At 41.3% G+C, this 61,422-nt stretch overlaps 1 protein-coding gene across 2 annotated transcripts; it reads right to left on the reverse strand.

Moving 5' to 3' along the window:
* Nucleotides 1-23,807: 23,807 nt before the first annotated feature.
* Nucleotides 23,808-45,771, reverse strand: hdac9b (histone deacetylase 9b). 2 transcript variants are annotated; one of them, XM_069656671.1, is made up of 11 exons: nt 45,362-45,771; nt 37,761-38,002; nt 37,248-37,416; nt 35,931-36,063; nt 35,672-35,796; nt 30,999-31,130; nt 30,604-30,719; nt 28,892-29,014; nt 28,116-28,293; nt 27,769-27,983; nt 23,808-25,768 (listed from the first exon to the last, which is right to left on the reverse strand). In XM_069656671.1, exons 1-11 carry the CDS (start codon nt 45,468-45,470, stop codon nt 25,433-25,435), a joined length of 1,878 nt encoding a protein of 625 aa, XP_069512772.1. In that variant the 5' UTR covers nt 45,471-45,771; the 3' UTR covers nt 23,808-25,432. The 2 variants fall into 2 exon arrangements, with proteins under 2 accessions (XP_069512772.1, XP_069512773.1); XM_069656672.1 differs by lacking the exon at nt 45,362-45,771 and adding an exon at nt 45,070-45,278.
* Nucleotides 45,772-61,422: the final 15,651 nt, after the last annotated feature.

Raw genomic sequence — 61,422 nt, forward strand, 5'->3', positions numbered from 1 at the left:
GCAATGACAGGGTCTCTTCTCCCTGTAACGAAATATCAACATAAATACAGTTAAGTGCTTTTATACATTTTGTACATTTCTGTTTTACTGCGAATAAAGTGTCTGACATATTTTAATCACGATAACAACATTTTAAATACTCCCTTGTGATTTTGCAGATCTGCAACGCAACATAGAAACCAGATAAGAGTGCGTCTTTGCGCATGGCAAATAGCCCCTGAAGGTAACACCGATGATTGTCACTAAATAAATCTTTCATACAGTTATCGTGCTGTGATTGATCTCAGAGATCTGGGAAAGTGTTTCTCACTGTCCAAATCAAAGTGTGTGCCCGTTTGAAGGTGTGTAATTGGCTTGCGAGGCATGTATGGAATTCCCAGATGTCTATGAAATTTAAGGAGGCCGTGAAGGTAGCTTAAAGGCTGCAGGTCTGTACACACACAGAGGCTATTCTCATTTAAAGTTCACACACACAAACACACACACACAAACTGAATAAATAAAGAGCTTTTACACGAGAGGGTTTCACTCAACACCAGGTAAATAAACTGTGCCGACAAAAATATCAACTGTAACCTATTCGTGACATGCAGGTAAAAAAAAAAAGCGCAGGTTTTTCTTTAATAAAAACATGTCCAGCCTTTACGCAACGCAACAGGTTTAAATAAGTCTCCTCTCCCTTTCTGCAGCAGAGAGGAGCTGGCAATTGACACGATGCAGAGGCACAGAATGAAACCTATTTAGAACAGATGTTAGTATTTTTAAAAAAGTCACGTGAAATGAGCAGATGTTCAGAGTGAGCAGCAGAGGCTCGACGTTACTCTGCAGAGAGAGAGAGCTACGAGGAGCTCTGCGTCCACCTCAAGTTTGACTGTGCTGTTTGAACCTAATATTATCCTTTACCTTTGATTAAAATGGATTTATAAAAAGGAACACCTGCAGGGAGAGACACTGTCCGGACCGCGCTGAGACAAAGGTAGGCTGTTTGGAAAAGGGTGAAACGTCTGCAGCACTTCTGTTTGTGTGAAATGTTGACCTGTGTTTGTGTTAGACGAGATGTGAAGATCAGGATGTTTTTTAAAGCGTCCAATATAAACAGGCCCACTGCCGTCGAAGTTTCAGACTTTGAAGCCCAGTGTACTTGTGTGTGTGCGTGTGTGTGTGTGCGTGCGTGCTTGTGTGTTTGGGGGGAGGGAGGAGGCTCAAAAAGAGGGGACGAGAATTTATCATCCAGCTATTGAGAGAAAAAAAAGAAAGGCATGACACATATTTTCCTCTGACTAAGACCGAACTGTAAAAAAGGGTTTATAAAAACGGTGACTAAATTAACATCACTATCAAATTACGTTTGACTTTTTTCCTGTTTCTTTATTTTCAGGGCAAAATGTTTCCAGATGATTAAACAGCTCTGATGTCTTTGTGCTGCTTAGTATAAAATCCTAATTCTTGTCTAAAGTTGTGGTATTAAATATGTGATTTAAATTCAAAGTTATTAAACATCCTCAATAAATAATATTATTGTTACATCCTATTAATTATAAGTATTGCTGTTATAAATAATAATAATACTGTTTAATTACTTAATGTAATTGCTTTTTCTTTTTATTAAACTGGCGCCAAAAATTCGAATAATTGTCACGTTTTCTTCCCCTAAAATGAAGTCTCGTTTTTCTTTCGTCAATTATCGCCGCTCGTTCATGTGCACGTGCAGCTGACAGGTGATACATAACGTCCGACAGGTTAATCATTAATTAAACTACAATAACAGATTTGTTATTTATAATAAGTTTGCCTCTAAATTATTTTAAGTTTCTTATAGTTTGTTACGATCTTTTTTAAAAGTAGGTTTTTCATTTATAAAATCTTATTTAGATTTATTTTTTTTGCTTAAAAAAAAAAAGGTTGTCACTGATAATTTATTTAAAAGACCCTTGGAAAATTGTAACAATATATAAACTAAAGATTCACTGAAATATATTTACTTAAATGTGTTTTCTGATGTTGCGTTTAAACGTGTATTTGTGAGTTAGCCTCACAGAGCAGGTGCAGACTTTACAGCCAGCTCCACAATACTAAGTGAACTTCCAGATTTTCCATTTTGAGCCTCAGTGAGAAATAAAAAAGCTCTCTGGTTGGTGATCAACATTTTCAGGCCCACACGCAGTTTCATCCACACCTTTAACAACAACACATCAGAAAAGTGAACGTTAAACTGAGGAGAAGCTGTATGGAGATCAGAGCAGGGAGAGCTGTGCTTAAACAGAAACAGTTACAGCGCATTCCTCCTGCATCTGCTGATTATTGAATACATTAACATCAATAATGCAGCTCTTTGTTGAGCCGGCATTTTACTTGATACAGATGTGAAAAGTCAGATCAGTCGTAGTCCACAGAATGTTTTAAATCAAGTTGAAAGCAGTCATGTTGTGTACCGCTTAGAAGGACCCACGCATTTATACAAGATGTTGCACTGTGTACGAGAACAATAAAAAGGGTCTTAAAGATGTGAAGTTTTGGTTCAACATGGAAACTCTGTAACTGGTTTTCTATGGTCTATATGAAATTAACACTTCCCTCACTGCCTGTAATGTTACAGAGAGAAGTTTCAGCAAACAAAAAGAGACAAAAAACAAACTAAAGTGTTATTTTTTTGTACATCTCTGAGCAGGCAGCTGCTATGAGTACCTGTCGGGTCCTCTGACCTGTAGGAAATGAGAAGCTACCTGCACATGTATGTAAGTTTGACATGACAGCACCAAGAGATCAGGCGTCAAATTATGAGTGTGTCAAGGAATAAAGGAAGATAACACCATCTCATGTGCTCTCTGTAGGACAGTAATAACCATGACTATGATTACGAGAAAATCACGGTGCATTGTACAATTTTCTTCGAGGTGTAAAGCTTTGCATGCAGCAGGATCACTCCGACTTACTCTGAATTAAAGCTAAGGTTTGTTCATACTCCTCTCTTTGTCCTGATATAAATACATCAGATCCAGGACAGGTTTCTATACTGAATCTGTAACCTGCCATAGAGAAGTGATACTTTTTTACATTTCAGTGCAACACCTGTGCTGCTCTTACTTGATTTATGTCGACATTTGAGAAGCAAACATTGTGAGCAGCTGATTGTATGTTTGGCTTCAAAAGTGTTTGGCAAAATGTCTGATTTACTGATTGCTGTTCAGGCTTTCAGAGAAACTCATACTTCATTGTTTTTCTCTAAATCTTCCAAAAGTAGAGGAAGGAAAACTTGCTTCAGTGATTATTGCTTTTAGGCATTAACGTGAATTTGCAGAGCACTACTCAAAGAAGACCTTTCATTTTTCTTTCATCCATTTGCAAGATATAAAGATTTTTTTAATCACATAACTACATGAAGAGCTTGTCTGAAAAGTCGTATGTCCCATGAGGCACGATTCTGGTCAAAGTAATAATTCTGAAACATAAATTCTTGACATATTTGAATAAAAACGGGCACAGCAGAGGTAATTGTAGCCTTTGGATGTTTGAGAAAATGTTAACTGGACGCTTAAATAAACCTGGTTTAAGTATTGCGGACACACACCGTGTTTAAGTTGGCAAATTACAGATTTCAGCTGAAACAGTGAAGCCATAACAGTTCAGTGAGAGGCGCAGCGGTCGTGAATGATTGCGCCATGATTCGGGAATGTAATGTGATTTTATCCAGTGGAGTCCTTTGATACTACAGTCAAAACGTGTGCACCTTGTGTCGTACCTTTGCTGCGCGTGATGTGTGCCACCCAGGCTGCAGACAAGACACACATCAGTGTGTTTTAGCGGGAATACACAATGATGTCACACACAGGAGAAGCCTTGGCACCTTTCGGAATTGGCCCGGTCCCTATTGGCTCCGCACAAACGCTGTGATAATAAACAGGCAATCAGAAGGCAGCGTGAGCGTACACAAAGGCATGGCAAAAGTTTGCAGATAATAAAAGCAGATTTTTCACCCGAGGGGGATAATTATTTGTGTTCTTCAGTTGTCCATAAATAGAGGGCCTCTCACAGGAAGTATAAACACACAGGCGGAGGGGAGGGCGGCCGTGCAGTCCGACGCAGTGATTTCAAACATTCCTGTTTATGTTCAATCAAGATGGCGTGTATATGCATAAAACTGTAGCCCCAGTGTGAGCATGAAATACAAAGGATTATTTTCTGACGGGAAAGAATGTGCACACATCACTTTCTAAACCGAAAGTGTTTAAAGTTGTAGAAATTCAGCATCATTCTCTTATAATAAACATGTGTGGTGTTAAAAGTGATATTAAAAGTGTCCTCTTTCTGGGTGTGAATACAATCAGAGCAGGCTCTCAGTGAAACATGGGGTCCTTGTGTATTGTCAGGGGGTTAATCGTGCTTTAATGATGCTGCATCCCTGCATCCCTGAGGGCTCCTCTCCTCCCCGGGTATTAATCCCATTGCCTTCATTAACCTGCAGGCCCACCACTATTCAACCAACGCTGAATACCAGGACTCTTAAGTGGCGCTGATAACTGGTGTATTGTTACCTAGAGTTACAATGACGTCCTTATTCCCTCTGAAGCATCTTAGACACTTTATTCTGATCCAATCTGGTGGATTCTTAGCAGCAGCATCATGCGGGGGCAGGGAGAATCTATCTTAGTGCATGTAATGTTTCATTTTATTAGAGTAAAAGGGGTGAAACACAACAAACCAACTCCTTATATGTGTAACGGATGATAGATTTAGTTTAACATGAAAAAACTAAAAAGTGCACAAAGTTAATGAGCTGTTAAGTCGTTCATCTAGGTTGTACGTTTGCCCAAATTGGACACAATTAAGGCCATTTTGTTGTGAGAAGTCCCTTTAAAATCCCCCCTTCCTTCCCCTCATTACAATTAAAGAGTCAGTTTTGAAACAGACGAGCAGAGAAGTGTGTCCTCTCTTTAAAACGATGCAACAACACAAATCAAATACAGCTCAAACACACTGATTTATAGAGCTGCTGAATGCCATGAGTGAAACCTCACACTGTGTTTAATCTGGAGGAAAGGAAACGATGTGGTTACACTGCTTATAAAGAATAAATGTTATTAGAATTCTGGACACTAGCGCTGACGTACAGTTTTCTAATATAAGAGCAACTTTCATCATCTTTCTGACGGTTGCGATAGTCACTGAGTAATAAACTGGATGATATTTGTGTGAGCGTGTCTTTAGGCGAGTTCTCACCTGGCTTTAGTGCTCGTTATAAGTTATGACTCATCGTGTGTATCCTCTCATCCCAGCAGGAGCGTCGGTGCAGGACGCTGAGTCCTCACACGTCAGGCGTCAGGACGCTTCGGTCCACGGATGGAGGAGACACCTGGTCAGATGAGCGAGACAGTGACATCAGGAAGAGCAGAAACTATTTGAAATACTAGTTTGTGTGTTTAGCTGCTAAAAATTGATATTTTTATGGTGCATTTTGTTACAGTTGGATGTATTTATATGAGAATTTGTACTCTAATTCTGTTGTATTAATATGCTATGTAACACGAACCATGACAAAATATGAAATACAAGTTTTTGCAGTGTCTTTATGAGGTTATTTTCCAGGATTGCACTGAAAAATTACAATAAAACAACCATGTATTAGTTTTTTTATTATGTATGTATATCTAAAAATTACATATTTACACATACCAAATGAATTCCTTCACATTCAGAAATTGAGGAAATAATAGCCTGAGCATAAGGAACAGGTATAAATGACTACAACAGTAAATTCTGTCTGAGGCCCCTTTAAGAGCTCCCTGATAATCTGAGTGTAAGACAACATAAACCTCCTCTTATCTCCTCTGTCTGCGTGTCATCAGGCCGCTGACTCGTCCTCCTCATCAGAGGGTCCGGCTGTTTGTGACCTCAGTGCTAAATCAAGTTCAAAGAGGACCACTGGTGTTTGGCAGATAGTTTTACACGAGGGCAGAGGGAGAGCGGAGTGTTTGGTCGACCTCTGGCTCCCCCTTTGATTCGCGGATCTATGTGACCTCTGACAGAGCGACGACACTCAGAGCTTCATTCAGATGGTCAGTGTGATAAGATCTGAGTGATGACTGACGAGACTTTCAATCACTTAACCAAATTATTTTTACTACTTCCATTCCTTTAAGATGTATACTGATTTATATTAAGAGATTATTATGGCAATATCACTGTGACTGACGGTGAATCCCACTGTGTTACTATAGTCGATGAGCACTGTTTTAAGTGTGTATAAACAGACGAACTGAATAGATTCAGAGTGTTTTTTTTTAAAGTTTCTAACTTGTTGCATCATTCTTGCATGACTGTGTGAAATGCTTTATGAAATGGGCGTTGTGCATTGTTGGCATGTTACTTTTGTTTTTATCCAACGACTTTAAAAGAGGGAATAAAACTTCAATCACTGATGCAATGAATCAAATCCCTGTTTATCATGTCAACGAATCTTTTCAGAACTGATTGGCACTCGTTCACTTTTCCCTTTTTTACGACAAACTTGTATCCATCGTGTGAAAGCAGCAGTTCAACCCTGGCCTTCTTCTGCTCTTTTGGAACCAAATAGTCTGGTACTAGTGCAACGAAATACATGTGATGCATTCACTTTCCACGGACGACGTCTGGAGACAACTGGAGACCCATCAGGAAAAACAGCACAGTGTTGGTTTTGTATTACAACTGTATTAACACATCAAACAAATGAATAATTATGCTGTTTAAACCGTTTAAGTATTAATAATATAATTCTCCGAAGCAGGAAGGCGGCGGTTTATTCCACAATGCATGCACTTTCCTGGGGTTTTTTATTGGACAAAGAACATGTCGGAGGAAGCAGAGTTTTAATGTTTGATAGAAGAAAACAGCGACAGACTTGTGCGAACTTAACAAGTCTTTGGGAAAAAGAGCAACATCTATAAGAGGCTTTAAACTGTAACCTTGACAAAATACTGCAGTAATCTGGAGTTCTGGCTGTCCTTGGGAACATATGTTTCAGTGAGTAATCCAAGAAATGTTTCACAAAAGAAACACACGTCTCACACGCACAGGTTGGCTCTGCTGTGTTCGTATTATGTGTTATTTTGGTTCATTTCCCTGACCTTTAACACTTGCCCCAGAGAGATGCAAATGCCCAAAGAACATAATGGTTCCCTTCCTGTGTAAAAACAAGGCCGTAAAGGAAGATAATTAGGGTTGTCTCTACAACCAAGTCCAGCAGGCTGACGGTGCCGTGTTCGCTTGCAGGACTTCAAACGGTATCAAAGCTCAACTGGGGCTGGTACTCAAGCTCTGGTTTGAATTAAGGGCCGACTTCTACAGTCTCTCTCTCCAAATTCAAGATCAATATGGAGCTCCCTCTTCAAAAAAAAGGAGGAAAGGGCCAAGCTACTCCTGGTCCAGACAGACGTAGAGATCTGGATTTCATTAGAGACAATTATCTTATCTGTTTCATCTTAGCGCTGCCCCAAAGGGTTGGCAGGCCGACCAGTGGGCTCTTTGCAGTTTGAGAAAGCCTGCAGCCAGCCAGAGGCCTGTGGATCAGGTCATTAAAACACTCCTGCCCCTGCTGCTCGTGATAAAATATTTTCATGCTTTTGTAAACACAATTTCTTCTTTCAACCCCACAGGACACAAAAAACACAACTTTTGTTCCCTGGTTATCCCAGCGTTAGGATGTCAGAGCATTGAGAGGAGTCAGCCAAAACATGCTTTCAGGTGAAGCTGCATGAGCGCGTCTGTTACTGTTGTTGATGTTCTCTCGCTAACCTGTGGCTGCACTTCATCATTAACGTTGAGCCAGGTTGCCCGGCTGGCTGGTCAAGTCCAGTGTCAAGGCATCTGGCAGAGACACCTGTCAAAGCAGCATGTACAGTATAATTATAGCATTAACAGCACCACTCTTCACTGAAAGATGGGAAAACTCTTCTCAAGCAATATTTTTGCTGGAGTAGAAAGTGTCATTAAAGTTTATACTTTTGGGAAACATGCCTAGCTTTCTTGCTGAGCTCCATTCAATTGTAGCCTGAGCCAGGAGGCAGTTAGCTTAGCTTAGCATAGAAACTGGAATCAGTGGAGCTAGTTTGGCTCTGTCCAAAGGTAAATAAATCCACCTGTCAGCTTCTTGAAAGCAAACCCCGTCTCTTATAAAGGAAGTTTGTTTTTAAAGCAACATTATGAAACATGATAACCATGTTTTACCATTTTTAATCAGCATTATAAGGAAACCCTGTAAAGTAATGCAAATTGTTAATGCCAAATGTATCGTCTGGTCGACTAACTAAAGCATAATTATCATTTTTATGCTCATTTTATGCACTAAATCTTGGGGTAGCTAGATCTCGGAGTAGCTAGATTTGCAGTAGCTAAATCTTGCAGTAGCTAGATCTTGGGAGTAGTAGCTAAATCTTGGGAGTAGTAGCAAAATCCTGCAGTAGCTAAATCTTGGGAGTAGTAGCTAAATCCTGCAGTAGCTAGATCTTGCAGTAGTAGCTAGATCTCCGAGTTGCTAATGAAGTAGCTAAATCTTGGCATAGTTTAAAAAGTAGCTAAATCTCTGAGCAGCTAAATCTTGGAGTAGCTAAAAAAGAAGCTAAATATTGGAGTAGCTAAAGAAGTAGCTACATCTTGGAGTAGCTAAAAATTTAGCTAAATCTTGGAGTAGCTAAAAATTTAGCTAAATCTTGGTGTAGCTAAAATAAAAAGTACCCAAATCTCTGAGTAGATAAATCTTGGAGAAGCTAAATCTTGGAGCAGCTAAAAAAGTTGCTTAATCTTGGTGTAGCAAAAAAAGTAGCCAGATCTCTGAGTAGCTAAAAAAGTAGCTCATTGTTGGAGTAGCTAAATCTTGGAGTAGCTATATCCTTGAGTAGCTAAATCTTGGAATAGCTCAATCTTGCAGTAACTAAATCTTGAAGTAGCTAGATCTTGCAGCAGCTAAATCTTGGACTAGCTAAAAAAAAAGTAGCTAAAGAAGTAGCTAAATCTTGGCAGTTCAAAAAGTAGCTAAATCTTGGAGTAGCTAAAAAAGTAGCCAAAAAAGTAGCTAAATCTTGGAGTAGCTAAAAAAGTATCAAGAAAAGTAGCTAGATCTTGGAGTAGCTAAATCTCTGAGTAGCTAAAAATGTAGCTAAATTTTGGCATAACTAAAAAAGTAGCCAAATCTCAGAGTAGCTACATCTTGCAGTAGCTAAATCTTGGAGTAGCTAAATCTTGGCGTAGCTAAATTTGCCATGAAAAGACTCCAACAAAGTTACTTCTTGTACAGATTGAACAAATGGATACAACATGTCAATAACTGAGCTTGAGAGGTTCTGGTAGGCAAATTTTGTAAACTTAGGGTTGAGCTAGCTTAGCAGTTTCTTCCTATCTCCAGTCGTTGCGCTAAGCTAAGCTAGCTGGCTGGACGTTGTGTCATTTTCACAGAATAGACATGAGAGTGCTATCTACTGTATTTTCTCATCCAACTTTTGGCTCAGAAAGCGCATTTGCAAAAAGCTATTTCTTTAGAGAAAATATCAAGTGTTCTGAGGATCTGATGACCAGCACTAGTTCTTAATGAAAACACAGAAGAGGCTGTTTAAGTAATCTTGTTCAGTTTGGCTCAGAAAATAGCAGCTTATGGAAGGAAGGGTTGCCCTTTGCGGTGAATAAGGGGTGGCGGAGGTGGAGGTGGCAAAGGAGCAGAGAGGGATATGAGGCCCACGCAGGACCTGGAGCTGAAATTGAGAAGCCTCCTCATCAGGGGTTAGGGATCACAGGCAGAGACTTCCCTTCATCACAGCCAGGTTTGGAAATGCAGAGGACAGCGTGGGTCAGCCGAGACAGCCCGCTGTGTGCCGTTACCATGGCAAACATCCCAAGGGCCAAAGAAAATAGATGACAAGAACAATAATATGAGGTGTAATCACGAAGGTCAGTTGCCTGCTCCACTCTCAAGGCCTCATATTCTGCAGAAAGAGTCGGTGTACTTTGAGGGAAAATGACTCAGTAATGTGGTCATTTTTCCTTCATGCCTCTAGAAATCAGGAAACCTTGAGGGACACGCTCTAGAGACTCTCCATGAGCCGCCATTGAGAGATTCCAGTCCACTTCCATCGCGAGATATTTACTTTCCGGTTCTTTGTACTGCGTGCCCTGCAGATGGAATCTAGCATCCTCTTTAAGGGGAAATTTTATGACTTATTAACTGTCAACGGTTCATAACCTCTGAGGGGCTATTAAACGTCCTCCTGTGGTCACTCCAGAAATGCCCGTGTTTGATTTGGACTGCAAAGATATTTAAATGTTTTTGCTCTTCTCCACCCTGCGCGCAAGTGCAACAAAACACAACAATCAGATCATCGTGTCAAGATAAGGATGATAATGTGTTTGCTTTATTTTGAACTTACAGAAGGAACAGTGTGGATTTATTGTCTAAGAACACAGTGAGGAGATGAATCATGAAACAGAGAACATTTAGTCATGATACAATCCTGCAAATATTTAATAACCAATAAGCCTTAGAATCCCTAAAAATAACAGTGTAATAACACATTAAATAATACATACATACAATAATAAATTGAGCCATATCATATATATATATTTATACTTGAGCAATGTGTCAGCGGTGTGACTAAATCATTTATCACCAGCCAAAAACAACCAGAATGAATAATTGAGTCCAGATGTGGCTGATGCAGGCTTGATAGCAGGGTTCATTTCCTGTCTGTGCTTTGTAAGACAACCTATTACACCTCCCAGGCAGCTGCCGGGTGGAGCGGCCCGGCCTGGACATCAACACTCCTCAGGTGTCCGTGGAAGAATCACACAACACACATGAATACTACAGACTATTTTTAAATTGTGTGCTCCAATAATGACTAATATGAAGGGGTTATATAATATTTTTGTGTAACTGGGTCCTATTTTACTCATTTTTAAATTACAAATCAACACTAAGTGATGGAGGTGAAATAAGTACATGTATCTAAGTATGGTACTGATGTATATTATTGAGATACTTTACTTGAGTAATTCCAATCTACATTAATACTGTATGTTTCTGTCATTTGACAGATTAAAGATTTTACATACAAAACATATGTAAGCTGATAAGTTATGATGCATTCCTACAAATTAAAGCTCTTGAAATTAGCGTCACTTTAGCTAGCTTAAACATTAAAATGCTCCTTTATGTGTAAGAAATAATAGGTCGGTATAATATAAAACACTAATGAGGCCCTTTGGTTGCCTAATTAGGTTTTTTTTTTACTTTTGATACTAAAATAACATGTTGTTATTAAAAAAAAATTCTATTTAAAGATATACAAATGGACAGTGTCTTAACTTTGAGTTACAAAACATTCAGAGGCCTGTGATAAATTTGCACGTACTGCCAAAATAAACAAACATTAATCAATTACAGCAATTCAACCAGATCCTCAATGTGTCGAATGAGTGACAAAGCGGTCATGACCTCTTAAAGATCTCACCTTCATCACTGATTCTAGCTAACATCTGTTCATGCGATATTATTTCTAAAATAAATTCCATCCATTTCTTAAGATCCGGACAGGATGTACTTCCATACTCTGAGGATCACTCGGGCAGCCATGACCTTAATCATTGCAGAGTCATATTTTGATATATTGGACAATTCTGTTTGATCTACCAAGTATGCATAGTGTTGGTGTCATAGGTATTTTTAAACCTGTGCATTCCCTATGTATTGTTAGCATTTTTCCCAAAATGGGTAAACAAGTTGACACTCCCAAATTTCCATCTGACATTTCCTTATATTATTGGTCAGTAAGCCCATCCTATGGAGCTTAGAAGGAGTGAAATAAAACCTCTGTATTGACTTAAACTGAGTAAATTTCCCCCTCGCCTCCTTTATGAATTCCCCGGTATTTGATGTTACCATTCCTCCTTGCTAACATCACAATCTCGGTGCGTCTGCCGAATGATCCTCAGATTTTTACAAACATTTTTTTGGAGCCCATTAATGGTTTTTGTAACACATAGCTGCCCTGTGTGCTAGGTCCTATACCAAATAATTCCAACTACTCCATCACTGGATTCTTGCCCTGATTGAACTGACCCTTAGTGTTGCAGTCCCTAATTTGTAAGTTAAAAAAACATTTTGTATGACTTATCGACATAGTCTTTATATTATAAGTGCAGGACTTTTACTTGTACTTATGTAGTAGTTCTACTTCTAGTATAGTAAAACATCTCAATTCACAAAAACTGCACTCCTCCAAAAAAGCAACAAGGTTTTCACACTAGGAAATACATGGGGTCAGGTTATCTATAGTCATCATAATATAATGAATAAAACCCAAAGGTTACAAACAGTGACAGAGATATATTTGCACGTAGTAGCAGTCCCCTTGTTTATTTTAAATGCTAAAAGATCTGGGAGGCCATAACTCTCCGGCTGCCTTAAAAGCGCTCTCTTCCGGCCCTTTGGCTCCATGTGGTTGTAATTAAGTCGTCCGGCAACCATGCAGGTGACTGACACTGAGTGACCACTCCTCAGAAACATTGCATGTGCTAATGAAGCTCAGTTTCCCGGTTGTCTGTCTTCTTTTAAAAGAGGCAGATATGCAGTTTTGTGTTCAGATGCCTCCCTTGGGTGTTGGCCAGCTTTGACAGTCACCAGTTCTACATAAAGTACTGTATCTGGTGAATGTTTTAGCAACTTGAACTTTGGTATTTTCTCCACCTTTTTTCAGTACAACCTGGTTATTCTCAGATAAAGTGAAATGTAGTTGCAGTTTGCAGGTGGGACCAACTCTGCTGTCTCTCAAACTGAGCTCTGTTCTCTCTGAGATCTGTATCCATCCAGTCCAGCATGAATTGCATGCAAGTTTCAAAACAAATAAACACCAGCAGAGGCGGTTTCTATGGAGAGAATCAATCTGTGGAGGGGATGTCAGGATTGTTAGGAAGAAAAGGTAAATAGTGGAGTGGAGTGGCCTGCAGACTTTAATGTAGTGTTTACACTGTAATTAGTCTTTGCAGAATGAGATTCCTGACAGAGGCTCTGGGTCGGCGTGGCATGATAAAATAAACTCTAAACAGAGCTGTTATACGACATCCTCCGCGGACCATAAACCAGGTCGGCCTCCACGGACCGAACCACCCCTCTCTCATTTTCAGAATGGGTGGTCGTATGTTTCTTCATCTCACTTGTTTTCCCCTCACTGTTTACGCCACTCGCTCTCCTCTTCTCGTTGGTATTTTCCCTCCAATTTTGTTTCGCTCCTCTGATTGTTTGCCCCCCGACTTCCTGTTCCCCCCTGATTCAGAGTGAACCTGGGTTTAGGCTCCAACTTCCAGCTCTCTGCAGGCCCCTCCGGACTCCGACTCGATGACACAGTCTACAGCCATGCGTGCAGAAAAAGGGGGGACGACTGGGGCTCATTGAGAACTGTGTCACTGTCCACCTGAGCAAACAGAGTCCCGGGGAAGCAGAGAGGGAGAGAGAGAGAGAGGGAGGGAGAGAGAGGCGGGAGAGAGACTGGGATCCAATTGGTGAGGGAGGGCTGGCAGAGTGACAGCCTATGTACAATAACATTAGTCTTCCGCTCTGGCCCAAAGTGAGTGCTCCTTCTGGACACGACTCTGCCTTAACGTTTCTTTTTTATTCTTTTTTTCCCTCTCTTCTCTCCTCCAATGGAAACACATTCCTGTCATGCCTCACTGCTGCTCCCTGTTTAGATTTCTCATTACAAACAGCATTACACGCATGGGCTGGAGCTGGACGGAGCACAGGAGGCCGGGGACCTCGGTCGTCCACTGCCTCCAGGAGAGAGATGAAGGAACCGGCTCTATCACGAAACCCAGATATTAACTTTGTACCTCCATTAGTTCAACGGATAAAAAAATAAAGCTGTACTATACGTCCATCATCAAGAGAAACTGAACTTGCGTTGAACTCCAAAAATCCTGCAGCTGCCTTCTCTTTCAAAACTTCAAATAAAAGCGAACAGAAACCTTGGGAAATTCAAAAATGTCCCTTTGATATTAAACTGTCACGAGAACCGCCAGTCCATCGTTTGATTCTGAAAAGTCCATGTTATGTTGGGATATGACGACCGCCCAATTTCCATGTAGACGATTTATGATTATGAAGTGGAGCTGCCTCTCAGGACAGCAGAACTTTATGGAAAGCAGGCCTCCTTCATTCTCCCCGCGTTCTCTCATCTCCGTCCAAGTGCAGCACCAGAGAACTGGAGCTGCCATGACTCCCCCCGGCAGTCTGCGTATTGTTGACTGACACCTGACTTTGTCTATTAGTGTGAAAATCTGGGGTTACAACATAGGCCTACTACCTGTGCAGAAATGATGCTGGAGGGGAAGAGTGTACGGAAATGATTGCCCGGGAAATGCTTGGTTTCAGTAATAACCTATGACTTCCTGTATATATGGGGGTTAAATGTGGAACATTGGGTCCCACTAGGTATGCAACATAACACCATTTCCTATTTCTGCCTGAAACCTCTCAATAAATCGACAATCCTTCATCCTAATCCAGTCAAAAAGTAAATGAGCTTTCTGAATTTTTAACACTTTGTACAGAGCTCAGACTTGATTCGTTACTGACGATTTTCTGCAGTCAGAGACTGCAGAGACTCTCAGACAATCTGCTATCAATTTCAACAAATCCTCACACTCACTCTGTGCTTCAGCCAAGATATAAGTGATAACAGTGGACGAGCTCTTTTGAAGATTAGATGTGGACATTCCTTCAAAAGAGACTCTCATGTATAGACAGTACAATTATGTACAGTAATATTTATGTTCTCTTTTTATCTCAGGTGTAACGGTAGAAGTTTTATTTATGGAGCTGTTGAAGACGTCTCGGAGTCATCAAATGTCTATCTCCCCTCAACAGTTACACAGCGGGCGCAGACGGCACATTTTGGTTTCTTAATATTTGGTTATCAGCGTTCTCTCATGAAAATGTTGTGTTTCTATGAATCAGTGCTGGGTAACGTTACTTTTAAAAGTAACTCCTTGGGTTACAAGATTACTGCCTTTTGTATTTCCTATATTTTTTAATGCTTCTCTCTGTATCGGATCAACTGTAATGCCCAAATTTCCCCCCGGGGATAAATAAAGTATTTCTGATTCTAATTCTGATACAGGATTACTGCCACTAAAAAGTAACTCATTACGTTACTGCGTTACCTACTAAGAATAGTAATGCCTAACAAAAATTAAAACCCCTTTGCGACGGCGTGTAGCCTACTGTTTACCTTTGAATGTAGTGACTCTACCGTCATTGCATAGCCTCCTTTTCGGCTAATATATATAATATGTAACTCTGCGGAGTCTAGGAATGACAGATGCAATATAACCTTTACAGCTCTTTGTTATGCTTACAATCTGACAGTGAACTGGGTAGAGGCATACTGTATTAAGCTCATCTGTTTCAAAGACAACAAAACAACACAGGCCCTTAGTCCCACCAGTGTTGCAGAGCTGTGTTTAGCTGCAGATGCTTCTTCAAATTTGGAGTAGAGCTCTTCACAGCTGACAAGCACTCATCCTCCAGACACAACTTACATTTCACTGTCATATTGCCCTTGTCCATTTCACCCAAAAATGTAAGATAATGGGAATATTTCCACAAAGTAAACGTGTCCTCTCTGCCACCTCGCTAGTTGAATTAGCAAACTACGCATGCGCACTGACACAGCTGTGTTTACCTTCGCTGGTACACAGCTACCTGCCAAGAGGTTTTTCTATTTTTGTGGCGATAAAAGGAAAAGGGATTTTTTTTCCAGTAACAGATCACTTTTGTTTAAAAGATAGCCCTTTTTCCACTGACTCAGCGCGGTAACGAAGCTCTGTCCCTAAGCCACCAGTGTAATTTTACACTGGATCAAGCAACGCCAGCGTAAAGCCTTTTATTTACATTACTGTATCTGAAGCTGTTGCAGGTCTTTAAAATGTCCCTCCAATCATTTAACTGGACGACTTACCTGCCTAAGTATCCGCCCATCAACGTGTCTGAACCCCACCCATGCACTCATTGAGCATAAACAGAGTCTTCAACAAACTAAAGCCAGCAACTAGTGGCACCAGGATGGCAGAGCGATGTAGTTTGATACAATAAATGGTGACAACAATGCTCTACACTCCTCTCCCTAACGCTCTTTCTCGGACAGGAAGAGGTAGTGCACCTTCATGAGTTTTAAGGGAGTTGCATTTAAAGTTAGATACTTTTAAAATCAAGCTTACTCTTTTAAGAAGCCCAAGCTTTAGAGGTGCTTGTAGGTAGATTTTGTTTGGTCCAAGCTAGGCTAGCTGTTTCCCTGTTTCCAGTCTTTGTGCTAAGCTAAGCTAACTGGCTGTTGGCTGTAGCAACAAATGCTCTTTACAGACACGAGAGTTGCATCAATATTCTCAAATAACTCTCAGCAAGAAAGCAATAAGCGTATTTACCAAAATGACTCCAAGCCCAGTCCTTAAATTTGAAAACTATGCCCTGCACAAATCCACATATGTAAACACTTGAGTAATATTTGAGGTTTATTTTCACTCACTTATAAAGTGGCCTGGAAGGAAATTCCCCCAAAGAAATGCAAGCTGTCCAACTCTGTGTCCAGAAGCTCAGACGAGGAATGAGAGAAAGTGGAGGCCACCTGTTTCCCACTCACTTCTGCTCCACTCCTGGCATAATGCAGGCCTGTTCATGGCAGATTAACACCCGGCTGTACGAGGTGGCAGTGCCAGCTGAACCTTAAAAACATGAGGAGAAGTGTCATTAACTCCAGTCTACCACAATTTGCGGCATCCTATGCATTTAAATCACATGATCCCCTCGTGTAGATGGTGATTTCCCACTTTGTCAAAAGAAATGCTCAGTCACGACTCTTAGTAGCAGCGTGGGCACACATTCCCTTCTGGTCGGGTAACACATTCTCATGTTACATTAGCATTGGTCATGTTCAGTCAACAACATGCGCACACTGTGCTGTTCTGTTAACACTGTGATGTAGAAGCGTGGATCTGTCACAGGGCTGTTTAATTGTCTGGACTCAGCCCAAATCAGTCGCACAACATGAAACTGTGTCGTCCAATCCTCATTATGAATTATATGAAATATACAGTTACGCTCCAGGGCACATAAAGACTGGACTAAAAGATTTCAGATCTCATACATTGACTTTAAACTTTAAACAGGATCCACGCAGCAAATACAAACACATTTTGCCAATGGAAATTTTAATCAGCCTTCATTTCATTTCTATACGAACAGATGCACAATGAATGCGATACATGTCTTCATTTACAAACTTAAATATATTTGGTTATAAGCTACCAGGACTGAGCAAATAGCTCAATTTCACAGAGGAAATCCCAAAACAAGGTTTAACTTTCCCACGATTTGACCCACATCTCACTAACCTCAGGATTTAGTTGTTTGCAATGAAGAAGGCCATAAAATGTGCTGAAAGCTGTCGGTCATAAAATAATAAGCTGGACGTTGTATAGCCTATAGGATTTATTATCAACCTGCTGTTTCAACATTCAAGCTACATGTTTAATTCCCTGAATGCGGATTCTACTTTAATATGACCCTTTATGTAAGTGTGTTGTCAATCCTTAACTTGTAGAATGGAGCTTTTTCTGTTTATATATTGGCTTCACCAGATAGCGATAATTTATACATATATTTTTTTAAATTACAGAATGATAACACAGCAAATGTTATTTATGACAATATATTTATGGGACCGAATGTTGGGACCTGTACACCTACATTTAAATTGTAACTTTTAGTACTGTTTGTACACCACCCAGTTAAGCCAACAGCTAACAAATTTGGTTCTAGAGTATATGTCATTTTTATGTAGAAAGTTAAAGTTATTAAGCTTCCCTAGTAATCTTATGTTTCCATAAAAATAAGCCCACAGCAAGGTCACTAGCAAAGCCAACACCATTGTTACGTAGCCAGAAGTAGTAATGTCCACTGTGACCTCCATTGACTGTACACAGTCATGTCTTGCAATGTATTTAATAGATAATAGAGATTTTACATACCTGTCCAGGAGGATGGGGGTAAATTCAGGATGTGTCTGGCCACAGTTGAATAATGTTATTGTCCGTGTTCTATCACTGTCCTTTTTATCTTTTTATCTCTTAAATTATACTCAGATTTGATCCAGCACTGTATGTGCGCGCGTAGTAATCTACTTCCTGTTTGTTTTAACTGGCCAACGTACTCGCAGTTGAATTTTGGCGGGGAAAATGTAAACAAGAGCACTTCCGGTTTGCGTCATTTTTTTTTTTTTTCTGCGTGCCGGAAGTCTCTTCGTCGGGATCCGACCGGGTAACAGCGATAACAGGCATTAAGAATTAGCATAGTATAGCGAATTTTCATTAGTTTATGGTCTAGTTTGCTTTTGTTTGTCATGTACAGACAAAGTTTTAAATTCAGACTGTTTAATAAGTAGTTAAAATTCCCTAATTGAAGGTGTAAATAATAATATAATATTAATAATATCTTTAATACACTTTCAGATACTACTTTAAGATTATATCTGTGAGTAGGCTACTTGAGACCTTGATTTTACATTGTAGAAACATAAGACACTATAGGCTTCAGGTATTATCTGTTTGACATGTATTTGAGTAATGACGTTATTGTGAAATTGCACAGATGAGCAAACATGGCAGCAGCATCATTAATGGTGCTTGAAGCCTGCTTTCCCCCTTGCCTGTCTGACCTGCTCCTCTCTTCTACCAACACGTGCCTCGTGTAGCTATCCACACACAGATGATCCCCACAGAGATTAGCCTGTGATATAGTGTGTGGCGTTAAATGCCCTGCATGCAGATGCCTCAGGGACCTTTTCTGGGGCCCTCGTTCTATTCTCCCAATATAAAGTGATAATGAGAGAGCCCTTAAACCACGTTTGAAAAATATTTCCCCAGAGCAATGCTCCCTCTTGCTGCATTCCTCATACCACACTAATGGTGTCTTAAATCTCCTGGAGTGTCTTAAAATATAGAAATGAATCTATTTTTGTCGATTATTTGAAAAATTATATTCTTGATATTTAGAGGTTGGACTTTGATGTAGATCTGAATATTTATTCAGCACGATTTTTCTTTGAAGACTGAGGTTATTATGTGAAGTTTCACTCAGGCCATTATTACTGGATTTCTGTGTTTCCTGTGTTTCCCTGTCTGTAGTTAAAACACAGCTTTTGCCGTGCCGTATAGATCCTGAGACAAACCCCAGCGGTCCATGGTCACAAGCCACAAATGGCAAACTTTTAGAAGAACTGAGCTGGAACACAAAACGGTCTCTTGGCACGAGCTCGGAGAAGAAATCACAACTCTTACGAGCCCTCGGGGTGTCATTTGGCCTGGTGGTGCATTCAGGCAACACTTACAAACACGTCCTGTCCAACTAGCTGGAGAGCAGCAGACTTGTTTTATGGGCTCTGGATTGGACGGTGTGAGGGAGGTAGGCACGTAAAAGTGCCCGTTCACAGGAATCAAAGAGAGGAGACGGCATCCCGGGGACGCCAGAGCCCCTCTGATGGCATCCTCTCAGACAGCAGAGGCCAAGTTTGCCGGTCTCCCTCTCCTAAGTGCAGAGGCCACTTCCCCGGGTTACTGTGGTTCCTCAGTATCACCTATCAGCCAGGTCAATCAGTGGCTGAGATAAAGCAGCTCCTCAGGCCGGATGGTCTTTGAACACAGCAGGAGGAGAACTCCCCCTGGTCTCTTATCTCATTAAACTTGAAAAGGTTTATTAATCCTTGAAAGGCCGAGATAACAATATGGATGACACCAGTCAGGGAGACTGACAGTAATACAAACGCTATCTACGTTAGGTCGTTTCATCTCAGGAGACACAAAAAGTCGCAATAATCTTCTGCTCGTTTTTTTTTTAGATGCTGTCTCCTGCGGGTCGGCTTGTTTCACATGAAGAAATTAAGTGTTAATAGATGAGACAACACATATTACATTCTTAATATATATTTTTTAAGTAGAAATGTATTTTTAATCTTCTAAAATACATGATTTAATGTTTACTAACAGGTACACAAGCCATCAAAGGTAGAAATCTAGGCCTCAAAGACATGACAGAATCCAGCGGAAAAAATTCGACTGCATACCTGTCAGACAAAAGTCGCTTTTTTATCCTCCTTGGGGAATATCATCTGTATGCCTATATTTTAGTAGTAAACACTGATTTAAATTGACGTTTATGTGCCAAAAATAGATATTAAAGCGGCTTTAAGTATCTTGTCTTGGTTTTGGCAACCTCTGTGGACAAAAGGGGTATTACAATTGACAATGTCCTTATAATACTTTTCCTCATTTGTACCTTTTTATCTTTCTATTTTTCTATTTATTTCTAATTGTGTCTTCGTAAGATAAGTACCTTTAACATGAAGGCAGAAAAACATTGTTTAAGTACTGTTTATGCACTGGTTAGCCCTGCAGCTAAAAATGTGGTTTCTCAGTAATAGTCATCTTGTTGAGACAGTTAGAGTCATTTACTTTACCTAGTAATTATGTCCAAATGATACAAAGCAAACAGAAAGATATCACTGCCCTGTACAAGTGTAACATTGGCTCTATAGCTTTATATTTTCAGATGCACTTTGCCACACAAGCTCACAAAACAGTCTCCTCCGTTTGCTGCCAGTCCTGCACTGTCCGACAACTGAAGCATGGCAAAGAGCACATGGAAAGAAAAACACCACAATGTTTTACCAGATGCCAGATTTATACAAAACTTGACGTGCACACAAGAAAACTGGAAACTGTCCTTGATGTGCTGTTTAAGCGCTCTGTCGTCTCCAACGTTGGTGGGAAGAGTTTGAAATAATAGAAGTTTATCACACAAACAACTTCCTCATTTTCCTCTAATTATGATGCAAACATACTCATACATTATTCCAACTCTAACATAAGAAAAAAACAAAAGTTAAATTAGACCTAATTTAGCCCCTTACACCAACAATTGAATGCACACAGATGTGAAAAGCTGTTGTGAATCAGTTTCTTGACCTTTGACCCTTTGTTGCTGTGGAAGAACCAAGTCAATACGCTTTCTATAAGATCTCCTTGTATCATTGGATTTTGCGATTAAATCGCTGGTTCTTGTAGGCCCTGGTTTTCAGGGTTCTTAAGTTGAGCAACGGGCTGAAGAAATCACAGGTGCAGGTCATCCCAGCAAGGTCATTAACAAAGATGTGTGCACTGAATTGTGTGCCAAACCCAGAGGGTACCGGCATGTTTTTAGTGGCACGGACCGACCTGGAGCACCATTAGCTGACATGAATTAATTAGAAACTGCAGAAAGTAACATTTTAACAGCTGGTTTGCGTTAGCTGGGAAGTTTTTGCTTTGCTTGGTCAGTTAAATGTAAGGCCACCATTTTCACAGTTTAACTGCATTTCACAACGTAGATTAATCTGGGTTCATTTATTATGCCAGATATAAAGTGTGCACATCTTACTAAGTCTATAGTTTGCTTCACTAAGTAAGCGTTATATAACCGACACACTGACTCTCCATTAGTGATAGACTTTAGCTCAGTTACTAATAAAGAAAAAATCTGAGGTCAGCTGACTCTGTTAGTGTTAGCGTCTGTACTGTTAGTCATCATTCGCTCAGTACTTGTGGCAGTAGAGATGATGCCAAATATAGTGCAGACTGGTGTAGGCTGAATTATTCTGAGACACCATTTAACAACGTTTGGCAAGATCTGACAACATTCCCCAAATCTGCACACCTTAACAACATCCTCCAACATTATGTATAGCTCAAAATCAATGTCCAGAATAAGCTGCCTTTTAAGGATGCATGATGTTTGAGGGTTATTCTGGATTTTGCATTGCTGGATATATAAATATGGATCTGCAATGTTACAGATATGGTTCTGCTAACACATTCAGGAAGTTAAAATCTGTGTAATAAGTTACGGGTTTATTTCAAGGAGAACCGAGATGCTTGGTCGCTGCTCACAGAGCTTTAGAAACAAAAATCTAATGAAGTGAACCATGATTGATCATCTCTTGGTCATATTTGCATAACTCCCATTGGTGGTCAGGTGAGTAGCATCGACAGTGTTTTGGCAACTCAGAGATGTTGACAGTGATGAGAAAAATGGCCACCTTCTGAGTACAGTGAATAGGACATTAGTTGCAGCAGGACTTCAATCCTGATTGATGCGATGTCTGAGAAAGGGCGACGTAGTCTAAATCACTAAGAATACAATTGCCACTTGCCAGAAGAGAATCAGGAAGCAGTTGCTCATCCATACCCACCTTTCACTGGCTCAATTCTGAGGGAACATCTATTTACCTCATGGGTACAGCTGGAGTGATGAAAAGCAATGTTTCCCTCGCTTATGCGTAAATTACATAAAACAGCATCCTCTGCATGCATGCATTACTATTATTAATTACTATTATTATTAACTATTAAAGTACATGTTAACAACACAACATGTTCAAAACATATACAACTGAAAAAACTCGAAATTCGGTCCAGCACAAAGCATGATGGGACGCAAGGCATGATGGGCCGTCGCTACACACAATATTAATTTGCATAGACATACTTTTCGTTGTTGAAAAACATCTTGATGCTTCCTTTATAGAAAGCTTCACAAGACATGTTGCTCAATTGTGAACTATATACACTGTTTAACCTCTGGGTCTTGGTCAACAATGTGCAGTGCGTCAAGTATCAAGATATTATTAATGACTTGAGTTGATGCCATTTAAACTCTTCAAAGTCATCATTACCACCACGTATCATAAATTCTTGCATGTAAGTTCACACTGCATCCAAATGGTTCATTTTATAGCATTATAGGTGCTAAAAATTCGGGCCTCACTCAGAGTCCAATCCATTTAGAGGAAATATGTAGGCTTATGTCATCCTTACTTCCCTACACCTTTAAAAATGCTTGTTTGCTTTTACAACTGGCTCTGTGGGCAGGCGGGGAGGGGCAGCACAGATGGATTTGGGCTTCGTTATTTCTGCCGCCTTTGTAACAGCTCATTTAAAATCCACAAGGGCCTGAAGCTTAAGACAGATGGAATCTACTTAAGAAAGAGTCAGTGTCTAATGTAAGTCAAATGCTTCTTAATGTGGAGGAACTCTACACCTTTGCGTAAATACTTTAGAAGCTGCTCTGAAAGTTTTATAAAAGAGTTTGTCTGTTTGTGCAGAGTGTGTAGCTTTATATTTTACACTTTGAAGCATATTTTAAATGAGTGACAAAGCGGGACTCATACCCACTGTGGTCTGAAGACGTTCTCAGTGTGGTGTTTTGCAGACATCGACATTAAACCATGAGTGAAATTTTCCAGTCTCATCATTGCGTGTATAGCATATCAGGCCGTTCCCATGGAATAAGCTTGCTGTGAAATTGCTAAAGCTTGGTTTGAAAGGACCTGCACAAGTAATATATCACTCTCTCGCAGCTCACCTTATCTTGACTGTTCTTATACTGCCACAAGAAGCCTCGCTCGCTCACATCAAAGAGATGGTTTGAAAGCCTCTTAAGCTCCCTTTAAAGGGTTACAAAGATCCCCTGAAAATACAGGGCAGGGTTAAAGGACCCAGTGTGGGAAAAGAGAGCTGGGCTAATGATTTAGGCAGTCTATTTGAAATTATGATGCCCGAATTAAGGGTGTTATTTGTGATCAAAAAGATAAAGTATTGAAAGGTTTTAATGAAACATAGTGTGTTCTACTTTCTTTCCAACACATGCAACCTCTTTTTGAGATAGGGAGGAAAAAAAATCCACAAAGTACGAGAGAGCGTCAGAGGTAAATTAACTTTATTTTAAAAAAGAAAAGTTTTTCACACAAGGCAAAAAAGAGAAGAAATGCAAACTGCTATGAACAGACCACAGGACCCCCGCCCCCCCCTCTGCCCCCCACTGGCAGCAAAGGGGTTCTCGTTACAACCGAATCAAAGGAGCAAGACAACAAGACTCACATTGTTCTGATTGTGTTTACTTACACTAAAAACATTAAAACCGGACAGTCTGAATGTACAGTATAAGACAGACAGTTTTGATTTTCACATGAATCCAAACACAGAACCTGATACTAGAACTTTTTTTTTTTTCTTTTTTACATTTCGTCGACGGTACAAATGAAACAGGAAGGTTTACGGCTATGCAATACATTTGATTGATCACTTTAAGACAGACTATACATGTCGCAATGGGCACTTTCAGGGGGAAAACAGGCTCAAAAAAAGAAAGAAGAAGCGAGGTCCCATCCAGGGTTTTTTACTGAAGTAACATCAAACCTGCATGTTGAGGTAAGCATGCCACTAGGGAAAACGAAGGAAGCGATTCCCTTTAAAAGGGACTCCCTTAACCATATCCCCACTCACTTTGTAATTCGCCTTGACAGTAAATCAATTCTCAAGCCTGGCCCCTTGGACTCCTCCAACCCGAGGTCCTCCTCTCTCAACATTCCTGCACACATGAATCACTCCGAGTCCTGGCTTCTAGAAGGCATTTCCTGCCCGGCCCTCTCTCTCTTTCTCTCCGTCTGACTCCTCTGCTGAAAGCCGGGCAGGAACCCGCCGAGCTTTGATTTGGACCCAGAGGGAGAGAGGGAGGAGAGCTGGGCTTAACACGGGGCCCTGGCTCTGGAACTGCTCCGACAGGGAGAGAGAGAGAGGGAGAGACACGGAGACTCGGGGTGTGTTTGGAGATGCCTGCACACTGAGGCTGGGGTTTAGTGCTTTATCCTTCAAATTGCAATATGAGCAGCGGACCATGTTCCAAGGGCAATATCACTCCTAGTGCGAAAAAAGTCTGCCCTTAGGGAGCGTCCTCTGTTAGGCTTTAAGTATACATTCTCTCTAAGACGGATGTTCATTATTATTTCAGCTCTGACACCACTCAACATGGAGTATGTAGTGTTTCAAATTCTTTAACACACTGTGAGGACACTGTGGTAACTCTCAAAGTGGACTGAAGAGCATTCAAATATTTTATGGCAAAAAATGTACACAGTGGGGACATGAGTTGGCTCTTCAAAGCTGTACACCTGTTCGACCGTCCCTCTAGAAATCATCCTTGGCGCTAAATAAACAGTATATGTACATAGGACTTTATGTCAGTTGAGCGGACTGGAGATGACCAAAGCAGCTCTAAAAAAGAACGGCCTAAACAGTTTTCATATTATATACACAGAAGTGAAACGTACATATTTTACAGAGATCACTACACAAAGATCACAAACGGAGAGTCTTAGAGTGAAAACAGGTTGTATGTCGTGACAGGGAGAGCTGGCCCACTGTGCAATGGCTGCTGTTTGTGTGTGTGTTTGTGTGTGTGTGTGTGTAGACTGAAGGGATGTAGATGTTAGTAGAGACTTGTTTATCTGCGAATGTTGCGAGTGTGTGATCTCATCCTCTCCCCCTCTCATATCATGGCTCTTATCACCAGTCTTCCTTTGACCTGGTGCAGATAGGTGCTCTGCTCGGACGCTAAGCTCTGATTGGTCAGGGCCTCATCCTCGCTATCAATCGGCTCATCCTTGACCTTGATGACCCCGTAGTGGGTGTCTGGCAGCTCCGCGCTCGATCCGCTGCTGCTGCTACTGCTCAGCGTGTGCTTCCGGATGACTCCTCCAGGGGGCAGCCTGTCCTCCTGCATGCTCTCTGCGTGCTCTCTGTGCTGCTGCTCCTCCAGCTCCTCCTCAGACTCCTGCAGGTGTGCGTTGGGCTGACGTAACTGCTCGATGGACTTGGACAACAGCTGCAAAACACATTGGCTCCACATTAGTGATGACATCCTGCAGCAAACAACCTAAACAATCAAACGTTTATCAGAGCAAAGCAAACCGAAAATAAGTTTGAGATGTCTGCCTCATAAAAAACACTGAGGTTGCAAAGACATTCACTTTTTCAAACCACAGGTACCGACTTCATCTGCCTGTTCATAGCAGATTAATAATATTTAGGTGTTTCCAAACCATCCGGATGCTGGACTCTTTGGTGAACTACATTTTTAGTAGGCTTTGGAGTAGAAGCGGATTAGCCTTTGTTCCTGTTTTTTACGTAAGTTAATAAATTCACTAATCACGGCTATTCTTGGTAAATGGATTAGTGTCACTCACCTCCTAAATTTGAATAAAATACAGTTTAGAATGTGCAGAATATTGCATATTGTGAATCATGTGTTTTCTCCTGTAACTTCTGGCATGTCATATTACACTCTACGAAATACACACTGATTTACACCCAAATATGTTTCAATGTACTACCATCAAAAATATTGTAATTAATTGAACAGTAATAATTCTCCATAGTGATCAGCAGCTACACAGAGTACCTGAGACATCAAAATGTTTAAAGAAGATTTTATAAAAATAAGATTTTATAGTACAAGTAAGTTTTTTAATATTCTGTTATAGAGACTGAGTTTAAAATGAGCCTGAAAGATTAAGTCCAATCAGCAGAGGGATGTTTCAGTGTCTCACAGCTTTGCTAACTAACAACTTGTGTAATGGTGCCAGGATTTGATTGCTCTGCCACAAGAGGGCTCCAAGAGCAGGACTGAGAGCAACTATCCCAGCACGTAACCAGCCACATTAAGGTCTACAGAATTTAGGTCTTATAAAAATATCCCTCCAACTATTAGAATTAGCCTCCTTAGCCCGGTATTAGTAAACACTGTTCATACCTCTTCCTTAAATCCCTAAGCTCTTGTAAATTTCCATGAGCTCCCCCTACTGTTGCACTGAAGGACGTTTAAAAACAACCGCAGACAAGCCTCTGCTAGGAAATTAATTAGGGCAATGTTTCGCAGATCCCTCTCAATAAACACTGAGGGCTCATCCCTGATTAGTGGCCATTTATAACCTCCACTTAAAGAGGCTTTACTCGCGATCTCATTGGCCCGAGTGATTAGAGCATGGCCTGTTCACATGTTTCTAGACAAGATGTCGCAATTATTCCAAAGCTCGTTTCAAATCAAATCAACTTCGTAGAGTCCTTTTCAATAATTTAATCTGATACTAAAGCTCATTTCAGCTGCCTGGCAGTGATACGTGTTATTTTTAAAGGAATTAAAACTAAACTGTTGGTTACAGTTAAAGCTGGACATCCGCACTGTACAGCTCAATAAATGCTCACAGTGCTTTGTGCTTTTTATTACTAGGAGGTATGAGCTGCTCTATGGTTCCCATGGCTCTTTCAGGGCCCAGCGTTGGGACACATCAGTATGTGAGCTCACACAATGCTGCCTTTCACAGTGTCTGCCACCTCACACACGTCCCTCACCAGAATAATTACACTCTGTGTATAGAGGTCACCTCGGCCAGCTAACAGAAACATAAATATTGCCACAGAGGAACAAAATGTATTCTGGGCACTTTTCCTTCATTTGAACTTAGGTGAATTGAATTTCACAGAGTTAGCATGTGAACAGCACTGATGCCTTAAGCTATGATAACAGCATTAGTGCAGGGGAAGCATTTCTTCCGCATTTGAAGTCAGGCAGAAGTCCTATGCTCCGCAAAAATAACACCAGGAAGAACAGACAACAGCCCTGGTCTGTAAACCTGAGCTACCACAGATGCTTTTACAAAAGGCTAAAAATAGATCAGCCGTTGTGTGCTTAAAATGATTAAATCAGACTCCCTGCAGTAAAATAAGACCTCACGAGACCTCAAGAGGAATAGAGAAGGTTGTGAAACTGAATCTTAAAGTCAAAATCCTCCCCTGAGATTTGAATTTTGATGGAAAACACCATACCTTATTTATATGGACCTGCTGCTGGTACTGTTTCTGTTTCTCCAGGAAGTGCTGGTGTTGCTGCTGGATGACAAGCTGGGCCAGTGTGTTCTGAGGCAGCGGTGCGGACTGGGTCCTGTTCAAGGGCCGGTGTTTTGGTAGTTTAGGCCGACTGCTGGAGGGGCGATCCTTCATGGCCAGAGGGGACTGAGGGAGGGATGACATGGAGCCTTGGCCTTGACAAAGAAAATCAAAACTAGTATTTAGTTTCTAGTAAAGTCAAAATGTAAATAACTGTTGTATAAAGAATATATAGTATGTAATATGCAATGTAATGAAAGGTAATGTAACATTATTTGCAGTCTTACCAGATGAGAGAATCTTCTGCTGCCTCATCTGCTCCTTCTGGAGGAGGTGTTGGAGGAGGGCCTGGTGACTGGGACTCACTTTGGACTCGAGGCCTGTATGGAGGGGCACAGGGCCAAGAAGGTGCCCCGGCAGCCCATGCTTGATTTCTGTGGATCTGTCCTTTAATCCCATAGCGGCCTGAGGCGAAAGATATGAAAGATAAAGAAATGTTAAATTCACTATAAACATGATGTGCTCTAATGTTAGCAGGGATTTGTTTGCAGGAAATGTAGCTCTCTATTTTATAGGCAGGTTCAGTTTTATCATTTGCTTTTGTGAATGAAAATGAACTCGGTGACTAGGCAATGTTGATATCAGAGACCATCAATGGTAAGAAGCCAGTGCAGCTGATGAACAGGCCTCTGAGGAATGTGCCAGAGAGCTAAAACGTGATATATCATGTGCTGTGTTATCTGTAGTTGCACTTGAGTGGACTTGGCCTTTTTAAAAGATGTGATAAATGAGGTAATAGAGGAAGATAAGACTTTGCCTGACACAAGACACTGCAGAACAATATTTATCTAAGGGCGATAAAATCGTTTGGGGCCGCAGGTCAGTGACCTGTGGTCGTACAGAGATCCCAGACAGCCACTGACAGCAGGTTTTTTAACTCACAAACTGAGCAGGAAAACTTGCCATCACTACACTAAACTTGTGTACTAAGCAGGTTTTATTTAATAAAAAAAAACACACGTTATCTAAGAATATCTGAGAATGAAAAAAAAATTGTACTCACACTAATGGGTGAGGATGCAGTTGAAAGCCCCAAGGAGATGTTGGGTAAGGAGGGAGATGTGTATAAGCTCAGCATGGACACGGAGCCCTCAGGTCGGAATAGTCTCGGCTGTGAAGGCCATCTCTACATCAAACACAGGACACAGCAAAGACAGAGAGATTTAGGAGGAGGTGACAGATTTAGAAATCCCACTATGGACAGTTTCAAAAGACAATATGAACAGTGGCATAAACGTCAATGCACCATGACATATAACAGCCCCCCATTGCAGCAAACGGAAAAGCACGAGTTTTTACGATCAACGGTATAAAGGAGTGACGCAGCAAAAGTTTCCTGGAGCTTCACAGAATGGCACCAGTGAGGATGTTATGCGGTTATAAAACATTTCAAACCTATAAATCTAAGGCTCCACCCTCACTTCTTCAATCCCCGACCCTTTCTGACTCCCCCGTCCCCACCCTCAGGCTACTCTCTCAGAGAACATCAGCACTGGGGCATACTTCCTGTACCCAGCAGAGCACTGCACCAGCATGTGGTTTTGGAACAGCCATGTTTATCCTTCCAACCCCTACCAGTACTCAGTGACCTGTACGTGGATATCCGGCCCATATTTGACCCGAGGGACCCGTTCCCTCTGAAAAAGGATACCTAATGTAACGGTGCACAAACATGCCTTGCTTTTGCAACAGGCATGAGGTCTACAGGCAGCCCCGCAGTCCACCAATGACTTTCATGAGAGCCTCAGCTTGGCCCGATACAATAGCAATCCTGTGTGTTTATGTTGCTAGCATGTGGATGTCTTTGGCTACCAGCGGCTGGGATATCAATTAAACTAAGCCCCACCTTCAGCCCACTGTCAGGGCGTCTCTCCCCTCTCTGTGTCGCTGGAGGTCCCAGGGAGAGTAAACAGCGACGGTTAAGGAAAACACAGCTGTTCTGTTAAGATTGTTCAGAGATGTGTCATATCTGCCACCCTCTATAATGGTCTGCTTTATGCACCGGGTCCAAGGGGAGCTCTGGTCAGTAACTGAGCCATGAATCTATTGGGAAACGCCTCAGAACGTTTCAGAGCAGGAATGCCGCCAAGCCAATGACAGAAATACAATGATAAGCCAACAGCAACCTTACAGCCAAACTAAAGATGTTTCTTTTTCACAAAACATAAAACTGATTGTGCAGCACATCTGGAAGAAAAATGTTGGATCGAGAAATGTGCAGCGTTTTAATTTTCGCTTGTTTGAGTACAAGTCAATTATACTGTCTTGTTTTTATGGCCATTACATGATATTAAAAGCCGAAGAGAGACAGGAAAAATGAGGGAGAGAGGCGTGCAGAAAAGGGGGTAACAGGATCAGGACTCTAAGTCTAAATGGTACGTGTCCTACCCGGTGAGCTACAGTGGTGCGAGTCTATTTACTTTTCTGCATAATGTATCCACTTTACACAGACGAACTAAGGGTAATCAGACATGTGGGTCAAGCTGTGCCTCTTTAATGTCAGTTTGGGGAGTCGTTTCAACTTGAGTGTAACAGAAGGAGGACAACTGGCTGTTTTTATAGCTGTGAGCAGAAGGACAAACAGGCTTTCAGTGCCCGAACATAAAATTATAGTCTTGATATTCAAACAAATTGCACGAAGAATACCAACAGCAGTAAGACTATTCCTTCATTTTTTGGCAAATCGATAGCAGTGCTGATTATTTATAAACATACCTCAGTTTTTGTGGTAGTAGGAAGAGAGGAGGGTCCATTTTCAGCCCCCAAGGCACTGGAGGCCCCTATGGGAGAGCTGGGGCCGGAGCCAGGGGCACTGTTAGTGGGCGTCGAGTCTACGAAAAACATCAAGGAGTTAAGAAACGGTATGCATGCTCACACACAACACACATACGCAGAGGCTTGGCATAACAGCTGCAGAACTCACAACAGTTTAATGTGAACGGTCACGGCTGCCTGATTACAATGGTCTTTCTTACATGAAAGTCCAATGACCAAAATGGCAAAATGGATATAATATACAACAAGAGCTTCTAGTGTTTCAACACCAGATAATAAGATGTATTTATCGTACGTGTTGTAACAGGAAAAAGACAGGCAGCAATGTTACATACCCATTAGCTCCAGAGCCCTCTTTTTATAAGGAGTCATTATGTTTCCATCTCTTCTCTTTAGCATCGGGCTGCTCCGCCTCTCCGCCACCTTCTGCTTCAGCCTGGATCGTACCTTCAGGTTCGGCTCAGAGGCTAAAAAACAAAACAACAAACATTCCTGTAAGTTTCAAGTCACCTTATTTGGATGATATAGAAACCGCACCACATGGAGATAAATTACAGGATCATGTGAGTGTATTTTGACTATTTTTATAGAGTCAAACAGTGTGTTTTTATACAGCCTGAGTGGAATGAACATAACCAAAGAACATAATAACATCATAAAATAAGAGGAAACTAAAAGAGAAATAAAGAGACTATAAATCAGTTAAAAAAACAAATGCTGTCACGCCATGTAACAATTTCATTTTCAGTGAAATTCAGAGCAGCTTTCAGATAAATGAAATGAGTAAGGATTGGGCCCATTTCCACCTCATCTGGACTAAATTAGGTTGAGCAACACGCAGGCTCTAAGTGAAATAGTCCGCTACCTGCCGCCCTGGTGACCACAGTCTGATACAGTAGCAACAGTTAAACTAACACAAAAACATGGCAGATGTTTCAGGCTCTCCCCACGCCCCCCCCAGTCCTAATGCAAAACAGAGATACCCCGATACGCAGCGCGGACACAGTCGCACGCACTCACACACGCCAGCACACAGCTTGGCCTGAACTGATCCAGAGCTACAAATCCAGTCCATCATGCTGACCTAATATCTTCACAATAGACATATTGTTTTAAATCTTTCAAAAGGTATTACTGATGGATTTAAGGATGGTTGTTAAGAATTAGCATTTTGTTTCACAGTGGATTTTTTTCATCAATTTTAAACCTTTATTTAGCCAGGGTGGGTTTACGGAGCAAGGCTGCTGTTTTCCAGGAACGCCTTAATTCACATTAACACTGTTACACACTGCTGATTATAGCCATCCCAATGTATTGAACAAAGCCAAGTTTAATTGTAAATAAATTTAAAGCTTGAAAAATATTTCGTTTTTCATTTTACCTATAATATGGTGATAAAATTGGACAAGTGGGAACATTTTTCAGGATGTGACTCCTTAAGAATACCTACAGATGTGGTTTTACATGTAAAAACATATTAAATCAGTGAGTCTGTCTGAATGAATGGTCCCTTTAGAATGAAAAAACAGAGGGAACTTCAAAAAAAATAATTGAGGACATAACCTCAGAGTCCTTAATGGTAATTACAAGAACAGCCCGGAAGCTTCTGATATAATAAAACGATGTCACTAATTGGTTAACTAGTCTGAAATAACCGTGTTGCACAGATGTGACGATGGACAGATTATATAATGCAACGAATGGGAAATAAAGTGGAGGTTGAATACAGGAAAGAAAGACATGGATAATGTAGGAATCATTAATGTGAAAGCAACTAAAAGCTTTTGTTTGTCACACTGACAGCGACTCGGTAGGTCAACAGGTCTCATGTGGACTTCCCATCAACCCTTTGGACACGGAGCCCCGCAGCGAGCCGTACACACTCAAATAAACAAGTAGAATAGATAAGCCTGTCTCTTGACTGAAAGCCAGAGCACAAAGCTGCATTGAAGTTATGTAAACCGCCTGTTACACAATAGCCAACCTGCCTCAATTATTTAGTTCCGATCAATAATTAAATAGGTCTTTTGCAGTGTGTACAACATACAGCTATACATGCTAAAATGAGGCTATGACGTGGGAGCACTGCAGGGAGGAGGAGGGGAAGGGGGGAGCGCTGAAGGGGGCACAGCTAGGAGAGTGGGCCAGATGCTGCTATTTCTGGCTTTTGTCAAAAGCAGCAAAACCCTCTTCCCTAATACGTGGCACAGACCTCTAATCCTGTGGGTGTGAGGTAGAATGAAAGAGAGCGAGGGAGGAAGAAAGGAGGCAGGAGAGATAAATGGAGAGAAAGCGCTGTTGGGAGTCGTATGAATCTGCTTCACGCCCTGCTGCCTTGATTGCTTTCTATTTTTACACGCTGCTGCCACCAAGCTACGCATCCCAATTGGTCGCCACGGGAACGCCAGACAGCAGCACGGGAACAAACACTTTCTCACTGGTCTCCATGGAAAAAAAAAAAAGCCCTGGTGTACGGTGCAACAGGAGGCGATGATGGAAGCGGCAAAGCATATACACTGAACACCTGGGTCACTTAATGAAAACATACAGTAATGGCTGTAATATACTACAGTCATGAATCAATCACCTTGTTACATTTGAATGTGTTATGCTATCTCCTGTGAGTCCTGCCTCGATTAGAGCCTGGAGCTGGACAGATGGCTGTGTGGAAAGCTGAGGTGTGTGTTCTCTACATAAGGAGGCCTGCTGTGCATTCAGCCTGACATGCTAGTTTCAACTTTCCTTCATATTTCTGACGCACGAGATCAGATGATATTCTTAAGAGAAGGAGTTTAGACTCAAACTTCACTTGCTTTGGCTTTACTGTTTTACCTTTGAAGTATTTTTTTTGAAACTCTTTCCTGCACCTGCTGAATGCACCCGTTTGGTAACTGGGTCAAGACCAGGGAGGCTGTTGCACTTCTTACTGCTAAGCCGCAACTATTCTTGCCACAGACTATCGCGTGCCCTCTGTCCACTCTATTCTAGTCCACGGAAGTGAAACAAAGAGGATGTATACCAAGTAAACAAGTTAATCACGTGAAATTCTTTAAACTACTCAGTAAAATAAAGCCAAGGACATCGCAGCTATTCTTGTTTGTAAGGATGATATAACCATTGGCAACTGTGGTGGAAATATAAGAACAGATTGTTGGTTTTGTATCTCTATACATTATTTGTATTCATTTCTGATGTAGACTGTTTGATTTTTCTATCATGTCTACACACTAACTAATGGATCCAAGCTACATTTCAATTGGAAGCCAATTCTGTTTCAAAAATGTTGTCTTATTACCCAGTTTTAAAAGACGTTTATTGACCACCAAGAACATCATAAACCTCATTATGAACCTAAACCTCAACCAGAAAAAGATGTGTCTCAGCCCTCTGGCCAGATGAAGCAGTGGGGAGTCTTACGCGGAGCATTCGAGTCATCTCCACTTTGTTTTCAGAGAGCTATCTTTGCTTAAACAAACAGTCCTGTCGGGGTTCATCCAGCATGTGCCCGCCTTAACTCGGCAACACCTGCCAATCAGCTATTAGTGACAGCCAGTGGCTCGGGGAACAACACTACCTTTGTGTGTCCCCCCCGGGTGCAAAGCTCTCAGAGGACTTTAATGAAGACAGACAGGAAGTGGGGGAGGAAGGCCTGAGCAGGAAATGACCACATATAGATTCAGGAATCCAAAGAGGAAGGAGAGATGAGTTTCATTGGGGCAGGAGAATCAGGAGCAGAGATGGAGAGATGATTTAAGCATGATTTAAAGGATGAAAATGTTTGAGCAGCACGGACTGAAATTTTATCCCTCAACTTATTTGTTTAAACATTCCTTTGTATTCCCAGAAAAAGCCTCTCTGTTATTTTAGAAAACTGTTTTCACCTGGTAATTACACTGCTGAGAACCTCCTTACATTATGGATCCAAATGACCCTGAGATGTTAATATATATTTACATGAGGTGATCTCTTCAAAGAGATGACAATAAATGAAAGCTCCCAAAGACCTAATTTACCTGTCTAATATTTATCCTTGCTACGCGGTAACTTTATTTTACAAGAAAACATTCCTTAGACTGATCTGTATATTGTGTATACACACAAAATGACAGGCTCGTAGTTAAATAACTCAACAAGTATAATTGTTTTCCAATGTAATTAAAAGAGACACAGAGGGGAAAAGAACATAATGTGATTTGGTGACCTCATTGCCGAATGATGAAGTTTTAAGCTTGGCGAGCCCTTGGCGAGCACTTGTGCTCGTGCAAAGCGAGGGGCAGGAATTATTCTTATTTACACAGCCATCCCCAAAGGGATCCTCAAACTTAAAACCAACAAACCTGAGCTGCTTTCTGGTGGGAACCTGTGTCTTTTCAAAATACTTTTTAAAGCCAGTAACTCTGGAGAAATTAATCTGCTTTAATTCTCCCATTTACCACTAAACAGTTCAAAAAGGCCTTGAAACTTGGTTTATTTTAACATAGGGACAAATGTGGTTCCTTTTAAATAATGGCGAGGTAATTTCAGTACAAATAACAGCAATTAAAAACCTTGTGTTAAAACTGTGTTGTTTCCTGCATTTAGCCGTTGTGTTTTAATGTAATCTACACAGGACTGAGGAAGGCTTAAGTTTCTTTTCTGGCATGAGTCGCCCCATATGAAAGTTCTCTGCTGAGCCCTGCAGGGATGAGGAGCGGGGCCGGGGTCATAATGAGCCTAACTGATGTTATTAGCAGGTCATCAGCAACCTCAGGAAACACTCAATGGTTGTACCGACCTCTTGATTGACAAGGGTCAAAAAGACACTCACTGTATTCATAACCCGAAGAAGTAAATGGAAAATACCAATTAATACAAGGCGACATCATAACACTGGCTGTGTGTCTGGTTGTATATATGCATGTACAAACTGTGTATGTATTAGCATTTTTATGTCTTTGCTGTGCCTGTATGTGTGTTCAGTGTGTGTGTGTGTGTGTGTGTGTGTGTGTGTGCGTGCAAATTAGCGAACCTGTCTTCCTCAAGGGGAAGTCGTCCTTGCTCTCAATGGGAGATGGCAGAGTGTACTGGCAGGTGGTGGGGGATGTGCCGCCCAGAGGTGGAGAGCTTTGGTCCAGTGATGTGTGATGAGAGGACCTGATCACACAGAAATACATCACATTTAAGAGGAGGGAATACAAGGATGGAGATAATATAACCATGAGATATAAATATATTCTGTCTGTATTTGTATCACATTCTCTAAGAGAAAAACAATAGTAAATACTCACGTGTACCACAGTTTTGGGTGGTGGAGGAACGAATGACTGGCTCCGTTGCTGGCAGGGTCCTTTGCTGATTTGCTCAACAGAAACTCTTGGAGTTTCTGCTTCACCTCGGTACTGGCCACCGCTCCTGTGAGACCTAAAGGTCGAAAAAAGAGAGGGATTGGGGTTACCCTAAGGTGAAGAATTAAGATCAAACCAAGCTAATTTTAACCTTATTGTAACTTTCACATTTTCAGATTATATTTTTATTCACTCATATTTCTTTTAGAATCAGTGCACTTTCTCTCAGAGCAGCAACAACTCATGCAGGGACATCTCCCCCTAGTGGTCTGAGAGAACTATATTAGTTTCAAGCTGCTATATTGATACTGCAGAGAGATGTTCTTTCCCTTTGCAGGGTTACAGTTGCAGGGCACAAGTTCAAATTACCTGACCCGACAAACTCATAAATCTTTTCTATTATTAGCTAGAAGGTAAAAACAGAAATGAAACACTATATCTGAAGCTATTTTGATCGTGCTATTGAAAGATATTTTCTCCTAAATCCTAAGCTTAAATGTCACGAGCAAATCTTCTGTCATCAGTTGTGTGTATGTGTTAAGTACCGTGTCATCGTTATTATTTTATTGTCACATACTTTGCTCTATCTGATGACTAGAATTGATTTAAACTGTGTTTTCAGGCATCTGACATGACAGATCCAACATTGAGAAATCGTGTCTCTAATAGCCGAATACTTTTAACAGTAAACCCTGCTTGTAAAAAGCAATTACCCACATTTTAATCTTACTGTTATGCTGGAGAATATCATCTGACTCAGTGAAGTGTTTTGATCCCAAATATTTGTAGTAAGTTTTGTCAAATATTATTAAATATTATATCAATGTAAAATGCTAAGTAACAGAGATTTACCGCCAAGGTAAAAGACAACCTTTAATGCAATAGAATATAAGTCTCAGTTATGGCTAACATGCCTACAGAGGCTATAGTTGACCTCTACTGCAATCATGCCACAAAGCTAGGAGGCTTTTCTATTAGTAGATTATGAGAGAAAATGTACATGACCAGATGCACATGTACAGTTATTTTCTTGGTATATGGAGCGTTGAACTACCATAAAGAATTACTATTCATCTTAGATTATATTTATTATTTTTATCTGCTATATATTCGTATTTTTTTAATGCATGAAAACAAGAATTGCTAAGAGTGAGGGGTTAGAATTTGTGGCCTCGTGCTTGCTTTTGCCTGGGGCCCAGGAAAGAATATTCAGCCCCTGATGCTAAGTAGATGGCTATGATGGCGGTGTCGAGCTCTTACTCTCTCGGGAGCGCTCCTTGCCCCTGAGGATCAGGCTGGAAACATGCTGCTCTCGCCGGTGCCTCTCCTGCTCCTTCTCCTGCTGGTTCTGTTGCTGCTGCTGCTCCAGACGGCGCTCCTTCTCTGCAAGTTCCTGCTGCTGTTTCATGGCCTGGAGCTCCTGCTGGAGCTGAGAAACACAAAGGCCTCAAGTCAGCATGGAGAGAGCACACAGATAAATATAATTTTAAAGCGGCAGTGGCTTCTGTGCAGTTTCTATTTTGTCGTGAAGGACTATTCTGTGCTCGTCTGTAAAAATATAACTCATGCTGTTCTGTAATGTATCGCTCAACACCCTGCCTTGCTTTGCTGAGTTGTCTCTTCTTTTCCGCCTTCTGTAATATTGTCCTGAGCGATAATGTTTTCTACTGATCTGCACTATGCCATGCTGTGTTCTGCTCTGCTGTTTTGTGGGGCTGTGCTGGGCCACTGGGTACACTGCTGTGCTGTACGAATGTTCGGTGCAATGATGACCTTGAGGTGCTCCTGGAGCTGAGCCTGGTGCTGACGGGTCAACTTCTCGTGCTGCTTCTGGAACTCGCTGATTAGTAGCTGCTTCTGGATCTGCTGCTGCTTCTGGATGAGGAGCAGCTCCTGCTGCAGCTGCCTCTCCCAGAGTCCCGGGTCCGAGCCTGGGCCTAACATCCTCAGATCTGTGCGCAGGTCCAATGGAGACACGGGCTCCACAGTCAATGGCACGTCTGGTTTAATGTCCACTGTGGGCAGCAGAGGGGAAAGAAGAGAGGACGGAAAGAGAAAAAGATATGTCAGTCGATTTTTTGCAATTTTACCTCTATTAACGGAAAGTGTAAGCAGTAGTAGTGTAGTATAGTATATCTGTATATGGCTGCAGAACAAAACATGTTGTTCAGAGTTAGAGAAGGCAGTCAAAATAAGGATTCTATAAATGAAACTTAGAGAAAATAGACCAGAAACGAGGAGCACATCTTTCTCTCTCATGGCCCTCAGAAACCTGCAATTATAACAGTTTCTATAAACAAACATGGGATCACATCCGTCAGCAGAGATTCTACTGGGAGCAGCTGGAGAGCAGACCCAATGGACATTTGGCACGAAATGCCTAAGTGGTCATTTCAAGTATTTACGTAAATCTCGACTTCCCACTGTTTGATAAATAAATAAAAGATGTCCCTCTCCCCGTCTCTAACAGGAAATCATGCAGATATCCAGTTTGAACATAAATGATTTGAAGCAAATTAGCGTGCGAGTCTGGAAACCTGCATGTATTCGTGAATTCATGTCTCTGTGATCTTTCCATCTCTGTTCTTGAGCGCAGATGCTGCGATGCATGCATTGGTAAGAGCTGCCTTTGACAACTACCTCCATTATAAGTAATTGCCTGATACAAAGTGAGAAGGCATCCCTTTGGTCTCGGAGCTCTATATATAGGTTGTTCCACAGAGAAAATCGATTGCCAGTTCAGAACATAGGAGACAGGGCTACTTCATCTCTCGATTCCACAGAGGATGATTAGTGATCGTACAATATTTGTCTTTATCTTTTTACGCTTCTGTTTTCTTTCATACTACTGTATCGAATTGAATCCATGCTACAGTAACAAATGATTATATTTTGCAGCAGAATTACATCCTTGAGCCTCGGATTTAGTAAATGAAAAAAGGCATTTAGGCCTCCATTTCATCTACGATACAACACGAATGTCAAAATCTGTGAAAAAATGACTTGTTATTTATGCTGATCATGATGTGACATTCAAGGAAGGGTACGCGTCGCCCAGACTGTATAATGTCTCTTCCATTTTGAGACCAGAGAAATATTTAAACCTACTTAAAATTCCAGTGGCTGGAGGGAGATTTATTGAGCGCATTCATTGCCGTAATCTTCTCAAGGGTCAGATTTGAGGGAACAAACACAAGCAGTGTTACTACACCACCTGTTCTTTTTAAGCATGAGGGAGCGAGCACGTTACATTTTATATGCTCACATAAAAAATCTTCTGTTCGAGCTGTCATGCATTTATCCTCTTAAGCTATAATAAAATGCCTGTAAAAAGCAGTTCAAACCTGCACTATCAGTATACAGTAGCCATCAATTAGGTAGCTGTTCTCTGATGCTGTGAAGCTCACTGGCGCCCATTTGTTTTGTCATGAAGCCTGTTTTTCATTGCCACCATTCCATGTGTATGCGGCGGTGATGATTATAAATAGAAACATAAAAGCAAGTGGCGCAATCCTGGTCTGTGACAACCCCCACACCCTAGTATCCACCACCCTAACTTGCCGCTGCCATGGCAACGCTGGCGACGTAATTATGTCTCCCCATCCTGCAGATATCGAGTCTCGCTGCGTGTCGTCTCCTGCCTACAGTGGCAATGTGACATGTTGACTATTATATCAGCCTTTCAGCTCTTATATAAGGAAGGAGTCCCCAGCAGAGAGAGATAGAGAGGAAGCATTACAAAAGCCCTCAAACACACACACACACACAAATACACACACTGGATATTCAAAGGCTAGGTGATAACTTGTCTTAAAACATGTTCAAAGAGCTAAGACAGCAAGAGGGGACTCCTGTGCTGTAATTTTTCTCTCCTTGTTCTAAAAACAGCTCCATCAAACGACAGATGAGGGCAGCGGCTCTGCAGGCGCAGAGAACAGGTACCTGTAGAACAGACCCTTCTCTCCTGACAGAGAATATTAATCTTAGCTTGTAAGTACTTGACAAAGGACTCTGGTAGCGGGCGCTGTTCCAGGGACAGCCGTGAACCTGTGAACCATTGAAGGGCTCAGAGAGTCAGACAGCCTCGGTGCTACTTTTTGCCTAATGGACCTAAATATAGCAACAAAAAAACACCTGCTGCCTGGGTGAATTCACCACTGAGATATCTAATTAATCTCATATTTCATTCTGTACCCTCACTGTGACTGGCATTAAGGATCTCCACTTTGATCTGCACATCAAGCTGAGCCTCCATCAGAAAATATCAGACAGTGCCTAACAGGATGGGAAGGGGGAGGAGGAGGAGGAGTGTGAAAGCTTAAGCCACCTTTGATAACTGAGGCTGTATGAAATGGCCCTTGAGGAAACCACAGCAGCCTCGTGTGCCTGTTCTTTTCTTGTCCACTGCGTTGGCAAGAATAACTCTGGATGGGATGACAATGTTGAGGGAAGATAATAAGGTCCTAAAGGAGAGGAGGCATTGTTTGAGATCTGCTCGAGCATACAGCCTATTCACTGCTGATTGAAACAGAGAGAAGGTCAGAATATGGCCTCCTCATAGGTACTTTACTCAACCACTGACTACATTAGACCCAACTATCGGCCACCACAAATTTACAGTTAATTTATTTATGTCTAATGCGGCCTGAAAGTATACGAAACTGAAATCTTCTGTTTCTATACAGAAATACTCCTTAGGCAGAGGAGAATACGGAACCACCAGTAACTAGGGCTAAATATAAATGCTTTTCTGAGTAGGGTCTTAATATAGGCGATGTGCGAAAGACTGTCACAGTTGTGAGGCCGCCTGCTCAATTTAACACGGGCAGAAATAAAAGCGCCGGGTTGCATTTATGTAACTTTGGGTCACTTTTGAAATGATCTCTCGCAGAAAAAGACAGCCGCCTCTAGTTCAGTGGTCCTACAGTATCATCGACGATCATGACCCTCGTGATATGAATCCTTTTGTCCTGGCGACACTGAGGTGCCTCCTGATTGGTGGAAAGTGCGCCGAAGTGTCTCTAGGAGTTGGTAAACAAGAGATTTATGAATGACAGGTCCCAAATTTGTTTTTAGCACAAGGGAGCGACAAGCACCCTGCCCCATGCCCAAATTCCTCCCTGCGGACGGCCTGCCAAGGGGGGATAGGGTGACTCATGGCCTGTGACCACGCTCCCACTGCAGCGTCGCACCGCCAGTGTCCCCAAAGTGTTTATTTCTATAACCGATCTGCCTCTCATTAGCCTCGGTGGCGGTTGGAGTGACAATCACAGCCTTAATTTGAGATGTTGGATGGCTGTCTTTTTTTGCCTCAGGCCACATTAGCAGGCTTCCCACCCCGGAGAGAGAGCAGACACACGCCACCAGTGACATTACTATAACATGAGAGGCGTCTGAAAAACATACATCTACAGAAAGGAAAACATTATCAACATCATGTTGGAATCATAAAGAGAAGCTTGACATTTGAATGTAGCATTTTTTATCCCACTAGCAAATAAAGTGACAGCTAACTTGAGAAAGGAGTTGTTATTCACTGTAAACATTTCCCACTGAATATAAATGGTGCAGCTTTTTTCACACCTTTACTAGTTAGCTTGCAACATTTTTTTAACGCGAATCTTAAGATTTTATCACAAAAGAAAACAACTGCTTCCATAACACACCAAACACATTGTGTTTAGTGTTGATAGGTAAGTGTTTGTAATTTATCCACACTTACCTATCAGCTCTAAAACAGCCTTACTTTTTAATACAGGGACCGTGTGGAATTCAGAACAACTCAACAAAGCAAAACTCGGGTATCCTTAATGTGTAACAAACACGTCAAGAGAATTTATTTTCAAGTGAAAAACAATTTAAAACTGATTTTTTATTATTTCAAATCTTGTATTGTTTATATTCACATTATAACCACAAGTCCACTTCTCTGTCTTTGCTGGCACATATTAACACACAGTATCAGTTTTATCACCACCTGTTGATCAGTGAAACAGTTTGACACCATTGGTGAACAGTGTAAAGCGCTAAGCTGGCGCAACATAAATACACAAAAGGAGACCAACACACACACACACTAACACATACACACAAAACTCTTTGGCTTTAACAATTTTAACATAAATGTTAATTCAGGTGATCAATGTACTTGAGTTGTTCTAAAGTTATAACAATAAAATCAGTGCTAATGTAGGATAAAAGAAAAGTAATTCTAAAGTAGTGATGCTAATAATGTTGTTATGGTTTTGCAATAGTTCCATTTTCACAGAAGTACAGCTGAATCATTTTCTATAAACCGAGTCACCATGTTATTTGTCTCTGATCTTTGGCAAGAAAATCTTATAAATATGTATGTTAATAATAAGACACAATGGCTACAGATTTTACGTAAAAAACCCAGCTTTTTAAGGATTTGACGCACAACTGCTTCTTGGCTTGGACAAATACAGACTAGTAAAACCCCTAAAACATCACCCGATTTAGAGGGGAATTCCCCCTTAGCACAAAATGACCCATTGGTTTATTTCATTTCCTGTAAAACATTTAAGTGTGTTTAAATGATCTGCAATTTTACCCAATATCATTCTGACTATGGATGATAATCTTTACACATTATATATGTAATTAATAAAATGCCAGTTTTGCTAAAAGCACACTGTGGTTACACTTTCAGCATGTTTTGTGTTGCATACATCTAGTGAGCACTAGGGATGGTTGTTGATCCAAATTCCCTGTCTGACGGTATAAATAGAAGCAGAGATACAGAAGATGTTTGAGGGCAAAAATAAGCTGATGCTTGGGACTGCAATGTGGCGCTGGATCTCTCATTAAGTGCCTTGTTATTTTGAGCAGCTGGCATGTCTAAAGCAAGAAACAGGTCTTTATTTTTAAGTCTCAGGCTCGTCCTTGCAGCTGAGCCAGAGCTGCGGCTTGCAGGCTATCTGCTAACAAAGAGAGCTGAGCTGGACCACCACGAGGCTTTTACTGAGGGGAGCCAGGAGTGTCCGGTCGTCTCCTGTCTTCCTGTCATGCCAAACTGTCTCACAACACAACAGTAAAGACGACAGAAGCTAAATGTCTTTCTGAGAGTAATTAGCTAGTCCCTCTTTTTTTACCACTATCCTATCGTCAGTGGACAACACTGACACCAGATCCTTCTGTCAATAAAACTCCCAATATATTAATCACACAGAGTAAATTGCCTTAATGCCTTGAGCCACAGGAAACCCTTCAAACAGAGAAAGACAAAACACAAGCCATAAACTGTGTTTTTCTAAAACTTTCATATTAAGAGAAACAAAACTATATTTTTTTAGTATTTCTTTCTTGTAATAAAAAACTGTTGAGCTACTGGAACAAAATCTCATCTTCATTTGTGCTATTGTGCACAGCCTCTTCAGAGATGAGCACTTCTAACACACACGCTGAAGCGACCTGAATGAATACACAATCCAAATAAGAGGACTTGAAAGGTGCAGCTTTGTTATTGTCTGAAAGGTCTCTATTGAAGGGAGCCTGCATGATATTTTACATAATATTCTGTCCTCATGAGAAACTAATTAGTGTCCCTTTGTTGGAGAGCACATGTGAGGACTGTTTAGTCAGAAGTTTGATGTTACTGACATTAATCAAAATGAAAATGGGATTTTGTTCCTCTTGAAACAAAACAGCACAGAAGTAGAGTTATTATATAAAATGTCAAAGAGTTTGCTTTACAAAATAATTCTCAAATAAGTAGCTGCCAACAATCACTCAGTATAATATTTGTGACAATAGATTTGCATATGAAAACAATAAACCATCTAAAAGGGGATGTGGCTGCTCTAACAACAACACTTACATTACATGACATCCAGTAAACTCGCACAAAAGAACCCCGGAGTAGCATTTTTAGACAGATATGTTAGTCACTGTCATGTGATTTACTATATAAAGTGGAAAGAACAAATTAAACAGGCAAATGACAGAATTGCCTATAAATATCTGTACCAAACCGCAGTTATATCAGGAGCATGCTGAGATGGAATGATAACGCACAGACGCCTAATCTTAGCAGGCTAATGCCATAAGCTGAAAATAACTCACCTAAGAATAGCTGACCCACAGAATAAGCAAGGAGCCCGAATTCAGGCGCTCGGTATATCTGTTGTTTGGCTTACGGGGCCAATGAGACAGAAGAAGAAAGCTCTGCTCCTGTAGCCTGATAGTCGAATAACCTGTTCTATTGACAGAGACGGAATGTGTCATCCTCCTGCTATCCTCGTGTTATATTTTTAAATGTCCTCACGTTTAGCCCACTGCCTCTGGAGGCTTTCAGTTCCCCCCTTTTGCTCGCCTGAAGTCACATTTACTGCTGTAGAGTTTTTGTATAATGTTTAATAGCAAAATAATGAAATGTAACACATTTAAAATGCACTTTAACATGTTATCCCCTCTTACTGTAGACTAACTGTAAATAAGGCAACAGCAACTTAAAGGTCAAAAGATATTTTTCAGAAAACTATGCGCTCACATGACTCAGTCTGCGCCTTCTCATTAGAAATATTATTCAGCAAACCCACACGACAATGTTTCCACAGAGCACAATGCTTTAAGTCTGAAGTAATTTCCAGAGACTATTTTCTCATGTTATCAATAGCTCCATGCTAAAAAAAAATCAAAGCAAATAAGGTGTGACTCATCTTGAGTCAATACAGTGAATAGAGGTTACTCATACTGATGTCATCCATGTACTTTTCAATTGAATTCTCAGGTCAAAAATAGAACAGTCAATGTCTGTGCTACATTTCCTGAGAGCAACCTTTCAGTTGTCCCCTCAGTATTTCTGTCACAGTTTTTCCTGTTCCCTGAAAAGTGCACGCTGACATGGAAGCTCGCAAAACACAACATCCCTTTCATGTTCACCGTGACTCATTTTAGCAACTAGAGCCTGGGAATAGTGTTAAAACATTTCCTGATTTTAAAAGGAAAAACACTCCATGCATTAGAAATGTATTAGGATAAACAGCACTTTTTAGCAAGACATATTCTAACACAGGGAAAGACAAGCCATAAAGCAGCCTAAACCATCAAGAGTAAATACCTTGATTCAGGAAGAAGTGCCTGCTCCTACCACGCTGCTGTGCCGAGAAGCTTTGAGCTCTCTTTTCACACAGAATGAGAGACCAGCTGAGCGCAAAGAGTTGCGAGTACGTGAGAGAGGGAGAGAGGGACAGAGCGAATGTGTGCGAGAGAGGCACAGAAGATAGCGGAGAAGTAGGAAACGATTCACAGACAGAGGAAAGGCAGAGACTGGAATGCAAAGACGGAGAAAAAAAGGAGGACAAAAACTAAGATTCCTCAGAAGGAGTAGAGACGCCGGGCTGTGTGATCACCTGAGTTGTTCACGTTGTGCATCTTGCTCTGGTTGGGGAGCTGCTGGTGTCCAACGCGTCGTTCTGTTGTGGAGAAACTTGACTCGCCCTCGTAAATCGTCTGCAGCATACTCCACTCAGCGCTCAGGTCTCATTGCAAGCCTTGCGTTTCCTGTCACCAAGAGCCACCCCTCAGCCACTCAGGGGAGAGACCACGACAAACAGGCAACTCTCTCCCTTCCTCTGCCTCCTCCTCTGATGAACCACTCTCACTGTAGAGCACTAAAACAAACTGCACACTCTCTGCGGGGCTGCCACTCTGCCGGTGCCCTGCCTCAGCCTTCTCAAAACACTAAAACACAGTTTGAGGAAATGATGACAAGTCAAGCTTTTTTTTTTTCTAAATCTGCTTCAGTCTGTGGCTTTTTCTCCCTTCAGAGACCGAGAAAAATGCAAAGCTGAGTTGCTAGGAAAGCCGTGTACTGAGCACTGAGCTCCTCGCTGAGGCAGTAATGCAAGCCAGGGAGGGAGCAAGCTTCATTTGCATGTGAATCAACAACTGCGTGGCCCACAGGTGACAGAAATAGAACAATGGCCAGCCCTGGCTAAAAATAGGTCAGGCGAGGCGCGGGGATTGGAGCAGCATTGATGCGTTTAAAAATACCACACCAAACACAGCTGTCTTCTTCAGCTCCTGCCAGAAGGCATGTCTCCTGACTCCCTCTCTGCAGATGGAGGCTTGATTCCCCCCTCTCTCTCTTTTCTGATTTGTCTCTCTCACCCGCTCTATTTATGTCTTCATTTTGTTCTCTCAGGTACACGGGAGCAATGATCCATTTCTGCCTTGATGTTCTAAAAGAAGAACATGTAAAGTTTACCGCTGTGCAGCACATGTCATGTCAAAGGTTTTTTTAAACGCCTGCTTGTTTTGTATGTGATTCACAACACACAAAAATAGTGGTTTTGGAATTTTTTGGGCAAATCGTACAAAAAATTATTAAGGTTTATTTCAACAGGCAAAACCCAACCCACATGTAAAAGCATTTATTTAACAATCTGATATATGAGTGAATACAATTTAAACAAGGTGAGTTAAATCAAGCCAGACGCACACTAATGGACACTGTGTTCATTTAAGTCTGTGCATTAGCTGGGTGTTACGTGTGGGGTTCAGTGTGTATCCAGGGCAGTGCTGCTACTCAGGAAGCATGCTTTCAGCTAGCCACGGAAGCCAACTGTAAGATGCCATAACTGCGTGATCGCAATTACATAAAGCTCTCAAAGTGTGTCAAGAACACCTCCCCGGGATTACACATCCCATTTCCTTGAATTACCGCTTGATACTGTATAATTGGAGGATCTTTAAAATAACAAACAAAGCTCTACATCACAAGTTGAATAATATATTTGGAGCACCATGTAGCTATATAAAAAGCACTTTTTCAATTAATATTACATCCCCACCTGGCCATGATCCATGGTTAATATAATCTGACTCCAGTCCATAAAAGTCAAGTCAAATGTTCTCTCTGACCACTGATGCAGGGCTGGGTTTGTGGCCAAGCAGCCTGTGCCTTTAAATTTTTCATCTTCCTTCATAATTTGACCTGTCCCCCAGCCAGGGGCGTGGAGCCAGCGAGGCTATTTTTAGATCCTGAGCTCTGACGACTCGGCTACAGAGACACAGAGAAGGAGTTTTACTGTGTTGTTTCAGCTGGACAAACATTTAACCCCTCAATCCTTTTATCACAGCACAACCATGAAGCCAAGGAGGAAATGCACAGCTTGCAGGCTCGTCCCAGACGCAAAACAACACTGAAGCTAATGTATGATATTGTGCTACTCCAGTATTTATAAACAGAGACAACAACTGGACTGTGTGTATGTTCTCCTTTTTGAGCTCAGAAAGCAGATTAATATAATATATTTTCATTTCCCTCCCAACAATCGCTGAGAGAATAGTTGTTGTTTTTTTTTTTACAAATATAGTATAAATATATAATAAATATAGTACATCCAAGCTCCCCTTAGTGATACATTATAGCGAAACAGATTTAGCAAGCTCCTGATCTTGGTAAATTAGTTTTGGCATTTAAGTTGGATCGGATGGTGTGAGAGATAACAAGCTTTCAAGTCCAAGGTAATGATGGCTAAAGACCCAGCGCTCCATCTGTCACAGTATCTGTCGAAGCAGGCGAGCTCTGACCCTGTAGGCTGACCTCCACAACAGCTAAGCAATAGTTGATCAAAAAAGGAAGTGAGGCTGTCACGTGGTTGATGATTATAATGACAATGGGAGTCCCTATTTATAAGACATGACAATGTCATTTTGTCTCCGTCTTGACTGTATCCCAAAAACAGAAAGGTCAAAAAACATGTTGCAATGTTCCCAATAGTGTGATTTTCCACTATTACACAATTAAAATACTTTACGCTGCAAACACAGAGGCTATTTATGCTGATTTATGTGTAAATAATTTTGATCTGGATCTGTTTTAGATTACAATTATGCTATTTGTTCAACAGTTGGTTGTTTACAGAATTTCCTGCACAATAAATGTATATATGTATATTTTGTCTTAATGTAAATTAAACTTATTTTCCTGAACTTCTAAGTGAATAATTAGTTCCTAGTATCCTCCTGACTAACCTTGATAACCGGCCCACTGCTCCAAAAATACAAATAAACCGAGACATTTCGGTAGGGCAAGTTAGCGGCGATTAACCTACACTTTTTATTTATAACTAGCTTCCTGAGGCTGATGAGGGATTGTAGGATTGGAAATAGCTCTGTCCAATAGGCAGGGTCCTGTAAACCTGCAATGTGGCAAGCCCATTATAGCTCCTACTGCGTCACCGGCGGCCTTTGTCTACTTTAGTCCTATTAAAGCATTTAAGTGTGAACGTCAGCATCCCTGCTGGAGAGCCACTCCGCTCTGCTCTCCGGGGCCGGGGCTCAACTGTCTGTCACCTCCCTCATATCAAACACAAACTCTGTGTGTCTTGCCTGTGTATGTGTGAGGGTCTGTGTACGTGCGTGTGTGGATGTTGTGACATGAGAGCAGCAACAACGAGGGGGGGGGGGTTTAGAGATGAGGGAACAAGTGGGCCAGACCAGTGATGTGCCCCAAGCTCTTTCTAAATTTAAATATAAAGGCCATTATAGCCTTTTTGTTCAAACTAAGGATGTCAGTATACAAACTTACACACATGCATCATTACACACATCATGAGTTTGTTATTTACTCAAACTTTGTCCAATTAATTTATCTTTTAATTAATTAATTTAATAAAAAAAAAAGAAGAGATATTTCACACCATGGTAGTGTTTCCGCTCCATTTCGAGGAATTGTAGTCAGAACCTGAGGACTTGTTCTTTCGACCGAACAAGCTTACTCATAACACCACAATCACTGAACCAGTTCCAATTCAACTCCCGAGTTCTGCCGCTTAATCACCATAGCACTGCTGCCTTGTGACACACTGTGCATGATGAAACCCAGCAGGGAGTCAGACGGGAGAAGGAAAGGAGCTGAACTCAAGTGTTGCAACAGACACCAAGCCGGACAAACACCACTCCTTACAACTAATTTGATCCGGCTACAAAATGTTTTGTTCCCCTTAATAGCGTGATGATCGGTGTGTGGGAGGGAGTGAGTCAGCCATGTTTTGTTGTTCCTTGTTCTCTGAACTTCAAAGCCCTGGCGTATCTCAGACGGGGGTTGACTTTTGTAAAATAAATCCATCCCAGAATGACTTTTATAGCACTATTACGTGATCTTAAACAATACATATTTTTATTATATTCTGTTTTAATGAAATTACATTCCCCACCTCTCTCACTTCCTACTTATTGCTCTCCATCCTGCCTGTGTACATGCAGAGTTTCATCATGCCGCCCTGGGAAGACAGTGGCGGATGTGATCATTGTCAGGTGATGATTTCTCCAGTCAGAGGGGATGTTCCTCCTAAGAGAGGGGCTGCATGCTAACAGCAACTTCTGATGTAACCACGCTGCCCCCCCCCTCCCTGTTCCCTGAGTTTCCTCTCTCTGGTGGCTAACCCACAGCTCTGGGGGCAGACCTGACAGGAGGGAAATTACCTCTCTACACCAATTACCTCAATGCCCCGCCATCTTACTTACATCAGCCCCTAATGAGCCACTGTTGCTAACAGTTGAGGACTTCCTGGATCAATTTAGGGAAAGAAACCATGGCACACTGCTCCCCTAGCATGCTCTGTTGACAACCAACCTCCGCCGCTCTACGCGCTAAAAGCCACGGGTAAAGTTTTGTCACTTCAAACAGCCCATTTTCCCTTCACCTTGCGGTCAGTCTCGTAAAAGCACAAACGCGCTACAACTGTTGATTCGATGGTAAAATCCAATTAGTCCCTACATCTGGATGTGTTATGTGAGCGTGTTTCCCACTAATGATTTGGGCGCTCTTGCTTTTATTGGGTTACTCTGTCTGGCGTCCTGTGGTATTTCCTGTTGGACCTTCAGGGTGATATAGAATGCACTTAACAGGTTGGATCAAATAACATGAAAACGTATTTAAAGGGAGCCATGTTTGGTACTTACTCTTGAAACACTGCCATCAAAGTTTTGCAATGCAGCTAACAAGAACACTGCCCTATGGAGCCAGAGTAGCTTTATGTGTTTGTCTTGTGAAAGAGGCAGAACATAACACAGAGGTAGTGCCATTTAAGGAGAGCCAACATACATCTTTAAAAGTTATTAAAAAAAAACATTCAAAAAATGTGTTCATTCCTTTGCTTTGAACTCTTTCTGTGAGATCTGAGTTTCAAAAAGGCAAAAACACAATTTCAAAGCATCCACTTATTGTGCGCTGACCTTGGGGTCAGTTTACTTTCTAACTTTGAATAGGTCCCTGATGCCGTGCCTTCATCTGCTGCCATAGGCTTTCTAAAAATAGATGTCAGGCACAAAGGCACACTGGAAACAGAGGGCAGCTCTCAGTATTTTTACTGATCAATGTGCTCATCTCTGCTGGAAACCATTGATCCACTGTTTGTATCAAATTGGCTATGTTGTTGTTGTTCAACTTTCACCTTACATTCGGTCATGACAAGCCCATTTTAGGTTCCCGCTTGCCCTTCTTGCCCAGCACCTTCTCAAAGCAACACAGGCTATTGATCCTTTAACAATATTCAAACACCAAAAGGCTGAGCATTGATTAGAGCCTTTGAAAGATCATCTTTAAAGTCAGCTGATATTTTAGCAAGCTAAATTAACCAATGACCATGGGAACGAGGACACATTTGTGCATGAAACCACAGCGTGCAGAATCATTGCATCAGTGGCTCAGAGACCTACATCATTGAAATGCCTGCAGGAGTCAAATGCCTCATCTGTATCAGACAAACACACAGCCCCAAACAGACACATGTGACTTTGATGGAACACAGCCAAGCTTAGCTGACCTTAGAAAATCCCTGAGGGATTAATAAAAACAAAGGTTCTCTGTTCGGAGGCATCCTTGCGATTCACATCCTGCTAGTCGAGCCCATTTATGAGGGGATAATCATAGCATCATTCCTCCCAAGCAAGCAGCCTGCAGCTATTATCTTAATATGATAACCAAATATATATTTTTGGTTTTACCGCAGCTTTGAGAAAACACATTTTGTGATGCGTGTTTGTCCTTTGGCAAAATGTCAGCATTGTTATTTCAGTCACAGGAAAAGTACAGGCAGTTTTCACCCAAGTTCCAGATTTTCTTTTAAAGGGACAAATCTCACTTCAGTGACCTAAATTTGTTAAGTAGACTATCGATGCGTAATCCAACAACAAAACATCATGAAAACTGTTGTTTTATAACAGGCTATCCAAACTGCATGACTGCTGTTACTAATATGTCAATGACCTTTAAAGACTGGTGCAAAACTCCATTCATGGATTTTAAAGGTCTGTCTAAAAAAGTGCAACAGGAAATCAAGTTTACTATGGGAAGGGAGGGCTGTCGCTTATTGTCCCAGCCACTTCCACCTACGCCACCACTTCTTTACTTGACCACAGCACAGTCATAGCACTCTCCTCCTGTGGTGTCTCAAAGGTCTCCGACACAACAATACCTCTGAAAAATAGCTTTTCCTCTGATTATTAAGGTAGTGCTGTGCATACCGGGAAATGTCCCACAGTGCACCCACCACCTCTGTTACAATGTCAATGTCTGTGCTGCTCCATATGCATAAACCTGGAGGGGCTCCAGATGTATTTTTAAACACTTTGCTAGGGTGACCTTGAGTTTCTGGATCTTATTACAGCATCATATTCATATACATTTTTCCACCAGAGCTACAAATTCAACCTGATGGGCTACCACTTTCCTATGCAGTGGGAGTTGCTTGCTGCTGTTTCACAAACTGCCGAGTACATTGTAAAGACAATGTTCTACTTTTGCAATTCCTACGAGAGTGCCTTAACAAGTCTAACAGCTCCATATTTCCTTTCTCGCCCCCCTGAGAGGCGAAGGCCTGGTTGAGAGGTCATCTCACAAAACAAAAGTAGTGCTCTATTTGCTTCAATCACTGTTAAATTTAAGGGTGTTGTTTTGAAACCAATCTGAATCTTCCTGTGTGTATAATAAAAATGCTTATCCATCTTTTTGTCTGTAAATCTTTCTCCTATTTACAAGTTTTATCAGCTTGATTGAGAAAGGAGAGCGTAGAAGTAACTAAGGCAGCAGGCCTTGTACTCGTGGGCCACTGTCCAAGCGGGGTAAAACCTCTGGTGGATCCTTCAGCAACAGTGCACCCTGCAGGTTGTTGAAAATAGCAACAAGAAGCCAAAACGCCAAGAATGGCTCGGGCTGCAGGAGATATTACTATGAACTTTCCATAACAAACTCCCAGGACCAGGAAGACAAATACTCTGACACACAACAAACACTGTGCTAAGGCGACTGTACACAAGCAATGATGCACTGACAACACAGGCGGACCAAGGAGCACAGATACTGACACTCGCTCTGCAAACAAACACGCACACTGGTGCACATGCACACAATTCCACATAGTAATGCCACCGTGCTGTGCCTGGGAGTGGCCGCAGCGTTCCTGACCTCCTCCTTTCATCTCAGATCCAGTAACCAAACTGACTTTTTAACCCGGCCTCTTCAATAACAAAGAGGCCTAACAAGCTTTTTCTGTCCTACATAAAACGCGTAACAAAAAAACAAAAGCGTGAACTATGTGGTCTCCTCAAAGCTTCATGACGTGGATGTCTCATTTTTGTTAACTACACAGTAAGGAGATTCCTTCCTGTACAAAGCAAAATAAATCAGAGACAAAAAAAAACAACCTTCATTCATAATTTGGTCTACTCGCTAATACAAGGTGCCATTCCTTGATGTTATTCTGTGCTTTGAAATTCATCTAAAGGCCACGAATAAAGCTCTCTTTTTGTGATGACTGTCATTTCTCTTTTCTCAAGAGAGCATGATGTAGCTTTCAAGCCTCCCCTTTTTGAAACCTTACATTTCGTCTGGAGCTTCACTGAGATAAAGCCACTCAAAGCTAAAAGGGAGAATTTAGAGAATGTTGTCACCTCAAAGGGGGTAACATTTTCTGTGTTAGAGAAACAGATGGGGCTGGTAAACCTTTCACACCTATCTGGCCACAGAGACCTTTACGAGGGCTCTGCTCTTAGATATCCAGCCAGTGTGTCCAATCTCTGTGTAATTCCTGGATCCGTTTGTTCTGCACATTTCACGCCAAGTGGGGAGGGGTTGCAGCCGTGACCTCCTGCTGCCCCATAATTCACAGGATGAGCCGAGAGAGGTGCCAGGTACCCACAGATGAAAGGTAACAACAAAGAGATGTTTAGCATGACGCATGGCAGCGCAGTCAGGGCCCCAGAGGATGATGGGATGGCATTGAGTGACAGACTGGTGGGCCTGTGAAGTCTGAGGATTGTCTGTTTCTGCCATCAGGAAGAACGACCCCACCCTGTGATGGTGAAGTGACAATCTGCCTGTTAGACTGGGAATACCGAGAACTCTGAGACACAGCTCATTAATCAACATCACATATTTCCGTTTGTAGATTTGACAGAGCAGGATCGAGTGAGGGCAGGGTCCCTCTGCATGGTGCCCGTCAGTGTTTAAACTGACAGATAAGCAGATGGGTATCGGTAGAAATGCAACAACACACGCTTACATCAGATAAACTAAGAAACAGCAAGACTTAAAAAAAAAACTCGTTGAACTACAGAAAAAAAAGTCGCTGTTGCTTGAGCAAAAAATATAGCATACTAATCTATCTTGAGTGGAAGCGGGACCCTTAAATCTCCCTATTTTTCATCCACACAAGAGGCCCATCAAAGACATGAATGATTCATCTCTCCAACTCCATTTGGACAGGAAGTGAAAACAAATGGATGCAGGTCCCCCCCAGAGAGCACGGGGGTCTACAGTGGAGCTGGATGAACAACACTGAGAACACCAGGCTGAACCCACCAAGCTCTGTGTCTCAGCTGCAACAGGAGCCAGATTCCCCCCCTGGGCCACTGATCTCCTCCTACTATCTAAATAGAGAAAAGAAATATTGCTCACACACACTACTACTACTAGGGCCTACTCCTTTATTCACGAACAATCCCAGTCACAACTGTGCACTGCGAGAACACCTCTTACCCTTTCACCCTGAAGGAGAGATACATCCTCAGGTTGATTAAAATGTGAAATCCATTCTGTTAAAAAAACTTCTAACTGAAGAGAAAAGAAAAAACAACAAACAAGTTAGAGTGAGTTTGAGTCAGAATAGTTTCGACGCACTGGGCTATGTCTAGATCGTCTGCGCAATGTCTGCTGTACAGCCACAGCTCTTTCTTCAAATGGAGCAGCAGCAGCCAAGAACAGCAAAATAAATAAAGGTGTGAACACGGCTCTCCGTTTCTTTTTTATGACAACACACTGAGATACAGCCCAGGACTGCGCTCCACATGCTGCTGTTTAATCTCAAAACACATACAACACACTCAGAGGAGACCAATCAAAAACAGAACTTAGGGGCAATATAACGTATAAAGTTATATTAAATACACTGTAGAGAGGGGAAAAGCATGTGCTGTGAGGTTTGCTTATAATGCAGAGGATCAGTTTTGACTGTTGAGGCTCTTAAAGTGACCTAGGAAGAGTGATTTCTAGCTTCATCCCAGGGAGTCTTAAACCAAGCTATTATAGTATTGCGCCATTATGTTCCGTCGTTATTTGTCCTAACTTTGTATCTCCAGTGTGACATCACTTTAAAAACCAAAACAGCCTTTTTTCCAGTTGCTGAAATGTCTCTTACTTTTGAAAATACAAGCTTTGTAACAATCATGAGAGTAAGATTTTATCAAAGCAGAGAAAAACTTGATTTAGTATTAAAAATACAACCCACAACAAACTGTGACAGATCTTATGGATACTTTGTACAATTTACAGTAATGATACTCTGTTGGTTGTGATAAACACAGTGCTGTATTCCAACACATATAACTGCTAGTTTAAAACTGTCATTTAAGCTTCCTGGTCGGCACAGATGAAGAGAACAATGAGCCACTGCAGAACAGAGACCAGCACCTTCCTCTGGGCATCAACAACACCCCTCCTCCCTCAAAAACTCACTGACCCAAACCCAATTTTTCCAGTCTAAGAGAAATGTCAGGTCCAGACCTAGAGCTCGTCTCTTTGAAGGGAACATAGCAGCCAAATATAGCCTGCTTGCCTCTCCGCCTCCCAACATACATCAGGCTCTACGGGTTCTGCTAACAGTGGTTAATTTTGGCCGACCGCCATGCAGTCACTTACTATTAAACATCATAACTATACAAGGAAAATTATAACTGAGCAGTGGAGTGTACACTGTTGCTTGGTAACCTAATGCCACGTTGGGGATTCATCTTGTTATGGAACAGAAAACACTTACAGCCAGAGCCAATAATAGATCCCGGACTGCACGAAAATAGTGTAAGGGTGTCAACAAGCACGGCCGACATGAGCTGAGAAACATATCATGAGAGATGTATGTTTAAGAATCGCGTCTCACTTCTTACTGTGTGTTTTTTAAAAGAATTTTTAAGTGTTTTTGTACGTGTTGTTGTTTCTGTAATTGCAACCACTGGTGAAATTATATAATTATTATTCATCTGTCAGTTTCTGAGTGAAATGATGGATAGAATGAGAGCTTATTTCCAAGTGTGAAATCCAGCTGAAGAACACATTATGCAGACTGGCACAGGCTGCTGGGTACTAATGCCAACACTGTTTTTAAGTCTTTTGGATCACACTAATGATACAAATTGGACCCTTCTTAGAAATATTTGGATCATGACAAGAGCTAACATACACATTTTACCTATCACTGCATCCCTACATACTAATTAAAAATCACTTCTTTGGTCTGCTCGTCATATAACTAGCACTCCAATACTACTATGTACTGACAACCTTATTTAGCCATGGCTCCTCCAAAAAGCAAATACTCCTGCATAACTGACATTTATCCATTTATGCTTTAACATATCATTACACAAGCTGAAGCACACCTGGCCACACACACACTATACACACAGGCTTAAAATTGTGTTCCTCCGACACTTCCTTTGTGCCCATTCGAGGCGGAAGATTGACTCAATCATTTTTTCATGTCATACTTTGTGTCACCCAGCACAAAACACCAACGCATCCTTTTTCTCTTTTGAAAGTGCAATTTCTGCTGCGTGACATGAAGGCTGCCTTCACACTGTCACGGTCAGTCAAGGATGGCACACAAACACAGGAAATAAATCCGCGGTGACAAAGTGCAATTCATCACTCTCATCACTTTAGTTGTGAAAAAAAGGGGGAAGAGCCATTGTCTTCTTTTCACTTCGATAAACAGGCTCACTCTCACTTCTTATGTCATCTCCGCTCGATACTAAGAGATTATTCTAAATGTTCTATAGAATATTTTCGTCTGCGAGGCGTCCACTTTAGGACGATAACAATAATTCATATAGTTAACATGTATAACACAGCAGGGATGTCATACAACATGCTGCTTCTGCGAGCACTGCTTGCCAATCGTAGAGCCCAACATGCCAACTTATCAGGTCCGGTGAATAATTCACAGATGCCTGCCAAGATTTGTTCTATCGAAAAACATTTTGTCTCATTAACACATTCATTGGTACTATGAAATTATGTGTTAGGCTAAGTGTAAGGTGCTGCTAAAATGACTTTCTCTCCCTGACACAGCTCAGATGGTACCTGCCCCCTCAAGCCATCTGAGCAGTGCGGACATCTGTGATCATTAACCTGCCAAGAACAAGTCTAATGTAAAAACATTATTAATTTTCTGAAATGGAAAGACAGCTGAAAGGTCATTTGCAGTGGCTGTGAAAGGCATTCATGTCAAGTATGAGCAGTGTTTTTCTTGTGTCACTGTCTAAGTGGAAATGTCGTGTGTACACTGGAGAGACTGTGGTTGTTGTGTTTTCTTTTTACCTTTTTCAGAAGAGATTGAAATGCTGTCATCGTAAGGACACCTGTGGAAAGAGCGCTGGTCACCAAAGCCTTCATACAAAAGCCACTTTAAAATAACACGTGTGCTCAAAGTTTTTGTTGGAGAGAGCAAAACAACTGAGAACTAACTTTAAGATACGCCTCATTACAACAGCTGCACTTCATTTAACTTTCATTTATTTAATGCCACATAAAAAGATATTTAAGACAAAAAAAACCTCCTTACTTTGGTTCTACCCAGGCCGGTTCATGTCTTCATCTGCCTGTGTTCTCAGATTTGTCTCTTCAGTATCTGTAAGACGAAATATGCACAAAAATAGCTTTAAATGTATTCATCTTATACATAACTGTATCCAATGCAGTTAAAGGCTTATCTCCATAGACAGTGCATGCTTTAAGTATAATAATACAGGAACATATTATCAAGAAAATTTTGCTAAAATAAATTCATGAAAGCAAAAGTATGAATAATGCAGTAAGCAGTAAAATATAATGCATGTAATACACAAGTAAGTCAGTAGTGGGAAGTAACTATGTACATCTGCTCCAGTGCATCACCTTAGTCAAATTTTAAGGTACTACAGAGGGAAATATTTCACTTTTTTCTAAACATTTCACAATGGAAATTTACAAGCAAAACATATACACAATATCATCCAATGTAATGGATGAAACTATCTGCCAATGTATGATTCAGTTAAAAATAGCTCCATCCTGACCACCCACATCAAAATAGTGCTTACATATATTTATGCATCAATAATAATTATATAACATTTAGGAATATAACACTGAAAGGAGCAGTTTGGCATCATGAGAACATTTTTTTCTTTTATATTTTAAGCAGTTTGTATGATTAAAATATAGAATGAAGGACCTTTACTTGTGATCACGTATTTACAGTATATTGTAGCACATCTATAAACACCTCTGCAGTGTAAGTGTGTATGGAATTTCCCCCCTGGGGATCAATAAAAGATTATCTTATCTTTATCTCTCTACAGCTATTATTAGACTCATAGCTGTTGAAATGTACATACTGCTTAAACCGCAGAGACTGACACATCCTACTTACTTTCTGTTTTTGCCTATATTAAAATATTAGTCAAACCAAGTCAAGTGTAACCTCCGACAAGGACTGATGCATCTCAGTTAATTGACGAGTTTTTGAGTGGACTTTCACACTTCAACCACGTTTGGTGAGATCATACATCCGTAGGCAAGTCTATTTATAGAAGGCACGCTGCACTATTATACTCAACATCTTGTGACAAACAACAGTCTGCGAAAGCAATGATGGAGAGGTTCGTCAGTAGTTAGGGAAAAACTCGTTGCTGTTGGTGGGTTGAGGATGTGACAGCCATACACTCTAAAGCCTCCGGTCCACTCTTACTGGCGGACGCACACTAGCAACACGACCACCTGTGGCCTCAGAACCAACCGTTGATTAGAATATTAATGCGCCGATAGCAAACTGTTGTGTGTTAGCTAACTGTGAAGCGTAAAACTCAATTTAAAACAATATTATTCTTCAATAACTTGTAACTCGTATTGGCTAAATATAATGTAACTCCTTGCTTTCACTGTTTTGGCTGTAACTGCCATTTCTATACGTTTACTTACCAATGACTACAGTCTACATTACTTACCTAATAACGTTAGTTGCTAACGCGAATTCATTCTTTTACCCTAACGCCGAGCAAGTGCTCATACTTTAAAATACGTTTTTGGCTAAACACACAGTCGTTTACCAACTTTTAACTTCCTTTTTTCCTCTTTACTACACATAGGCAACACATTGAGGTCACAGTGGAAACGTTAATCGTGTACCTTGAGGACAAGGTTGAGGGTTAGGTGTGCAGCTCTGCGTGATGACATGAATCGTTGTGACGTTAGAGCTATAAATAGTCCACTTGGTCGAAACAGGGGACCATGTTAAAACCCCATCCAGTGGTAGACAGAGCACTCCGTCCACTCCATTGCCCTCTGATAATCTCTGTGATGGACAGACGAGGGCAGCTCTGGCCACTGCCTGTCTACATGACCAAGTGTACTCCTCTCTCAAGCAAGTTCGTCCAAAAACTGATGCCGACTTTTGGTTTTAATTTCACAGGTGTCATATTCAATTTTTATGCTGCTACAAGGATAAGATAATAAACTGGCCTGTGTGTGAATTATCGGTGCATTTTACTCTATAGGTACATTATTTGGGGTTTTTATTAGGCCTATTTTAAACTATTATCTGTGTTAAATTCACTAAAATAGTTAGTGGATGAAGGACAAAGATTTATGATAATAGGGACATGAGATTTTATAGTTGATCACTGCTTGTAAAGAGGTTATTATTTGCTTGTTGTTGCATAACATACAATTCCAAAATGTCAACGCAACAACAGCTGCATCTACAGACTCCAGTTTGCTGTTATGTACCTCCTAAAAATAGCACCTGTAGCGTCCACACAAGTGCACACAAATATCTTTAAAATGGAATCAGTGCCATCTACTGGTCATATTTGAGCTTGTCATCATCTGGGGTGTTTGGCTTTGACACATCAGTTGCTACTGAGCAACAACAACATTTATATGAAATTCAAATACATATCTAAGTCTACAAGTCCAGTAATTTAGCATATCTACAGGCAGGGTTTGTTATTCCTGATATGTTATGAAAAAATGGGGGGAAAAAGCACCAACTGCCTGTCATTGCACTTGGTCCCTAACTCCAAACTTATGAGGGAACAATATGCTGTGAACATACCAACTGGGCCCTTTCCCACTAGAATGCTTCGTGGTGGGAATTTAGGTAAAAAGAAGAGAAGCTTTTATCACAAGCAGGAGCTAGGACTGTGTGATTAGCACAGATTATATGCAGATTTGTCATCGTCATAAATCTACAGCTGTCCACAGTCTCACATTTTTATTTGTCACTTCAAAGCATTTTTCAGTACCTCTCCTTGGTTTACCGTTTGGCACAGATGACAAATGTCTACTTTTTCAGAGAAAAAGAAATAATATCTGTTCACCTTTTTCCCACATCATTACTCAACAAATACCACGATGTATCTGGATTATTTGATACATCTTCATCCAATTTGGCCTTTTTCACCATGAATGCTACCTGATTTATTTCTCTTATGCTTTGATATGCCTGTCCTTCCTTTAGCTAGACTTATCAAATGATAATGTGTTTCTGGCTCTACATGAACACTTCAGGATCCGTGGTGGGAAACGGTGAGCTTGAAATTCTCTCTCTTCTCCCTCCTATCTCGCCACTGTCCTGCAGCAGCTGTGAGCGAACCAGTGGGTGACACCACTTTCATCCCAGGACCCCGTCTGTCCAGCTGTTTGCTATCCCTCATCCTGACGGCCGGACAGACAGGGGCACAGCCCGGCATCAGGGAATCTGAAGGATGATCCTGCATGCGTATCAATGTGGCTGTCTCATGGCCGTGCAGGACCTCACAGCTGGCACCTGGGTACTAAGGACCATGTCATTTCTCAGCAGGAGGTTGCCAGATAAGAATGTCCTGAGATTCCCAGTCTTCACAAAAATGCAGACATCTATTTGTCAGTGTATTTATTGTATTCTGCATATGATGTGGTTGCATATGTTGAAATTTTTCTTTTCTCGTTTTATTTTTATTAACATGTCCATTTATGCTGTACAGGAAGCCCTTATTTTCCTTATATAGTTGCAGTGAAGAGGGTCATTTTACCGAACTATAGTAGCATCTCATGGCCAGTAATCTCCTCCTCACAAACAGAAGTGGCTCTAATGGAAAAAATTGCTACTTCTTGGGTGCATTTCTGACCAATTTGAATATAAATATTATATTCAATCAAACCCAATACTGACTTTGCATAAGTTAATACCAAAGATGTATATTTGAATATTTTGGTCTGGAGTTTTAACCTAATACCCCCCCGCCCCTCTCTCTCTCTCACTCACACACCTACAGAAAGGGTCCTGTAAACAAGAAGGGTGTAAACACAGGGTCAGGGTGCACTTTTAAAGAGGGGTGGAGGTATGTGAGTATGCATCTGTTTTCTCAATCTATGCATTCACTCCTTTGTCTGCTGTTTCTCCTCTTCTTAATTTAATTTGTGGGAACCCTGCTCCACCTCAGGCTCCCCGGTGAGAAAGTATTCCTGCTGAGGTTACTGTGGCCTTGGAGGGGCTTAGGGACAGATCCAGAAGGATTACCCCACAGCATAGTGGACTAACCTACACCAATCTACAACCAAAATCATCAACATAGCCACCCCAACCTTTCCCTTACCCTTCTCTTTGTATCCAGTGTCTTGAAATGTGAGACTACCCTGGAAGGTTGCCTGGTGAGCATAACCCACATTCTTTTAAAAGACCCCTGCTAACACCCTCACACACAAAACTGTACTACTTTGCCAAACAGCTTCTTAATGGCACAGATGCTGCAAGATGGAGTGCAGTAAAAAGGAGTAAAAATCTCTGCGTGCTCCCTGACATATTATCATTATGCAACATTAACATAGGTCTTGTTATATTTCTTTACTGACCTGTTGAAGCTAAATGCCTGAAATTCAAATAACTTG

Source organism: Semicossyphus pulcher, unplaced genomic scaffold (genome assembly GCF_022749685.1).
Source record: "Semicossyphus pulcher isolate SPU_LCO1_2020_fin unplaced genomic scaffold, fSemPul1.0.p SCAF_9, whole genome shotgun sequence".
Classification (NCBI taxonomy): Eukaryota; Metazoa; Chordata; class Actinopteri; order Labriformes; family Labridae; genus Semicossyphus; species Semicossyphus pulcher.

What these genes read in the sequence shown, in the direction of transcription:
- hdac9b (XM_069656671.1), bottom strand. Translation starts at nt 45,470, where the DNA reads ATGCTGCAGACGATTTACGAGGGCGAGTCAAGTTTCTCCACAACAGAA. An exon ending in GCACAACGTGAACAACTCAG is followed by an intron (nt 38,003 to 45,361) that starts GTGATCACACAG and finishes TGCTGCCCACAG; the next exon opens with TGGACATTAAACCAGACGTG. An exon ending in CAAGGAGCGCTCCCGAGAGA is followed by an intron (nt 36,064 to 37,247) that starts GTAAGAGCTCGA and finishes TTCGACCTTTAG; the next exon opens with GTCTCACAGGAGCGGTGGCC.